Genomic DNA, 72,089 nt, shown 5'->3' with positions numbered 1-72,089 from the left:
TTTATGCCTTATGGTAGTTATTTGTGAAGGAATTTGTTGAAAGCATGCTAAACTTGTCATGTTTGATGTGAGCCAAATTTACCCATTCTGTTTTAGGGTTTTATGATGATGCTTGGTGATGTTTGTGTGCTGAAATTGCTGATAGAAAACTGGTAGAGATGAAGGGGAAAGTTAACTTAGGGTTAAATGTGAGAATGACAATGTTGTAGGTAGAAAAGTGTGAGATTTTGAGGGTTAGAGAAGCTAAATTTGGGGTTAGTGTAAATTGGAGTCTAAAGTGAGTTAATCTTAGTTTAAAATGTCATTTAGGACTTGTGGGAAAGCTTAGGCAGAGCAAATGAGGAAAATGAGTGACCAAAGTGAAAGCAAGAGCCATTTCTAGGGTAAATTGGGTGTTGAGGGGTCAAATTTTGAATCGGTGGAGTTTTCGTCGTAAAACCAGTTTGAGCAAGTTTAAATTAATGTTATAGACTTGTTTGAGATGAGAGTTTACTCCAAAATTACCCCATTCTCATTTTCACTTCTCAAACCTTGAAAATCCACTAAATTGAGGGGTTTTAGATACCTAGATTTTGAATTGCCTTGGTCTGAAGCTTGTTTTGGGTTTAGATATGATTTATATATGATTTAGGACTTGTAGGATCCAATTTGAGCAAAATTGGAGGTGGGTAAGATGGATTTCGCAATCTGCCCTATTATGCAGAAAATTTGTTGTTGAATTGTGCAGCAGAATTTTTGTTCTTGTGCATTGTTGGTTATGGGAAAGGTAGTACATTGGGTTCTAGACATTTTCTAGCATATCCCAACGGTCAAAATGTAGAATTATGTACTAGGGACCTCCATTAAAATGTTCGAGTCGATCCAACGGTTAACGAATCGGAACGAAGAGAATGTTACTGGGGTATTTGAGTAGGGAAAGCTGTGGTATTGGAATGTGTTTTGGGCAGAGTTTTCTGCCTCTACCCTGTTTTCTTGGTTTAGGGTAGTTCATGATGTTTGAATATTGAATTGCTTGGATATTGTGGAAGCTTGGAGGGGTTGATGGGGACCTGGTACTGAGAGGAACGAGGATAAGGGCTACGTGGGGGTACATGAGCTAAATTGAAGGTGGGCAATTGGGGATGGTGGGTTCATGTTTGATTTGTGGATGTGGGAGAGTTGATTTGCACCATCGCCCGATCGCCACCTAGTACCACATATGACGGGTACCCCATAATCCTACAAGCTTGAAGTGAGAAAGCGTGGAAGAGTCAGTCTTCCTACTTTTATTTGTTGACCACCACAGAGTGGTACCTGGAGATATGTCGCGGGGGTCAGGAGACCTTGGGGACGTCAGGTGGGGTGCTATTGCCCAAAACCATGCTTGATCAATCCCGGCCCAACCCAGGCATAATCAGTCAGTGAGAACCTGTGACGTACCTAAACAGGCGAGCTACTGGCAGTCAACCAATAAAAGAACAAAGACCACAAAGCAAGGAGGCTTGTGTGGTGGCTGGCCAGCTATGGATCTTAAGTGGTATCTGGAATTTGACCTCTGGTAATCGATTACCAAGGGTGTGTAATCGATTACAAGGCTTAAAAATGGAGACAGGAAGTTGAGATGGCCTCTGGTAATCGATTACCAAGGGTGTGTAATCGATTACCAAGGGTGTGTAATCGATTACAAGGCTTAAAAAATGAAGACAGGAAGTTGAGATGGCCTCTGGTAATCGATTACCAAGGGGTGTAATCGATTACAAGGCTTAGAAATGGAGACAGGATGTTGAGGTGGCCTCTGGTTGTGTAATCGATTACACAAAGTAACAGGGCACTGGTAATCGATTACCAGTTATGTGTAATCGATTACCCAGTGTAAATTGCAGGTTTCCATGTTCAGAAGCTGTGTAACTCGAGTTTGGGCACTGGTAATCGATTACATACTGTGGTAATCGATTACCAGAGAAGAAAACCCTTGAGACATACCTTTGTACTTTATGCAACGGTTATGGGACACATTGTATTGTTACCTGTAGTTAGATTTCTTGTGAAAGAGTCTACCCCCTTTCTTTTATTTCTTGTAGATCACGATGGCAGCACAATTAATCCATGATCGCGTGGAGATGGAGTGCCTAGAGGGAGTTTGGGAGACCCTCGAAGGCAATGAGAGGTGCCGATTCCGTGGCACGATTCGACTCACTGCTACTTCATTGGTACATCCAGAGGAACCCGCACGCACGCTTCAGCAAACTGTGGAGTGGATACTACCTACACCTACTCCATATCGACTAGTGGAGCCAGTCCAAGTGATAGAGGTTTCGTCCTCTGAAGAAGATCCTGAGGAGGACCGAGAGGAGTTACCTCCTGAGCCTGCTGTGGATGCTCTTGACTTTCTAGAGGGTGATGAAGACCCACTCCCTGATGTGGATTCTCCAGAGGATGTCATGTCAGCATCTGAGGCAGACTCTACGGAGGAGAGCGGCCCTGGAGGGACAGCGACTAGTGGAGACTCTTCATCATAGCAGACGGCTCCTTAGACTAGGTTTACATGCTTTTTGTGGGTGGGTGTATTTAGTAAAGACTGCTAGGTTTACTCTTTTGATTTTTGGATGGGTAGACCTATTGTATAGAAATTTTGATGTTTGTATATATGTGGCTGAAGTCACCACAGTGGATACCTTTGCACTGGATGTCACTATGTATTTTGCAAACTCCCATATTTTGGACAGTTTTAGATGATGAATGTAATTATGTTTAATCTCGTTATTTGAAAAGAAAGTGTTAACAAGCTTTATATTGAAAAGAGTTCATCGACCGCATTTTATTATTTTTCACGTGACGACCTAAAATAATGGCTGGCATATTTTTCTTTTGAAAGAGCAAAATAGTTTAGAGGTTACGAGTGATCAGAAAGAAATGACTCCGAATAGAGTTGTGAACTGGCCATTCAGGACTCTATAGTGATAATTTTCCTTTTGAACTTAATTACTGTGAAAAAAAGAGAGAAACGAAAAAGAAAAAGAAAAAAAAATTCCCATGGTTTTTGCTATTTAATTTATTACTATTAAACCAGTCATTATTTAGGGACGCCACATTCTCGCTTACTCATGTTTTGCAGCTGGGTTCGGTCGGGAGCCATGTCAGAGTTGTACTAATATTGCCTAAGGAAGGCAGTAATCAGATCCTTCTAAGTGAGGATGCGGGAAGCTTCTAGGTTAGTGTACCAGATGACCCCTGCCCCAACCAAACTATCTTGAAAGAAGTGCATTAATAACTTCTCGTCCCTGGAATATGCACCCATCTTCCAACAATACATTTTTAAGTGATTCTTAGGACACATCGTCCCCTTGTACCTATCGAAGTCAAGTACCATGAACTTCGAAGGAATGACGACGTCCGGCACCAGGCATAGGTCAGTCATGTTCGCGAAAGGATAATCGCCGAATCCTTCAACAGCCCTCAATCTCTCTTTGATTAGATCGAGTTATTCCTTTCCTTTCGCTGCCGGGGGTGGCCCTCCCACGGACAGAAGCATTGGCTGCATTGGGTGGGTTTGAGGCACTCTCGTGATGTAGGTAGTGCATTGGGCGCTGGCCCCTCAACGGTAAACGGGGAGTAGAAGTCGATGTCCCCATGAGCGCACTCTCGAGGATCCTCGTGGGCCCCGTCAGGATGTCGAGGAGGCTGCCCTTCGAGGATGAGGGGAGTAATGTGACCCGCGTCTTCATGCATGGTCAGTGGTGTGTAGTTGGGTGGTAAACCGTAGGGGTAAGCACCTCGGTTGTACCCCAGATGGGGGTCGTTGACATGCCCGATGTGTTTCTCCCTCGTCCCACAATGTTTGGAACGGGATGGTGCATAGCAATCAGGAGAATTGGGTCTGCCTCGGCAGCCGTGCTAGCGGCGGCAGCGGTGGTCGCGTTACTCTCCATTAGTTGTTTCATTCCCAACATGACTTCCATCATAGAAGCCATTTGTTCTTTCAAAGCCGACATGTCAACTTTCATCTGTTCCTGTACTTCCTCTAGGTCACCCATCATCCTAGACTTGGATCTGGTGCGATAGGGATGCCTCGGGGCGCGCTTAGTTATGGCGTCTTTCCTAAAGAGACAAAATGTGAGGAGTACGTAACGATGAATTTTAAACATGAATGCATGCTAGAGATAAAGTGTCAGAGCATTTGATTCCACACTGGGATTTTTGGAGTAAACTCATGGGATAAACTAATTTTATTCAGAAAGTTATAACTAGTCAAGATTTGAGTGACAATACAAACTCCCTAACGGTTCCTAATTATATGGGCCATCAATTCTATCATATGCTGACAATAGCTGACGAGCCCGTGGATTTCCTCGGGGGCGGAGTATGTGTCCGCCATTGCTTTGGCCTTTGCTAGTAATCAGGGAAGATCTTGACTCCCGTTTAAAGTAAGAGCAAACCGGTCCATCTACATCATTTCTTCTCGATGTAATGAGTCGATCACCCTTCCCCTAGCCTCATTTTCTGCGTACACCTGGGCGTATTCGTCCGCCACCTTGTGCTCATGGGCGGTGGCCAAATCTAATTCTTCTTTATACTTGCTGATGATGACCAACATGTTTGTTTCAGTCTCGCTCAGCCATTGGGATAAGCTCCTTTTTTACCTTAGGCAAGTCTTCAATTCGTCTTTCAGAATCATGCCATCTACTCGCGATTGGTCCCTTTCCTCTCTTCGGAGTTTAAGTTTGTTGTTATTGCCCCACAAAGCCCCTCGAAACTTGTTCTAATCGTGTTCTTCCTTGCAGGCCCTTTTGGTCTCTTGCTCCAAGGCCTTGGTGGTGGCTATGTTGACGTCTCTCAGTTCGGCGTTCTCCTTTCGGATCCTAACGGCTGTTGACTTGAACTTTTCCTTGATCGCTTGGGCTTTCTTAACCTCCGTTCTGAGGGCTTATACCTCTTCGCTTTCTTTCGGGGCTTCAACCTCCACCTCTTTTGCAGCTCTCAACCTCGGGATCCAATCTAGACCTTGTGCGTAGGCTTTCAACCACCTATGGTAGCCGCCGACGGCCCCGTTGCTACTTCCCCTAAGTTCTTTGTCCTTATTTTGCACCATTTCCTATGCCTCGCAGACCCCTGAAGCACCCCCACGTTGGGGCTATGGAACCTCATGCAATAAAAGGTGTGAGGCCTTCCTCTAATGGTGCCCCTCTCATGAGGTAGCCAAGTTGTCTTATGGCGAGGACGAGATTATAATTAATGCAACCCCTCGCCCTCATCAAGGGAACATTTGGAAATCCTCCGCATGAGACAAGAATCCTGGTTCTTCCTTACTTCCATCGAGGGAACCAATTGACGGACGCTCCTTCTTTGCTTGCTAAGAGTCGGTCCTAGTTTGCCTCCTTCTTCTCGGTGCACGAGCGGTGACCTTCTAGTGGGCAAACGTGTCTCTCCTCTTGGCGGAAAAGGTGTGAGACCAACCATACGTAGAGGGCCGGTGTACAACAAACAATCATTGCACTGTTCTTCTCACATCTTCGGTCGAATGTGTCATATAGATCGGCTAAGATAGCAACGACCGGGCTTTCCTTGCGGTCGTGAAAGGCGAGAAAAGCGTCAATTGCTGCCAGGTCCACCAACCCATCCATGTTTGGAAAGAGGACCACTCCAAAGATCAAGAGTGCTAGGACATCAATGAACGGAGCCCATTCGTCTTGACTTGCCAAGGTTCTCACCTTTGCTTCCAAACATTTCCTTGGTACTCCATGTAGAAGCAAGATATTTTGATGATGCCAAAGGATCAAATGCTTCTCAAGTTTTATTCAAGACAAGAATCCAAGAAAATCAAGATATATGATCAAGTTGATATCTAGAATCTTAGGAAGAAGTTTCCAAATTGAAAAAGAAAAAGGTTTGGCCAAAGAATTTTATCCAAATAATTTTAAATTGAGATTTACTCTCTGGTAATCGATTACCAGAGGATGTAATCGATTACCAGTGGCCAATATGCTTTCTGAAAAGGTTTTAAATATTTTAGAAAGCATGTAATCGATTACACATGGCTTGTAATTGATTACCAGAGGTTTGGAATGTTTTAAAATAGCCATAATAAATTTGAATTTAAATTTTAAAGTTGTGTAATCGATTACAGTAAGTTGGCAATTGATTACCGGTGTTTAAATATTCAAATTTCAAATGAGAAGAGTCATAACTCTTCAGAAGTAACTATGTAATCGATTACACCATTATTGTAATCGATTACCAGTGAGGATTTTCAAATATAACTCCCAATAGTCACATATTTTCAAATGTTTTTGAATGGCCATCAAAGGCCTATATATAAGTGACTTGGGATACGAAAATTCTTGAGAGTTTTTATTTGCCAAAAAGTCTTATCCTCTCAAAAGATTAAGAGAGTTTTTCTGAACTGAAATGTCTTATCCTCTCAAAAAGGATTCTTTGGTCAAACACTTTTATATTCAATAAGGAATCTTGATTGATCTTCAATTGTAATATCTTTCTCTTTCAAGAGAGATTTCTTCTTCTCTTCTTCTTACTTCTAAAAAGGGATTAAGAGACCGAGGGTCTCTTATTGTAAAGGTTTCCTGAACACAAGGGAAAGGTTGTCCCTGTGTGGTTCAGACTTTGTAAAAGGAGTTTTACAAAAAGAGTGGAAAATCTCAAGTGGGTTGCTTGAGGACTGGACGCAGGCACGAGAAGTGGCCGAATCAGTGTAAATCAAGTTTGCATTTCTCTCTTCCCTTAAACTTCTTTTATTTATTGTTGCTTTACATTTACATTCAGATTGGTTATTTTGAATCATATTTTAGAAATCTATCTTTAAGGGAACTTGGAACTTGCATTAAAATCAAAGTAGAATTTTAATTAGGGGATAGTTTGTGATAATTTAATTCAACCCCCCTTCTTAAGATAACTGAGACCACTTGTCTAACACTCCAACCACCCCGTTTTCGACTTACTTCCCCCGGTCCAATTCCTGTGCCGAGATTTTGACTACTTTGGAAATTCTAGCCAATGAGGGATAGAACCCTGAGAAAAGATATGGTTTCCTTCCTCCCAGAGGGCATCCCAGGATCTCTTTAAACTCTTCTTCCATGGGTGTTAACTGGAAGTCCCCAAAGGTGAAGCACCTCAAAGGCTAGTCATAATACTGGGTGAGGGAGGCAATGGCCTCCGTGGAGACCTCTGCATAGTTAGGTCCCAGATCTTACCATAGGCTTTGCAAAAGGCTTGTCGCTGGAGTTGACCCATCAACTGGCCTAACTCTTTCAGACTGGTGACTCCTAGGCTCTTGATCTTGACTTGATAGAACCTCTTTTTAAGCAAAGGCGCCTGACTTGATCCCATGTTTTACTAAAGTGAACAAAAACCTGTGTGAATCAATACTCCGACATCTACCATGGGTGAAATGGATGAATGCATGAAGAAACGCTTATGGCACAGATGCATTTACAGACATGAGAGTCCAGAAGATTACCTCTTCTTAATTACAACATTTGGGTAGCACAGTGCCCCACTTATGTACTTAAGAAGGTGATACGAACCTTTCGGCTTCTTGTGACAAATGATGGGACCAACATATAATGCAAACGTGACGACATGACGCGGACAAAAATGCGCATGGTTTTTGCGGCGTAACGAGGGACGCATAAGCATGGAAATATCGTCAAATGAACATACAACAAAGACGCACATGACATTTAGAGGATATGTATGATAGTGTTAAAAACAAAAACACGTAGCGTGTTCGCTTCGTGCCCTGCTGGGAACCTAACTTGGAGGAGCTAAAGGCTTTTAGTAACATTCCCCAAGGTGGTCATATCTCTCTTGATGGTTTCTAGATGTATCATTCCCTTTGACAAACATATTGCGACAGTAGGGACTACCAGCAACAATATGTTATCAAATAGAAAAACTCTAGATGAGGGTTCACTGTTATCAAGCAAATCGGAGACCTAGCATGACCACAGATTCACCTCCACTCCCTATGTTCCCATGGACCTGGGTATAGGGCCCTTTTTTCAACTCACCGTGTGTGCAAAACAGGTGTTGGTGTTTGTGTGAATCAAATGAATAAATATCTATCTCATGCATACATTTAAAACACACTTAAAAGCATCAAAGATTTATACAAGAATATAGTAAAAGGAAACCGACGAAAGGGAAGTCATGACATTTGCACAAAAGATTAATAGGCCTAACTCTCTAAAAAATAGTCCCCAGTGGAGTCGCCAACTGTCGCAACCTACCCTTCGGAGGGAGGGCGACGCGGGCTCACGGGTGCGTCTTCCAAAGGAGGAAGGTGCGTGGAGTCTCCACAAACGTTTATTCGAGGAAAACGTCAGAAAAACCAAAAAGTGTGTGGTCTACGAACTTTAAGTGTGAAAGGTTCGGGAGTTGTTTTTACGCAAGGGGAAGGTAATAGCACCCCCACGCGTCCATCACAAGGGACGACAGCCTTTAATCAATATGTGCAATATCGTGTCTTCAATTTGTTTTATTTTCCCTTTTTTATGTCTTTTTGTGTTTTTATGCTTTTTATGTTTATTAATTTTGGTGTGGTCGACAAAAGCAAGGCTTTTGCTCCTACGTATCCTCAATTGCAATGAAGAAATCAGACCTACGTAGTTCTTGCAAAAGCGGTAAAGTTATGTGTTGATTTTATGCCTTTGAAAGGTCCATGTTAACCAATAAAAGCAAAGAGGACCGTTTAAGGCGTTGGACCTTAAAACGGTTTCAAGTGATTTTTGCGGACAAAGCTTGATTTATGAGTTCATTTTAGCCTTGGTTTCACTTAGGTTATTAGTCAATTAATTGAAGGAAACTTCCAAAGAAAAACGTCCGATTGATTTTTTTTATTATTATTTAGCCCTTTTTTGATTTAACAGAGGTTACTGCGTGAATGATCAGTTGGATTTTATTTTAACAGTGATTAAATGAGATTACAACACAAATGATCGGTTGAAACTCGTTTTATCATTTATTAGGCGAGATAACGGCTTAAATGATCGGTTAAAGCTCGTTAAAAATGGGTACGGAAAGTAAACGTAATGAAAGTGAAAGTGCATAAAACAAGTAGGGACCACTAAGGGTGCATAAAATGAATTGAAAGATTCGATTTTGGGAACTTACCAGTTGAAGACCAAAGAACGACGAAGAACGAACGAAGAACGGTGAAGAATCTCCACGAAATCGCTTACGAAAATGTCTCGGAAGCGTTACGGAAGTGCCTCAACTTGGATTTTTTCCACTAAAACAATTTTTCTCACTAATTTTGAGTGATTCCTCAATACCAGAAAGGCTGAACCCCTTCCTTCTACCCTTCTTCCCCTATTTATAGGAGAAAAGAGGGAGGTGGTTGCCGCCTAACTTGCCTAGGCGAGCTGGGTTGCTTTCACCAGAAGCCATCGCCCTCTTTTTGGAATCTTCAGGAGGACCCCTAAGGGTACATAGATCACATTCAATCACTAAAAATAAAACTAACCGACTGGTGCGAAGAACACCAAACAAGAAATGACGTAGGGACGATCATAGTCGTGATTCAGTAGCGCCTCAGCTTCGTTTCCTCTTCTTTCTTCTTCTTCTTTCTTAATTCTCTCAATTCTCTCAACTCTTGAACCTTGGAACCCCTTTAAAAAACCCCCTAGGATGCCTATTTATAGGAAAAAGGCCACTTTGGGGCGGTTGCAGCTCGCCCAGGTGAGCTAAACCTTAGCCCTGAAGGAACTAGCTCGCCCAAGCGAGCCAAATGCTAGCCTGGGCGAGCAAAGGTCTAGAAAAACCCAAAAAAGACCCTTTTGCCCCCTTCTTGGATATCCTTTTGTTCCATTGATCAAAACACTGAGTGATCCTTTACTTTGTGTGGTAACTAGTGTTCAATGTCGTAAGTCGACTAGAAAGAATCAAAAGATCAACGAACGATAGTCCCCAAATGAAATTAGGGTCTTACAGTTGCCCCTCTATACTTATCTTTTATTGGAAATAAAAAGGTAAGTAAAGATAAGGACACTAATTTCATTTGAGCAACCTTGCTATCTAAAACAAACATCAGAGAAAAAAAAAGAAGCTACCGAAAAAGCAAAAGAACATTGAAGTCCTATGACACCAAACAGAGAACTTAGAAGTCTTTATAAAACGTAAAAAGGGAGGACATTGAAGTCCTATAGAGCAGAAGACATTTGAAGTTTTTTTTCAAAGCATAGAAATAGAGGACGTTGAGTCCTAAAAAGCACAAAGACAAGGATATTGAGTCCTATGAAAGACAGAAGACGTTGAAGTCTTATAAAGCATAAAAGACAGAAGACATTGAAGTCTTGCAAATGTAAAAGACAGAAAACATTGAAGTCTTGTAAATGTAAAAGACAGAAGACATTGAAGTCTTTGTAATGTAAAGGCAGAAGACATTGTAGTCTTTGAAAGTGTAAATGACTTAAGACATTGAAGTCTTTGAAATGTAAATGACTGAAGACATTTAAGTCTTTGAAATGTAAATGACTGAAGACATTGAAGTCTTTGAAACGTAAATGACTGAAGACATTGAAGTCTTTGAAATGTAATGACTGAAGACATTGAAGTCTTTGAAACGTAAATGACTGAAGACATTGAAATCTTTGAAATGTAAATGACTGAAGACATTGAAGTCTTTGAAATGTAAATGAAGACATTGTAGTCTTTGAAAGCGTAAATGACTGAAGACATTGTAGTATTTGAAATGTAAATAAAGACATTGTAGTCTTTGAAAGCATAAATGACTAAAGACATTGTAGTCTTTGAAATGTAAATGAAGACATTGTATTCTTGGAAAGCGTGAAAGCAAAAGACATTGTAGTCTTTCCAATCATAAAGCAGAGGACGTTGAATCCTATGAAAAAAAACAAAGGACGTTGAGTCCTATGAATCATGCAATTGGATTTTGGCAATTGGTGTATAATGATAAATCTATGGACTCATAGCCTGATGTGAAACATGGGTCTTGGAATGCATGGACATGTAGACGTCGCCTTAAAATGATGTAAATGCAGGTTGTGTATGCAACAATGCAATGCAATGAAAAATTGTGCAATGTTCATGACATTCTTTCCTCTTTTGGTGATCTTAATTTTTTTTTCTTTTTTCTTTCTCTTTTTTTTTTTTTTGAAAAAAAACACAGATTGACTGTCTCTTTCTAAAAGACGTGATAACTCATGTAATCTCATCCTATCTTTTGCAAATCTCTTCGGGGACTCCCTCAGAGTGTATGTTTGATTTAATCACTTGACAATTTTGGATGACGACAGTGGAACCAGTTGGAATTTAATCAATCAATTGAAATATTGATCCTAGGGTTTGTCCCTTTCTTTTTGTTTAAAACCTTCTATTATTCTGCACAGCAAGGAAACACAAGGCTTTGGGATCGATCGTGCGCCCCATTGAAGGAAGACAATGGATTGTCACAGTTTGGTATGTGATCAAGTGAAACTTTCCTTATTTAATTATCATAGAGTGATGCCAAGGGTCTACCGATCCTGCTGAAACTTGATGACATGGGCTGATCCCGAAAGAATTTATACAACAAAGGCCACCCTTAGATTCAAAAGGAATCCTAAGGAGTCTGCATGAGTCACTAACATCATATGTATCCTACTATCACAATTGTCTTTGGGAATTTTCCATGAGCTCCTAGTCAAATGAGTTTTCTTGTCAAATGTTGAATTGTGAAACCTCGAGGATTCTCCCTTTTTTATATATATTTTTTCAACAATGACAAGCATGTGCGGGTTCCATTTCAGAATGCAAACCTAAAAGCAAAATTAGTTATTCCTTGATCCACATGGGCTTTATTGGGCTTGTAACGTGGTCAGGGGTAAGAAGGCTATGAAAGAAAGGATCAAAGAGACTTAAAGAGTGTTTAAAGGTTATATTGAGTAAGAACCTTGAGAGTCTTGCTTGTTCTTTTGTTCCTTTCAACTCTTAGGTCGTGCTCTACTCCTTTTGTCTTATACATTAATCCTTATTGCACTTTTATGCCTTCCTTGTAAAATCTGGAGATCTTTTGTCTCTCTTTTTCTTCACTCGCCTTTGGCAGATTTTATTTTCTTTTTTTTTCTTTCATTGTTGCCCAACTTCATCCATGTGTTGTTTGCATTGCTCTTCCTGTCGGTTTAGTGGTGGTTCCTACTCAAGGTTCCTATTTTGTTTTTGTTGTTTTTTTGTGTTGTTTTTAGTAAACAAATATGCTTTTCCTCGGAGGGGGTAGCAAGGGATAAATTATTGTTTGGGATGTTGAAACACGACCATGTGTCATTTCAAATCTTGACTAGATACTTTTGTAGTTAGGATCTTAGGACCAAACCCCTGATAAACACGCTCCTGATTGTTTTTTCCTTTATTTTTTACTAACCCTAATTTTTGCTTAGGCCGCCTTTTCGGGTTTTCAACCTACCAGATGAGAACTTCTAATCTACCCCTAGGTTTGCTTGAGGCTCATGCATGGGGCCTATCATTGCCCCAGTGTAGGGCTCTGAGGTATCTATTCATGTCTTTTGTCATGACCTTGTAGCAAGGAAAAATGAAAGAAATTGTGCAGGTTCTCGAAAATGAATTTTCAAGGACGAGAAATACTTAAAGGATTTTCAATTGACAGATTAAATCGAATGACTATCGTTCTTGACAACTCACTTTTCTCTCAAACATTTTTCTTCTTCTTTTTAAACTTTACTCATCGTTTAAGGCACTCTCACCAAACATGTAAAACGAGCAATTTCTGATTAAACAAACTTGGAGATCAACTCAGGAGCGCAAGTCACTTGAGCAAACAAGCCAACGACGTACAATTCACATTCCTGTGAATGTTAAATAAATATGCAAAGATGCAATTGTGAGAGAATGAGAGACAAGGACAATAAATTCATCTATATTATTAGCATTGTGATTGTTGTTTACAGTAATGACATAAACTTGAAAATCCTAATGAGTTATTGGAGACATCTAACAACAACCTTCAAATTCCCCAAGTATAATGCATAGTGTCTCTCGACAACGCCAGAATTCACAAGTAATTGTCCTCCTCGAATTTTAGCCAGCCTGCATCAATTAGACTTTGCACCTTATGTTTCAGGATCATACAATGCTCAATGGAATGCCCTGAAACTCCTCCATGATAAGCACATGTTGGATTTGAGTTGTATCCTTGGGAAAATGGAGGTTGAGGAATCTTTGCTGGGATTATGGATACCATTGCATTATTGAGTAGATATGGGAGTAAGTTAGTATACAACACTGGAATTGGGGTGAATTCTACAGGCTTCTTTTCTGGAAAATTCTTTCCCTGGTTGGTGTTTCGGTTTGTGTTAAGGGTGGTGTTTGGTCTCGGATGTGCAACAGGCGGGTTTTGTGGCTGATTTAGGGATGACTTTTGTGGGTGATTAGGTGTTCTTGGCTGATAGGGTGGTGAGTAATGAGAAGGCCTGATATTGGCTGAGTATTGATATTGTTGAGCTGGTGGGAAATTTGGCTATGTAGGAACGATAGTCACAACATGGATTCCTCCCTCCTTCTTATTCTCTCCATTTGCCCCAGGTTTCCTATTCATCAAAGCAGGATAATCAAATTTTCCTCTTCTCAGACCCACGTCGATGCTTTCACCAGCAAACACTAAATCTGCAAAGCTTGAAGGCATGTAACCCACCATCTTCTCATAGTAGAACACCGGTAACGTGTCTTCTATCATTGTTATCTTCTCCCTCTCCATCATTGGGGGCGCTACTTGAGCTGCCAGATCCCTCCACCTTTGGGTGTATTCTTTGAAAGATTCATGCTCCTTTTTACACATGTTCTGTAGTTGCATTCTATCTGATGCCATATCAAAATTGTACTAATATTGCCTAATGTAGGCAACCATTAGGTCCTTCCAGGAATGAACCCAGGAAGGTTCCAGATTAGTATTCCAGGTGACGGCTTCCCCAGTAAGACTTTCTTGGAAAAAAATGCATCAACAATTTTTCATCTTTCGCGTATGCCCCCATTTTCCTGCAGTACATCTTCAGGTGATTCTTGGGGCAAGAAGTCCCCTTGTACTTATTGAAATATGGCACCTTGAACATCAAAGGAATGACCACATCGGGCACCAGGCACAACTCTGCCATGTTAGCAAAGGCATAATTTCCGAATCCTTCAATGGCCCTCAGCCTTTCCTCTATATGATCAAATTTCTCCCTTTCCACCATGACAAGAGGCAGTCTTCCCACCACAAAATTTAAGGGTTATGGTTGTAGGTGATACTGAAGGCCCCCCAAAGTGTTTGGCAAGGGTATGCCACCAAATGCCTGCCCCTCAGTGGCATATCCAAGGTGAGGCTCAAAGTCGATTAGAGTGTGGTCTTGGGGTACTTCATGTGTCTCCCCCATGGGTTGAGGGACCTGTCCATGACCAAATTGGGGGTGTTGGCTCTCAATGAGTATGGGAGCAGAGTTATCGACATTCTCATTGGGAATATGTGCAACATTGGGTGGTGTATAGTTGGGAGGCAAGCCATATGGTGAAAAAGAATGTTTACTCTGGACCTGCACAAAATGGGGGCCGCCCGTACTTCCCAACGCTTCGCCTCCCTGACCTACCATATCCGAGACTGGACGATTTACTTGATTGAGGCTAGATGGGTAAGTAGGGTCCACCTCAGTGGTGGTACTTGTGGCAATGACTGTAGCCGTGTTGACCTCCATCATTTTTCTCATACTTATCATGGCTTCCATCATTGTGGTCATTTTCTCTTTCATGGCCTCCATGTCGGCCTTCATCTACTTTTGCACCTCCTCTATTTCACTCATCACTCTAACGTTGGCACGCGTTCAGTAAGGGCGTCATAAAGCGTGTTCTTTCCTTTTGATTACAATGATTACAGTTTTGATTTCAAGGAAAGAATGCAATGAGCAATGCAACCAATGCGAAAAGAAAAATAAGCATGGATGTATGTGAATAATACATTGTTGAAGTATTGCAAATTTTACACAAGACATTCAATAGAACATAGGGCCGAATCAAATTCAGATTTCCATTAAAACAACATTGTTCGTTACATATTGTCAGAGTCAAAGTGCAACTGGAAATAAAACATGGACATCAACAATCCTTAATTTTTGTAAATTATTTAGCTTAATAATGTGTTAGCAGTAGCCAAAGAAGCTATGTAAACTCGATCCATCTTCTGCCCCAACTTTTGCAAGCCGGTTACTTCCATACTTGATGAAAACCTTTTCTTAAAAGCATGTGCTTGGTTCGACCCCATAATCCAAGGAATAGAAAATTTGATTGTCAATACTTCTACAACCTATCATAGAGATGAATGATTTGGGCACACTTATGTTATGCATGACAAATGTAATTATGAGATCTACATGAGACGCCCGAAGAACCATCCTTTCCTAGTTAACAATGCATTAGGTACCATGTTCACGTGATTTTCAATCATTTTTCAAGAGAAATGAGTGTATAATTCCAATGTGGTATGTTTATAGCTATCATCATGACACCCAACACATGTAACTAAGAATGTGGTATAAAATTTAATGCTTCATTGTGACTTTCTTTTTGTTCTTTTTTTTGTTCTTTTTTTTATTTTTTTAGGAAAATGAAAGACATGAGCAATTATGTGTTTGTATCATGCATGAGTGAACATAACATACGGACGATGGAAATAAAATGTGTGCAATTGGCAGAACAAAAGCATGCTAAATGTATGATAATGCAGTGACTTACACAAATGCAATGCATGAATAGGATAAATGATAAATGTAAGAATGATATGTCCATTATGATGCCATGAAGATATGTATGATGCGATCAAGGGACAAGCCAGAGTGAGTTTGCTCTGTGCTCCTAATTTAGGAACCTAATGGAAATGATCCAAAAGTCCACTTCTAGTAACAACTCCCCAAGGGTGGTGTCATGTAACTTCCTTGGCTTCTAGAGATATCATCCTCTTAGGTAACAACATTGTGGCGGTAGGGACTACCAGCGACAATGCATCACCAAAAAGAGGAAAACTCTAGATGAGGCTTCACTGTTATCAAGCGAGCCGGAGACCCAGCATGACCACAGATCGACCTCCACTCCCTATGTCTCACACAGACCCTAGTATAGGGCCTAATATCTCAACGTGGGTGCAAAAGTGTAGGTTCCATGTGTGCATAGAACAGAAATATTTCTAACTACGAATGTAATAGATAGGAAGACACACACAAAACTCAATAACATAGCAAAGGTTATATACAAATATGGACAAAAATAAAGATAAAAGAGAAAAGGGAACATAAATAAAGAATAAGTCATTATAAAACATTGCACACTAATCGAAAGGCTTAACACTCTAACAAGGTATTCCTAGTGGAGTCGCCATCTTTTGCAACCTACCTCACGACGAGACAGCAAAAGCAAAATAAATAAGCCAAAGCGCGTTCATCTCCTAGGGAGAAAACGGGTGGAGTTTCCACCAACGTTTATTCGAGGAAAACGTTAGAAAAACCAAAAAGAGGTTTGTGAATTTTGAAAATAAGGGTTCAGGAGTTATTAACGCATGGGAAAGGTATTAGCACCCCACGCGTCCGTCACAAGGGACGGCATCCTTTAATCGAGTGTGCAAAACATGACTTCAAAATTATGTATTTTCCCTTTTTTATATTTCTTTATTTTTGGGGTCAACAAGGGGGTGCCCTTGCTCCTACGTATCCTCAGGTGCGATGAGGAATTTAGACCTATGTAGTTATTTAAGTGTGAATGTTTGTGTGTTAAATTGATTTTATGTTTTTTGAAAGATTTATTTTAATTGCGAACAAAGAGTTGTTTAAGGCGTTGGACCTTGAAACGATGTTTTAAATTTTGAAAAGCGGAGAGAATCGTTAAGGTGTTGGACCTTGAAACGATCTCAAGTGATATTTGATGAAATGAAGTTTAGTTATGAGTTGGTTTTATCTTGGTTTTGTTTATTAACTTTCTATCTTTTTAAAGACAATTTTATTGCACTAGTAATCGGTTAAGAATGAACTTTACAAAGAAAAAGAGATTACCGATGATAGATGGAGAAGATGAATGTGCACGTAATAACAAGGGGGACCCCTAAGGGTACATAGATCACATTCAATCCCTAAAAATAAAACTAACTGAATGGTGCGAAGAACATCGAACAAGAAATGACATAGGGACAATCATAGTCATGATTCGGTAGCGCCTCAGCTTCGTTTCCTCTTCTTTCTTCTTCTTTCTCAATTCTCTCAAATCCTGAACCTTGGAACCCTTTTAAAAACCCCCCTAGGATGCCTATTTATAGGCAAAAGGCCACTTTGGGGCGGTTGTAGCTCACCCAGGCGAGCTGAACCTTAGCCCTAAAGGAACTAGCTCACCCAGGTGAGCTAATTTCTTAACCATGAAGTTATTTGATGGCTGAGGCGAACCAAATGCTAGCTTGGGCGAGCTAGGGCCCAGAAAAACCTAAAAAAATAACCTTTTGCCCCCTTCCTTGGTATCATTTTGCCCCCTTGATCAAAACAATGAGTGATACTTTGCTTTGTGTAGTAACTGGTGTTCAATGTCATAATTCGACTAGCAAGAATGAAAAGATCAACGAATGATAGTCCCCGGACGAAATTAGGGCTAACACTATGACAGATAAGGAGAATAATGTCTAGGGTCTTTTGCACTTTTCCTCAATACACTATTTTGGAAAGCCCAACATGAATGGTGTAGCGGAACGAAGAAACCAAACTCTCAAGGATATAGTGAGGAGTATGAGTTGTCCTTCTTCTTTTTCAGAGTCACTTTGGGAGAAGCCTTAAAGATTGTAGTTTACATCCTTAATAGGGTGCCAAGTAAAACAGTTAACAAAATCTTTTATGAACTTTGGACTAACAAAAAGTCAAGCATTAAACACTTACACATTTGGGGTTTTCTAGCTGAGGCACGACCTTATAGGCCACATGAAAGAAAGTTGGATTCAAGAACAATTAGTTGTTATTTTGTTGGCCATGTTGAACGCTCTTGGGGCTATACTTTTTATAATCTCACTTCAAGATCTTTTTTCGACACAGGAAATGTGAGATTTCTTAAGGAAGTTGAGTTTGAGAAGGAAGAGAACATAAGGAATGTTGTCTTTGAGGAAGTACCTATTATTAACAATCATGCATCCCTCGTACCTATAATTGTTCAAAACACAATTTCAGTAATAGAAAATAATGTTCAAACTATTGTTGATGACATTGTTCCAGAACAAGACAACAATGAGGTTCTCCCTCAAATACCTATAAAGCAACCTCAACAACCTCAAGAAGTATCATTAAGTAGATCCATTAGAGAGAGAGGAGAAGTGCAATACCAAATGATTACATTATCTTTCTCCAAGAACTCGAGGATGGCGTTAGTTTAATAGAGGAAGATCCAATCAACTTTTGTCAAACTATACACAATTCTAACTCTTAAAAATGAATTGATGCCATGAAGGATGATATGAAGTCTATGCAAGACAATGACGTTTAGGATCTCATTGAATTGCCTGAAGGTGTAAAACCTATTGGTTGTAAATAGATATTTAAAACTAAGAAGAATTCAAAGGATAATATCAAGAGATATAAGGCTCATCTAATGGCTAAAAGCTTTACTCATAAGAAAGACATTGACTATAAAGAAACATTGTCTCTAGTGTCTTCGAAGGATTCTTTTAGAATTACTATGGCACTAGTAGCTCATTTTGACCAAGATCTGCATCAGATGGATGTCAAGATTGTGTTTCTAAGTTGTGACAATTAAGAAATGATTTATATGGTGCAACCAGAAAACTTTATGTCAAGTGACTCAAAGTCTATATTGTGCAAACTAAAGAAATCTATCTATGGCCCCAAGCAGGCTTCCCATCAATGGTATTACCAGTTCCATGAAGTCATTACCTCATATGATTTTAAGGCAAATGTAGTTGATGACTATGTATATCATAATTTCAATGGGAGTAAATACATATTCTTGGTATTATATGTCGATGATATACTGCTTGCTAGTAACAATATGGGCTTATTGCATAAGATCAAGAGATTTCTAACAAAAAGTTCCAAAATGAAAGATCTTGGGGAAGCCTTTTTTGTATTTGATTTGAAAGATAGTAAACTAGGAGATACCCCAATAGCTAAAGGAGACAAATTCAATCTTAAACAATGCCCCGACAATGAAAGAATTGGAAGGCAAAAGATTCTTTATTCGTCAACAATGGGAAGTCTGATGTACACTCAAGTTTCCTGACACATTTTGATGTAATCCTACCCTCCAAGGGCATTGGATAAAAGACTCCAAGAAAATTGGGCCAGAGATGCAAGAGAATGCCCTAGGGTTCTCATGAGCCTAGGGTAGATTTCGGACCCGTGGGCTAAGTATGAGCCCACTTATCTTTGTACATATTAGATTAAGGTTTTATTATTTTTGGGCCTTGTATTTAGGGCTCCATAATATAGGTAGGGTGCCCTAGAAATGTAGGATTTTTTTATCCTTGTATTTTAGAGCACCTAGACTAGTTTTTGTATTAGGGGTAGTTTTGTAATTTTGCATGCATTAAGTGAATATTTGATGTGTGTTGGGAAATAAATTTAATTGAGCTGGGAGAATCCCAACCCAATTAAATTTTAGAGGGGGAGGTGAGCATTTTCTTGCTACACCCCATTGCCACATCATATAATGACACTTTGTGCATGTCCATCATGTTTTACATGTCTCATGATACCTAAACACACTTAGTGGAGAATCTTGGACTTGATCTTGGATTAGTGGGCTGAACTATAGCTAAAATTCACTAATCATAATTAGTGAAATTTTGGCTCCACAAATTCAATTTCAAATTCAAGTGAAATTTGAATAGAAATTCAAATTTCCCTCCAATTTTGTGTGACACTTAGGCTATAAATAGATGTCATGTGTATGTATTTTTTTCAACTTTGATCATTTAAGAATTACACTTCAAAGTTCAGACCTCATTTGAGGCACAAAATTTCATGCTCCTTCTCTCCGTCTCTCTCCACTCATTTTCTCCTACCTTCAAGCTCTTATCCATGGCTTCCTATGATGGTGAGCTTCTTCTTGACTCATCCTATCCTTGAAGTGGTGTCTCCAATCATCTTTATTCCTTCTCCATTCGATTTCCATTAATCTTCAAGAAGAAAAGGACTTCATTGATGAAGAAGATCCAAGGCCTGCAAACTCCACATGGAGCTACATCATGTGATATCAAGAGCATCTTCATCTAGGTGATGTTCTTTTATTTCCTCTATCTTTTTGTTTGGTCAATTCACTTTAATTCCTTGTTCTTCATCTTATTCTTCATGTATCTCCTCCATTGTCTTGTGGTTTGGTGCTGGCTAGAGTAGATCCAAAAAAATAAACAGATTAAATCTTAGATCTACACTTATTCTTGCATTTCTATGGTTCAAATTTTATAGATCTATTTTTGAATCATGTTTTTATGTTGATCTTAGGTTCTATAATTTTTCAGCCATAATCTTCTTGTGTTGAACCTTTAGATCTCAATTTTCTTGCAAAATATTGATTAGAAAAAAAAAACCCAAAAATCTAAGTATAAATCACTTAATCCATGTTGTCTTAGAGTCATGTTTAGTCATAATAATTGTCACATTATGTTCTAAGTTTGTGTTGAATTTTGATTTTGTTGATTGAATTCTAGATACGTTGTTCATGTATTCTTGCTATTCTTAGCCTATCTTTTGAATTTTGAGTCTAATTCATGCATGTTATTTAGTTCATAACATGTTCTAAATCAATTCCTAGAAGTAGTCTTGTTGAACTTTGTTTTGTTTTCCATGTTTCCTATATGATGCCTATGAAGAAATTGAGTTGTGGTGGTCAGTTGTGGCTGAATTTGTGAATCAAAATAAGTCTTAAGCTCTCTTGAATTGTGTTATTCAAGACAATTGAGTATAATCAAACACAAATTGTAACTATCCAAGCCTTAAGCAACATAAACACTACTTTTGATTTCTAGGTTGAAATCGCTGGTGCTGGCAGCTTGAACATACGAACATGTAAAACTTACTAGGAATTGGTCACTGCTAATTTTGAGTTGAAATTTTTACTGAATTTTCTAGAAATCTGGACCAAAATTAAAAAAAAAAAGAACCAGGTGATTTTGATAAAAGGAAAAAATATGAAAAATCACACAAGTTGGCAGGAAAATCAGTGTCTAGGAAAAAAAAGTGAAAGGGAAGTGTGCTTGTTGTTTTGGCTCGAAATTTGTTCTATAATTGGTGCCTATTTTATACCAATCTTAGTTCTAAAATTTCAATTGAAAATTAGTGTGAAAACAAGTGTCAAAACTAGAGGTTTCTTGAGTCTATTTTTTTTAGTTTTTTTACTCTACTCTAGAGTCATTTTACGTTTCTCTTTGACTCCTAGCTTGCTTTTATGTGCTTTTCATTGCTTTAATTGTTGAATAATCCTTGAAAATTTTTCTTGTTAAACCTCTATTGGTTTAGCTTTCATTTTATTTTTTGGTCTTTAGTTATTGTTTGTCTCTTTGTTTCCTTGTTTGTGAGTTGCCATATAGGAAATTGGAAAAGAGGATTGGTGTCATCCCTTGAAGAATTTGAGTCAAGAAGCAAGGGGCCAACCACCTTAAGAGCTATTGGACTAAGAAACACTCCAAATTGAGTGAATCACAAAAGAGATCACAATCACCAAAATTGAGGACTGTTTTGTTATTTTGTAATTGACAATTTACTTACCTTCATTGCTTTCAAATTTTGTAACAAAAAGGCATTTCATTGGAAGTGTGTTGGGAGCCTCTAATAGGTTACCAAACTTCCATTTGTGTGTAATAATTTTAGGCAATTTTTCCCTTAGGATAGTGAGTGTTTTGTTGGGAACCTTAAATGTGGTCATCCAAACACTCTTAGGATTCGCCTAGTTTACATTTATTGCACTTTAATTTTTTGCTTACTTTCATAGCTTATTTTCTTTATTAGCCGTGCCTAATTTATCTTGTAATTTACATAATACTTTATTCTTGCTTATCACGCTTATCTTGAGTTCTTTTGAACCCTAGCTTTTACCTTTTGCAAACCCCCAACTAGAAAGAATCACAACTTAGGAACCAACATGAGTCATCATTCATCTAGTGTTAATGGTGAGGGTACTAGTCATAAGGACCCTCTATCTAGAATCTTAGATGAGTTGAGTTCCCTCAAGTTATGGGGAAAAAAACTAGAAAGAAAATAAAAAGGAAAAGAGAGGGTAGAAATAAATCAAGATGAGAGGGAACAAATAAGAGAAGAAGAAAGAAGGAAAATACTAAAAGAATGAAGAAAAGAAAAACATGCCTCCTATAGTAGTCATGACCCTTGCAAGAGCCTGAGTGAAGAACTTTGTGACTATTATGAAGGAAGACATATGTCACATCTTAGACCTCACTCCCATAGGAGAGAAAAGGAAAGAAAGCCAGAAGAGGCTAACATTAACCTCCCATACTTTCATGAGAAGGACAATGTATAGGCTTACTTAGATTGGGAAATAAGGGTAGAGCAACAACTTAAAAGGAAATTTACTTCAAAATCTTATGGCCCTCACTCTTATCCAAAGAAAGACCAAGGTCAAGGCATCTTAGGAGCGACACCTTCTAAGCCCAAAGATGATAAGGGGAAGATAATAGAAAAGTAACCCCCTAAGGCTAGTATGCAAGAGAAGACTAGCTCTATAAAGTGCTTTAAATGTCTTGGAAGAGGACACATTACTTCTCAATGCCCCACCAAGAAAACCATGATTATAAGGGGCCAAGACATTTATAGTAGCCAAGATGAGGCTACTACCCCCAAGAAGCAAAAAGGAAAGAATAAAAATCTACCCCCAAGATGAAGGACAACCTTTAATGGTTAAGGAGGAGTGTAAGGAGGTAAGTGTCTCCTCCAAAAGGTTAGCTAAGAAGGAAAGTCATTTTGCAATAAAGATAAACATTAAAGAAGCTTCCCCTCCTAGACAACCTCCACATCTTTTCCTTTGTAAAAAGACACTTGTTAGCACTGTCACACCTCTTGGGCTTGAGATTATTGCTCAACTAAAAGAGTTGTTGGATGAGGGTTTGGTTCGTAAGAGCTTAAATCCTTGTGCTTTGTTGGTGCCCAAAATAGATATTATGAGGCATCAAATCCCTATGATAGGTGGTATGATGAATGTGTTGAGTGGTGCAACCCTTTTTGTAAAATCACCCATACATCCAACATCTTCATGATTCACATACATAGGGACTCATTAGGTAGGTTTGTTCTTATTTTTAGTTTCAAAACAAACTTAGGTGCTCATTTGGGACACCTTAGGTTTGTTGTACTTTTTGTTAGGAATTATCAACATGAAAATATAGAAAAAGGTATGTTTTATTGCATTACTTTCCTTAATTTTTTAAATAGTGATCAAGGGGTTTCCACGAACCCTAAGAGAATAAAGGTCATTCCTAAGTGACCACTCTACCAACTATAAGGAAAATTTGGGGCTTCCATGACTTAACAAACTTTTACAAAAGGTTTGTCCCATATTTTTCTATACTTGTAGCACCACTCATTGAGTTGGTGAGCAACCATGTTCCCTCATGGAAAGATGCCCAGGAAATGGGTTTTCAGACCTTACCTTACTCCAACATACCAAACACCACTAATATATATATTTTTATTCTTTTTACAGGTGTTGAGGGAAGAAGCCCAGAGTTTCAAGAACCTCTGGATTTGAGGTCAAATCCTTTTCAGGGGGGGGAATGATGTAATTCTACTCGAGGCATTTGATAGAAGACTCCAAGAAGATTGGGTCAGAGATGCAAGAGAAGACCTTAGGATTCTCATGAGCCATAGGATAGATTTCGGGCACATAGGCTAAGTTTAAGTCCACTTATCATTGTACATATTAGATTAAGGTTTCATTATTTATGTGCTTTGCATTTAGGGCTCCATAATATAGGTAGGGTACCCTAGAAATGTAGGATTTTTCAGCCCATGTATTTTAGGACACCTAGACTAGTTTTTGTATTAGGGGTAATTTTGTAATTTCACATGCATTAAGTGAATATTTGATGTGTGTGTTGGGAAATAAGTTTAATTGAATTGAGAGAAGTCTAATCCAATTAAATTTTAGAGGGGGAGGTGAGCATTTGCTTGCTACATTCCATTGCTACATCATATAGTCACACTTTGTACATGTCGTTCATACTTTACATGCCTCATGACACCTAAACACACTTAATGGAGAATCTTGGACTTGATCTTAGATTAGTGGACTGAACCATAGCTAAAATTCACTAATTATAATTAGTGAAATTTTGGCTTCAAAATTTGACTCCACAAATTCAATTTCAAATTCAAGTGAAATTTGAATAGAAATTCAAATTTCCCTCCAATTTTGTGTGACACTTAGGCTATAAATAGAGATCATGTGTATGCATTTTCAACTTTGATCATTTGAGAATTACACTTCAAAGTTCAAGCTTCATTTGAGACATAAAATTTTGTCCTCCTTCTCCCTCCATTCATCTTTTCCTACCTTCAAGCTCTTATCCATGGCTTCCTTTGGTGGTGAGCTTGTTCTTGACTCATCTTTTCCTTGAAGTGACGTCTCCAATCATCTTTCTTCCTTCTCTATTCCACTGCCATTAATCTTCAAGAAGCAAAGGACTTCATTGATAAAGAAGAACCAAGGCCTACAAGCTTCTCATGGAGCTACATCACATTTGTCGTAGGAATTCTGGTCAAGCACTTGAGTTATCTTGGAATGCAGCACTGGAAGGCAACAAAATGCGGGATGCATTACTTGAAGAGAACAAAAAGGTACATGTTTATCAGATTAGATAATTTAGAGACCATCAGGTACTCAAACTCTAAATAGACTCTTATAACTTCTTCAACCATGGTTGTGTAGTTTGTTGCTTGTTTTGAGGCATCCAACCACAAGATATAGCTGCCAAACTCTATCATTAGTTTGCATGTAGTCAATGGCATTGAAAGACCATTAAGGATTTATTATGATAATAACTCAGCAATTCATATAAAATACATTTATTGTTTAACCATATAAAATACGTTAATTTGAATAAGAAATAAATATCTTATAATTTCTGTCAAATGACCATTTTGCTAGATGTTCTATTTCGACCTTTGATTCTTGTTTTGTCAACTAGGAATGATATGTGATTCTGATGGACATCTATGAAAACTAGACATGATAGGGTTTGAAAGTTTGGGTCACTCATTTTAATTCACTGATATGATTAGGAAGCTAATTAAAATGGGGAGAAGCATAAACAACAAAAGAATCTATTGCACACGCTTCTCCCCAATTTATTAGTTTGCAAATCATAACAATGAACTAAAATGAGTGACCCTAACTTTCAAATCCTATCATGTCTAGTATTTAGAGATGTTAACCAAAACCACATCATTTCCATATCATTCCCAATTCACAAAACAAGCATCAAAGGTCAAAATAGAATCCAACGAAATGGTCATTTTATAGAAATTATAGCAATTTCATTTGTCATTCAAACTAAATGTATTTTATATCGATTCCTGTTTAGGTACTAAAATAAATAATAAATAAAAACATAGTTTAGGTACTAAAACTAAAAAGGATTGTATTACAAGTACTAAAAACATATTTAAGTCATAATTTTAAATACAAACCTTTAATAAGAAATATGAGATTATGGATATCAAGATTAATCATAAATAACATAGTGGTGAGACACAAGAATGAGAAAGATTTTGTTTGATGTTAGCATATATAGTTAAATTTCTAACCAATTTATTTGAGTAGTTATTTTTAAAATTCATTTGTCATAATTTTCTGTTTTTTTTTATTAGAAAGAACTTTATATAATGTCAACACCCAAAATATTAATGTGAGGTTACATGGAAATTTTTGCTAGCTAAAATTGAAAGAAAACTCGTCACCATGACTGCACAATCTAAGTAAACAAACTAGTGAGATTGTATCAAGGTTCCTGCCGCTAGGAACAAGCTAAATACAGCTGCACTTCCCAGAGTGGCCTACCCTATATGCCTTATCTTGAGGAGTCCAGGAACCTGCAAGGTTTCAACTTTATAGTTGAGTAACTAAACAAAGAAAGCTACATCATTATTCAGTAGAGTAATACCCTTGGAATGAAGAAAGAAATGCCATTACACTTCTACAGAAAACCAGAGAAATGATTGAGTGTATATATACTGCCAATATAGACATGTGCAATGTATAATGTCCTTTAAAAACCTCGTGGCTGTAACATGCATATGATTTTATTTTATTTTTATCGTCAAATGTTAGTTTATTAATTTAGTTAGAAATGTTAGTTGAGGGATTTGAACTTGCAACCTCCCCCTTCTCAAGCCTCGTTTCCAACCACTAAGTCAACCTTATATCTCCAGAACATGCATATGATTGACCAATACTCAAAGTTTGAAGATTAGATACATACCTGAAAAGGACTAAGGAGCCTCAAAGATTAATTCATAACATACTTTCACATATCAGAATTGTATGTACTCATCTACCTATGACATCGAAATGATATGTTATTCTAGTATTTTCATCCTGATTGGAAATTAACATGATAAAGTAATAAACAATGACTTGTTTAACTAAAAACATCTTGTAATGCATGAGAATCAAAAACAAAATTTTTATCTTCATTTTTTATCATATAAACATGTAAATCATATTTAAGAGATGCAAGACCCAAGGGAGGATATCATTATAAGAAAATTGAGAAGAGAGTCATCAATTAGCAATAAAAAAAAAAAGTAGAACTCTCACTGTCTTTGATGGGGACTATCAAGTGGGATGGATAGTAAGAGATGAAAATGTTTTTGAGGTACGACACACATGATCATGGGTGAAGGTGCACCTCACCTTCAGTTGTATGTAGGGGGAACCCACTATTTATTGGTTCCAATTTCTTCGGAAGCAATATTTGAAGCTCATTTGGGTAGAACTAGCGGAAGATCTATTAAGGTATTTTGGAGGATGCGATGAGGGGAGTCCATTAGAAAGTTTGGCTATCTTAACACAAGATGGAAGTATGGAGGATCATGTGAGAAGTTTTATTGTCTTGAATCTTGATAGCCTAATCATAGAGTTGCCAAAAGACTAGGTTCTGGGTTATTAACTTGGGGGATTAAAAGAGGACATTATGACAAGAATCAGAACACACCAACATTGTTGAATAATGTGGGCAATTGAGCTGCCTAGGAGCATTGAAAAGGAATAGCATGCGAAATGAGGATGTTTAACGCCAATGAAACCCTTGACAATTGGGCACTCAATAAGAGGAAGATGGGGCTATTCTATTTGGGTGGTCATACTCATACTCATGCAGGAAATTGGTTCTTTTAGTGGGAAATTGGGCCTTGGGTCAATGCTCCAAGGATGCTCCATGCCCAACACAACTTGACCCAGCTCTATATCACAAGTGCAAAATTCCTCAACCTAGAAGGGCACTATTGTTGACAGCATTCACTAAGCCTCCAATCCTTTTAATAGGAACAAATGCATAAATCATATTCCCTACACACTAACTTAATGAAATGCAAGGTTGATGGGTGTTGTTTCAAACATAGGGATGCATACACCCTGTACATCAATGCCAAAAGGGAAGTCTATGATAGAACCAATTGGTAAAAGAGAGAGAATAATGAAGAATGCTCAAGGCCCTATAAAACCCGCACTAGAATCACATACTTCCAATATGGGACTATACCTTGTAATTGGATCCTAACAACCTAAGAATCATGTTGTTAGGAAAAGATGAAGAGGGAACTATAAAGTAGAAACTCAAACAAGGACACTAGACAAAACACAAACACTTCGACATTGGGACATTATGCCTGTTTGAGTGAAAGAAAGAGAGTCAAACGAAAGTAAATTTTTACATCATGAAAAAAGATCTAAGCTGAGAATCAAGATTGTATATTCACCTTCTCATAACAATTTGTTAAGCCTTTACATTTTTCTTATGATAATGAATCTCACAAAAAAGTACTAAGTTGAATCGGTGTAAGCACTTTATTTCTTTATAAAGAAATCCCAAAATAGGATAAATTTTATCTTTCAGAAAAGGTATATTCACCTTCCCTATGACAATGGGCTTCACAACTTCTCTCAAGGAAGGATAGAAGGAGCAATGTGAGCTCTACCAAAGCCCCTTGAATGGTACAGGTCCTAAATGTCTTAGGGTATTTCCTGAATGGGTTGAAGGAAGAAGTCAAGGGTAAATTGGATGGTGCCTAGTGGAATACCAAAGATGATGAATTATGCCCTGTGGAAAGATGATAGGAAGTGGATATTAAACGAGGGGGGATTTTCAGGCAGTGAAGGAAGGGCCACATATAGAAGTTACACATCATACAAAACAACATATGAATTTGTTTCTAAGAAACCTGTAGGAACCAACCCAAAAGAAGGTTCGATGATGGATTTTGCAACTGGCAGAACCAAATGGTACTTTGACAAACCAAGGAAGTTTTAAGAGATATTTTGATGCAGAAATGCAGTTGAACATCAAGAAGGGGCTTTGTTCTTAGGGGCGATATAGCTTAGATCATCTATTCCAAAATGTTACTGGAGGAAGATTTTGAAGGAGTAGGAGATGGTGTGGCTTCTTTTGATAGGATAGGCTGTTGAATTTCATCTTGATGACAAGGTCAAATTTTGGTAGGGGAGGATGTTGTTTGAGATCATGGTAATTATAAAAGGAGATGGGATCGCAAGTATAATTAAAAATAAAAAGGAAGATGGACAATTAGCTAGGTCATTTATATTATGATTTGGTTTTGTTTGAAGGATTTCACTTAGTTTGTTTCACTCATTTGGTCTTTCTTTCGTGTTAATTAATGGCAGGATATCTAACTAAGACCAGTTGTGGACTTCTCAGTCCCAAGATTGACTAGTTCCATTTATGTATCCAACTATCAAAGAATCAACCAATCTCTGTTTTCTTCCATAGAACCCCTAATCAGTAAGATGTTGAGACATCCGATGTCTAAGAAGAGCAGACAACCCACCAAACCTCAGTGAACAAACTTTGACACAAGAAGTGCTGGGCAAGGCAGTGAAGGATTATGATATTTATTGACAGTTGCTGACAGACAAACTAAACTATCAGTGGACTGGTTTTATAACATTAAACTCAATCATTTTAGTTAAATCAATGCGCTGATACCGTTAAATCTTTTACCACAATGTTCAAATATTGATCAGTGTTTTGTACAGGTTATTGAAATTTCATTCATAAATGAAATTATTGTGGGTCAACTATGTCAAGAGTATGTTGAGATGAGGAAAAAAAAGGCAGATCAAGAGTGAGCAAAACATAAAGAGAAATGTGAATATTCTTCTTTTTATTATGACCCTTTGTTTGTTTGTGAAGATTCTTTGTTCAAGGGATTTCAAGAAGAGCTTCCATGTGCAGAATTTAAAATTCCATGTGTCTACTTCATTGTTTGATGATAAAGTCTCTCATGTGAAGAAGGGGAATGAAGATGAGGTTTTAATACGAGAATGCAAGACTCTAATTCTTTATTTTAATTTGAATGATGAGATTAATTCTTATTATAATTTTGTTGTGCATCTAGCCATGCAAAGTCTTTTGTTTTGATGCCTAAGGAAGAATTGTACATCAAGGATCAATGGGCAAGACAATTTGGAGAAGAGGTGGAAGCACATGAGGATCAAGGCCACCATTGGGAGAATAAGATTTTGAATCATCTCAGCCCTAGGCCTGATGTTTTGATTGAAATACAACCTGTGTTAATTCTTGATTTGCATGATACTTGTGATGTGCTTTATGCATACGATTTGCATGATATTGTTTTAGGTGATGGTGCCAAGTCCTTAAGTTTTTAGATTCATGCACATTATTTGGAATTGTGTGATCATAAAGAGTCTCCCTCTATGTGGTTTAGACATGGCAAGAAAACCCGTACCTGTGGGTACCCGCCCGAATCCCTCCCGACTTTGACGGGTAATACCCGAGTTGACCAGGTATGGGTTCGGGTTCAAGTATGGGATTACTAGACCCGTCCCGACCCCGAACCCGAACCCGTCCTGCCACTTAAAATCTTCAGAATTTTTGCATAATTTAATCAAAAGGCATAAAATTTTTATTACTAGTTAATTTTATTTTAGAATTTTTACATAATTTAATATTATTTTCTTAACTATTTTTGTAGACACACACGCCATAATAAATTTATTGATATATAAGTAGTTAAAAATAAATGTTTAACAATCAATTTATTTTTTCTAAAATCAAATTTTTAATATTTTTTTTACAAAAAAAATATTTTTCTAATTTGAATTGTGTATGGGACGGGGTCGGAGATACCCGATACTCAACGGGTACCCGACGTGTACGGGGATGAGACAATAAACTTAAACCCGTTGGGTATCGGGTACGGGTATGGGGATATGTTGGGGAGTCGGGGTAAGGGATTGAGGAGACAATACCCATACCCGCCCCGCCCCATTGTCATGTCTAATGTGGTTTGTTGTTTATGAAGAAACTAAAAAATATGAGTTCTATAGGCATGAACAGTATATGTTGAAAGATGGTGCATTTTGTGTGCCTAAATCTTCATTGTTTGATTCTTTGATTAAAGGAACTCATGATGAAAGTGTAATGTTGCATGGATTTTCCTTTGGAACTTACATGAAACATGAAACATTCAAGTATTTTGGTAGATGTATTGTGCATAAAAATGATAAATTTAAAAAATATTATGTTCATGGTTTGAAGATGTCCTTGCTTGTTCATAATTTGCATCATGTTCACTTGGCTATGAAATTTGTGCTAAAGTTTCCAAGATCCAAGAGAGGAAAGTATTCACATTTAATATTGTATGGTAGTGTCCTTGTCCTTGTATTTGATCCAAGAGGATGGATAGGTAAGCATATAAATAATAAGATATTAGCCCTTTTAAAGAAATTCAAGTCTCTTTAGAAGTAGGATTTTGTTTTCTTGTGTTGAAGGTGTCGATGGCTTCAATTTGAGGTCGAATTCACTCAAAGAAGGAGGGGATGATGAGGACCAACTTAGGAGCATGGACTTGAAGTAAAGCATGAATTTGATGAACCAATCATAAGAGCACGTGTTAAGTAAATTGTGAATGAAGCCTAATCTGAAATAAAAAAAAAAAAAGGAAGCCCAAACCCAAATTGGTCAATAAGGAAAATGAGCTAACTTGAAAAAAAAAAAAATCTAAGAATAAATCTTATTTATCATTTGAGCTCAATATTTTTGTTTGGATTTTTTTTATCAAAATAATGGGTTGAAGTTTATTTCTTTATTCCTCAAGCAATTGGCCAATTTGGGTTACGAATTCATTTTTTCCATTTCAGATTAGACTTTATTCACCGTTTGCTTAGGACACACTCTTGTGATTAGTCCATCAAATTCATGCTTTGCTTCAAGGTCTATGCTCCTTAGTTGGTTCTCATCACTTTTGATCTTTAAACTTTTCAACTTTTGACCCTCCTCACTAGAACACACGTCGCAGTTAAGTAAGGTCTTTGTGTCCTTCCATTGACTTGATTGTCTCGCTTAAGTACCTTCATACTTGGACTTAAGTGAGGACTTCTAGTGAATCCAAGATTGTTCTCCGGCTTAGCTGACTTAAGCACGTAACATACCATGTTTAAGTGAATTTGACTTCATCATCCATCTTCTAAGTTCTTCTATAATATATTCAACAATAATGGTTTAATATATCAAATTAAATTTTAATAAGAAAAAATTGAAACTTTAGATAATTTGTAACACAGAGTTTAATAAAAAAATTATAAATATAAAATATTTTATACGAAAATTTCAAAAATAATGTTAATCCGTGGTTGGTCTGGGTCACCCACCCTAGTGGATATACTTATAGCAGTAGCCTCCCACTATATTAACATTGGTTTTCCAAAATAAAAAAATAAACAAGTACCAACAAACAGACCAAGACTGATCCCCCGAATCCGGATCTCTTTCTGGATCCTCCTCCACAACACACTCCATCTCCAAAGTCCTAAGCCCTTTCCACGCAGAGTGCTGGAATAACAAGTCGTTGCAATTTCACTCATCAAAACCAAAACTTACACAATTTTCCATTACTTTTCCTCTAAATCTTATTATTGTCATTATTATTTTGTCACATTCCAAGTTCAGATCCTTCAACTCAATTCTCTCTGTGAATCATTGGAGCCTTCAAACATCACCACACTTTCGCCCCTCACTACTCCATGTGACCTCATTGATCACTTTCTGCGATCCAATGATTCCCTTGCTTCGCTTCACTCTCTCTCCCACATCATAGAAAACCCTTCAATTACAATGAACAATTACCCTTTTGGATCCCAAGCCCCCAAGTCCTTCCCCGCTTACCCAAGAACCGAATTCGACTTAGAATCAGGAACCGCCATAAAACGAACCCGAAAGCCGAAAAATTCGCCCTTTCACCTTCTCAGAATGATCAAATCATTTGGGAACCGTTTCCATCACTTCTTCAAGCTTCACCCTCTAATGGGTCTCTTCCTAGCCTTGTCCTTTTTGCTCACACTTGTCATGATTCTCTCCTTGTATGGAACCCAATATGGGGTGCAGAGTGGTGGTTATGTGAAATCTGACATGGGCTTTGATGATTACCCTTTTTCAAAGCTTCAGAACCTTGTGATGGTTGCTGGGCATTCCATTTACACTAGCAGTAGTTGTGGAAAAATTGAGAAGGAGGATTCTTGGTTTTTGGAGTCTTATCAGAAGAATCCTGGCCAAGCTGCCACTTTTGTGACACACATTCATGAAGGGATTGAGGTTGTGGCAAGGGATGACTCTGCTTTGCTGCTCTTCAGTGGGGGAGAGACTCGGAGAGACGCCGGACCCCGCAGTGAGGCACAGAGTTACTGGGCTGTTGCGGATTCCAAAGGGTGGTTTGGTGAGTTATGGTAACTGTTTTTGGCACTTGCATTGCAGCATATTGTCTGATTGGTGAAAATTCATTGTTTGGGAAGGAGAAGGAATAGAATAGAATTGTCTGATTGTACTGGTATTCACCCATTAAGAAGGTTTATAGCAGGAATAAGAAGAGTGGTAACAAAATGTTAAGAGTCATAAGGATTTATTAACATAAGTAAATGTTTAGTTTGTGAGATTCAATGCCTGCTCAATCTATATTGTTTGGGATTATAGGCTAGGAAGCATTACCAAAGTAGAGGGAATAGAATAGAATTGCCTGATTGTACTGTTATTGTGTTAGTAAACCACCCATTAAGAAGGTTTATAGCAGGGAGAGGAAGAGTGGTAAGAAAATATTAGTGTCATAAGGATTTACTGCCTCTAGACCAAAACTATGGATGTTTTACTTTTGTTTTTTTCTCCAAAACTATTGATGATTTACAGATTCCAAGTCTCATTAATTAGTTTCTTTCACATATATCCCTAGATAATTATGATCTATTCCACAACTTCTCCTGAGGGTATTTTGGAGTAGTAAATATGTAGTTTGTGAGTAGTATTAAATATTTCTTAAGTTGTGTGCATTAACCTTAAACATCAATAGTTTTGGTCCGGAGGGAATATTCACAGCAGTAAATGTTTAGTGGGCAAATAATTGTAATAAAGAGAGAGGAGGAATAAATAGGGAGAGAGACAGTTTGTAACTGTCCAGTAGACAGTAATTTCTATTAAGGAGAAGTCTGGAATAGATAAAAAGGGGGCAGGGGCAGGGGGGGGGGGGGGGGGTGTTAGTGGGTATGTAAGATTTGGATTAGTTGGTGGAGTCCAGGTCTGTAGAATACCTGGGTTATATTTTCTGTTTTTCAGTAATTTTGTCTTGTCCATTCCAGTTTATGAATTCATCTCCTCTGAGCTGCAAAGTGTGGATTGATATGATTCATTCGAATAAATTTTCCATTTTCTTATCATTTCTGATCCAGTTCTATCATATTGTTTGGCATGTGTTTGGCACGGTTGCTTTGGATATGTAGTTTGTTGCTGTCTTGCTTATCATTCAATATGTGAGACATGAATGTGTGAAAAGTCAAAAACAAATTATAAATTGTCATAATAAAAGATAATTGAACATGATAGATTAGCAAAGGATTTGAGCTGGTCTTGAGCTGCACTTCTGCAACCCATGTATGTGAATTGGTAAATTGAATTGTTGTTTTCTTGACTTATTGTCATCTTTTATCATGAGCAACAAGATCATATCTCATGGGATGGCCGAAATTTACAATTAAAATATCATCTATTAACTTTTAGCAGAATTATTTTTGTCGTTCTCATGTTATACAATATTTCTTTTATTGTTTACAAGTCATGTATATATGCATAAATAGGATTAGTGCATGAATTAGGCATGGAAATTTGAAAGTTTGATGAGTTGACTTTATAGAAAGCAACTCCAATTCCAATATCTGATACTCATTCCATTTGATTCCAACTTCTGTGATTTGAAAGCAACTTCTGTGAGTTGACTTTATAGATAGCAGCTTCAATTCCAACATTTGATTTTAATGCTGCATCTTGAGTATACTCATTCTATTGAGTCTAACTTCTTAATTTGAAAGCATACAAAAAATCATGGGAAATATCCTTTAAATAGGGAAAGAAAGGAAGGCACAGACAGGGACTTTCTTTTGTAAGAATTTTTTTCTTCTTGGCCTTGGTTATGATTTAGGAAGAGATACAGAACCTTAGTTTCAACAGCTTGTACTCTGATTACTAGTTTATGCAATGGTCCTACTAACGTATGAATATAGATATAGAATCATTGCTGTATTCATTGATTTTGTATCATGCTTTATGTTACTGATAAAATTGCTTCTTTTCTTTGCTTATAAATTTTAATGCTTATCTAATGAATCCCACATCCTTAGCTGCTCAAATTTTTACTGTAACTTTGCAATCTTAGCTTGATGAATCTTGTCTGCATCATTTATCTCAGATTTCTTAGGGTGTTGATATGGATGTCATAATGTTTCACCTTTAGTTTATTTACTTATACTTCCTTAGTAAACTGCTTTTATCCGAAATTATCTCATTCTTTTGGGTTGTTTGTGTAGGTAAGGAAGAAAGTGTGAAATGGAGAGCACTTACAGAGGAACATGCACGGGACAGCTTTGAAAACCTTCTATTTAGTGTTTGTCGTTTCCGGGAGCTTACTGGCACCTATCCCCAAAATATAACTGTATGTAAGCCTTCCTTATCCGAGTTGTGAATCATTCTATTCTTTTCGTATAAAGATGGAAAATGTCAATATTTTCATGGAATGGTTAAAGTAAATGAAATAGAAGAAAATGAATTTATTGAAATCTGTGGCCAGACTTTGTTGCATGGTAATCTTTTACTGCTCTCATTTTTGTAATGGCTGCTGAGAAATACTCTGAATTAATTTGTCAAATGTGTTACTAATGCAGTAATGCACATACAGCATATAGATGGAGTTATCTTTAATGATCCTATATATGCATACACAGCGTATGCAGGACCAGATACAGCATGTGAAGTCTATCATTTTGTATTCCCAATTAGCATGGAGTTGTCTTTAATAATCCTGTGTAGGTTCCCCTTGTTGCCTAAATATTAATTACTCCCTCCGGTTTCAAATATATGCAAAAATAAAATGCCTTGAATGTTGGTTTTAAATATAAGCAAATCTCTTTCTGTCAACAAAAGAAAAGAAGCAAATCTTAACTAATTTTACTTTATTTAATGAGACCATCTCTAAAATACCCTTCATTTAATGGGGCTTTTGTTAGGATATAAGAAGAATGAAGAGTTAGTTAATATAGTCAGACTACTAATGAGTTAGTTAGTTAGAGGGGTTTATTAGATATAAATAGGGGAAGAAGATAGGAGAGAGGGAGATTTGTTGTCATTGTAAATTGAGCATTAACTTTTTGTGAAAGGAGAAATCCTTTGTGAAGGGAAAACTCTTGGAGGAGAGTTTTTCTCCTATTTTCTGTTCTTTTCTTATTAGTCAATAAAATCATTTCTTTTCTTTCTCATTTCAATTCTTGATTCCTAACTGCTTTCATTGTCAATAACTCCTTATTCTTGATATCAAATTCCAATGAAGGGTAGTTTAGAGAAATAACTTATCTTTTAGTTGAGATTGGTGCAATTAAATGTTGTTTTACCAACTTTCTTAGTGAATTAGTTTTTTTTTTGCTTATATTTGAAACCGGAAAGAGGAACATGTTGTAGTTCTTGTTCTTATTGGTAATACTATCATTAGAGAAAGCTAATTGACATCATCAAGATGCTAAGGATACTCTCTAACACTCTATAATTGGCTAAACTTTATTAGAAATCATCGATTTTGATTGGTCTCACTTTTTATTTAATGATTCTCTCTTTCAATTAGAAGTTAGACTCATCAAAATTGGTGATTTTTAATAAATTTCAGTCAATCATAGAGAATGTATTAGAAAGAGATTTTTTTATGGTATCTAATAGGGCTGACCCAACCGTGAACAAGGCCTAAAGCAAATTTTAGAATTTGTTTTTTTACTTTAAATGAAAAACCTATATGTAGAGCCTTTTTACCTACATATGTGACTTTTTTTTATCAACACGTGAGGCCTTTTTTGTTTTATAAAAACTAATAGTATATAATATTTTGTTGGTGGGCCTAAAGCTTGTGCTTTAAGCCCACTAACAAAAAAACTGTTTTTATAAAGTAAAAAAGCCACACTCTTGACAAGTTCTACATATGTTGGCAATAAGGTCCAACATATAGCTCTCTCATTTACAGTAAACAAAACTTTAAAATTTGGTTTAGGCCTCACTCACCCTTGGGTTGGATCAATTGCACCATATAAATATGTGTTCCCCGTGGACTAACAAATTTTATTTGGCTTTTATCGTTGCATTTAGACCTTTGCATGATGGCGACTTTGATGTCATACACATTACTTGCGCTCTTTTTTCCTTACACATTTGTTGCATGTCTTCAATCTAATTTGTTGAATCTGGGAATCAGGTTGTAAGTTATGATTTCAAGGAAAACAGATTTGCGCATCTACACCGATCTGCGATCAGCTTTCCAGAATCAAGGTTCTTCTATGCCGGCACTCCTGCTACATCAAATGCAAAAGCAGCTGCTCTAAAAGGCGAGGAATTGGTTAGAACTCAGTTCCAAGTAGATCCATATGGATGTCGAGGCTCACTTTATCACAAGAAACTAAAGCGTGACCCTTTTCATCGGTCAATTCCTTATCCCAATGGGTGTCCTGAAATTGAAGGCTTGTTCAGATATTGTGGACCAACTCCTTATCCTGGTGCACTACCGTGGGCACAGTAAACATGACATGGTCAGATTATATCATTGTATACTAACAAAATAGAGATATTAGATGCCAACATTGCATGAATTTGTTGATAAAATGATGTGAAGATTAAATTTTGTTCTGGAGAGAAGATGATAAATTGTGTAAATCAAAATGGTGTTGCATGTTTGTGTGAGGAGATATATTTAATTGAACTCAGTTACTCAAATTGACGGTTGAGATAGAAATGTTATGTTGTTTTCGGAGAGGGACGTATTTTTTTTATTTGTAAGAATTGAACACAATATAAGGGGATTTATAACACTCGCACACCTTTTGTAACCAACTGAGTTGACTCCCTTGGTGAGAGGAATGTGCTTTGTTACATGTTTTGTTGCTTTAATGTTGATATGTTTAGAAAAAAAATAAAAATGTTGATATAAATGTTATCAAAGGGGTCTAGCTTTGTTACTTGAGCAGGATGTGAGTATTGTAAATTCCATGTGTTCAATTCCTACAAATGAAAAAAAAAAAAAAGATATCATGAGATAAATATTGAATGCAATTATGTCCAGGTTTCATAGTTTTGAAAATCAAATTGGACCGAACTAACTGGATCGACTAGTCTAGCTCAGAACTGGTCAATTAACCATAACAAATCTGGCATTTGAGAATTGGTCAAAACTGGTAAAAATCATTACTAAACCAGTGTAGTTAATCGGTATTTAAAATTTATTATTATTTTATTTTTTAAATTGAATCTAAAATATTTTAAAGATAAATAAAAATCATAGTTATTAAGGTTCACAAATTGATATAAATTATTTTACCGATTATTATTTTTTTCTTATAAAATATATAATTTAGTGACTTTTACTAATTTATATTTTTATATCTTAATTTCTCGTAAATTTATATTATATTAATTGTCATTTTATTTTTTATTCAGTGTAAACTTGTTAATATGGACAATGTTATTTTATTAAAATTTAAACACAAATATTATGACATATTTGATTTAAATTTTTATGTTTACTTTGAATGTTAATTAGAACCTAACAATAGGTTTTATTTTAATTTTTAGTCTGATAAAATTATAGTATTATATTTATTTAATACTATTTTATGTGTTATTGAATTATTGTTATTATGTTAAGTACGTTGATTGATGTCAATCGTATTTTCAATTAATTAAGGGTTTTTTTTATGAGGATCATTTATATATTTAATAAAAAATTATGATAATAAATTTTACATATTTGATTTAACCCATGCAAAACAGTCTCAAAAACTAATTATTAATAAAATGTTGTTGGTCTAAAATGAAGAAAATACTTATTTCCTCAATATGGACTAGCCTGACTTGTTTTGACCTGTTTCGCCTTCAACAAAAAAAGGACTTGTTTCGCCTTCAATAGACACAAAAGGAAACAAGGTGAGCTAATCAAGTATAGTTAGGATGACTTGGGCATCTTGACCCACTCCTCTTAAGGGTGGATTGATGAGCTAGTCCTTCAAATTTTAACAAAAAAATGAATTTGACTTAGTGGCTTAAATTTATTATAACATCAATTATATTGTAAGAAATGAGCTCATATACTAAAAGAACATGGATTTAGTTCTCGTTGTCGATGTGAGGATTTTGTTGGTGGGTAATTTGTATGTACCTCTATAAGCATTCTTTGAACCTTGAGGCTTGTCTTGATCGTGGTGAGCTCTCCCAAGACTTAACTCATCTACACTTTTAATCTCACAAAAAAAAAAAACAATCACACTATATTTCAATTTGAATTTTTTGATTTTGGAAACCTTAATGTATTCATGTAGATATTATTTTTTTAAAGAGTTTAATAAGTAGGAGCAGGATGGGGCCAACCCATCCCACTCCACCTATGGTCCCACAGGTTAATAAGTCAAGTGGAGTGAACTTGAGTCTTGGGCATCTTTACCCACTCCTCTTAAGGGTGGATTGATGAGCTAGTCCTTCAAATTTTAATAAAAAAAATGAATTTGACTTAGTGGCTTAAATTTATTATAACATCAATTATATTGTAAGAAATGAGCTCATATACTAAACGAACGTGGATTCAGTTCTCGTTGTCGATGTGAGAATTTTGTTGGTGGATAATTTGTATGTACCTCTATAAGCATTCTTTGAACCTTGAGGCTTGTCTTGGTCGTGGTGAACTCTCCCAAGACTTAATTCATCTACACTTTTAATCACACAAAAAAAAAAAAAACAATCACACTATATTTCAATTTGAATTTTTGATTTTGGAAACCTTAATGTACTCATGTAGATATTATTTTTTTAAAGAGTTTAATAAGTAGGAGCAGGATGGGGCCAACTCATCCCACTCCACCTATGATCCCACGGATTGATAGGTCAAGTGAAGTGAACTTGAGTAAGCGCTTGGCCTAGCTCACTTTACCATCTTTAGAAAAAAAATTGATAAATTGACAAAAATCTTGAATTATATCAAATAATGATGTTGAAAGGACAAGTTTATGTGTGTCTCAAGTCACCTAGAATTTTAATAAATTTCCTATAAAATGAGTATAGTTTGGTTGTGCTTATGAGTGCAAATCCTCTGCAATGTATAGTATTTGGAGCAGTAGCTTATTTATTAATCAATATAAGACTTAAACGACATATTTTACTACATTAGATTCATTCTTTTTAATATTTTTTTTTCATTATCTATAATATTCATAATTATACCGTTTCATTTTTTTTCTTATTTACCGTTTTGGAAGCCTTTTGGTGTTCTAAAACAGAATAAAGAGTAGACAGAGAACAAAAAATACGCACTAGAGCCGAAGACTCAACAGAAAAAAAGGATCATCCAATAGAAGTACACATACTGCACTTTTTTTTATTTTAATAAGCATAGATATTTGAATTAATATGCGTAGGACACACAGAGTATCCAAACCTATATACAAATGATCCTATAAATATTAAGTAACCAAGGATGATCTACCAATAAAACCCACCCATCACAGCCATAGATATCGTGTGACTTTGGAACACCAATCAAAACCTCATGGATAAATAAATAATTCTGACTATGTGACTCCTATGTAACTATCATGCGTAAAACCATTCCAACACTATAATTCAACCCAAAAAGAGTGCATCATAAGCACAAAAAGATATGCATCAGAGATCTGAGAGACCGACCAAATGATTGGTTCGAATGCCAAATATAACTTCTCTTACTGTCAAGCGAACCGAACATTATAGATAATATGCCAACCAAAATATCAAAATGTGTTGATCCTCGTGGGTTTAATAGTAAAAATTATATTTATTTATTTTTAAAAGAATATATTATTATGATAATCGAATGATTTTTACTAAACAAGTTTATTATGTAAAATATACATATACTGATCTAAACATACAAATCAATTAAAATGACATATTTAGATCAAACAACGGAAATTAAAAATATTAAGAGCGTACCTCTAGTCATTTCAAATTGAATGGGAAGCGGCGCACACACGAACCTAAAAGACAGTTTTGTTCTTCCAAACCCTTACTCACTCTGAATAGATGGTGTATTTTTTCTGAATAGAGAAGTGAGTTTGGTGATACAAAACTGAAAGCACCTCATCCTATTTATAGAGTCTGTCCATCACAGAGCTCTCAACTTGTTATCAGAACGTGAGATAGGAAGTTATCAGACGTGAGATAAGAAGTTATCAGTACGTGAGATAAATGATGGGTACGTGATTTGTTACTAAAGGTGGTTGCAAATATATTTGCAAAGATATGGGTTGAATATGGATGGAAAATGGACCAGATTCAGAAGTAACAAATTTTTCCAAAATAATAAAATATAAAGGAACGTGCAACGTGCACATAACGTGGGCTTCCAACATTCTCCCACTTGGTCCATTTAACTCAACATCAACCATAACAAGAAACATAATATATGAGTCATGGCGATAGGTCCTCTAATGATGAGTAGTATCTTCCATGTACCACAATATATCGAGTTTCTCAACACTAGCTCTCAACTTAATGAATAAACCATATGTTTATTCTATATCTAAACCGAATGATTTTTCTCGAAATAAATAAATATGTGCACAAAACGATATGAGAAAATATCTAACTGAATAAGAGTTTCATTGAAAATAACAAATGTACGTACAATGAAATTACATCATGGAACCAAGTCACATTCGTACTACATGATCCTTAAAATTCTTTGGTGGCATGCCTTTAGTTAAGGGATCAACAATCATTAACTCAGTGTTGACGTGTTCAATGACCACTTTCTTTTCTTTAACACGTTCTCTTATGGCTAAGTACTTGATGTCGATGTGCTTACTTCGACTTCCACTTTTGTTGTTTTTAGCCATAAACATTGCAGCAAAGTTGTCACAATACAACTTTAATGGCCTAGAAATAGAGTCCACAACTCTAAGGCCAGATATGAAACTCTTCAACCATACACCATGCGAGGTAGCCTCAAAACAAGAAACGAACTCAGCCTCCATAGTGGAAGTAGCAGTCAAGGTTTGTTTGGCACTTCTCCAAGATACAGCTCCACTAGCTAACATAAAAATATAACCAGATGTTGATCTTCGTGAATCAACGCAACCAACAAAGTCTGAATCGGAGTAGCCAATCACTTCCAGACAATCAGTTTGTCTGTACATGAACATGTAATCCTTTGTTCCTTGAAGATATTTCATCACTTTCTTTGCAGTTTTCCAGTGGTCAATACCTGGATTACTTTGATATCTTCCCAAAACTCCAACAGCGAATGCAATATCAGGTCTAGTGCAAACCTGAGCATACATAAGGCTTCCAACTGCTGAAGCATATGGAATATTTTTCATGTGTTCCCGCTCAAAATCATTTTTGGGGCATTGACTCAAAGCAAGTTTGTCACCCTTCACAATGGGAGCTACACTTGGTGAACAATCTTTCATATTAAATCTCTCTAAAACTTTGTTGATATAGGTTTCTTGAGAAAAGCCTAAAATGCCTCGAGATCTTTCTCTATGGATCATTATGCCTATGACATAAGATGCCACTCCCATATCCTTCATATCAAAGTTCTTTGAGAGAAATTGTTTCACCTCATATAGCATACCCTTATCATTAGTCGCAAGCAGAATGTCATCTATGTATAATACAAGGAAACAAATCTTACTCCCACTGACCTTCTGGTATATACAGTGATCCATGACATTCTCTTCAAAGCTAAATGAAGAAATGACCTCATGAAATTTTAAATACCATTGGCGGGAAGCTTGTTTCAATCCATAGATGGACTTATTAAGCTTGTAGACTAAGTGCTCACCAACACTAGATAAGAATCCCTCAGGTTGTTTCATGCAAACCTCTTCTTCTAGATCACCATTCAGGAACGCCGTTTTCACATCCATTTGATGCAACTCAAGATCAAAATGAGCTACTAATGCCAGAATTACTCGAAGAGAGTCTTTCTTAGATACAGGGGAAAAGGTTTCTCTGTAATCGATTCATTCTCTTTGAGTGAATCCTTTAGCAACAAGTCTTGCCTTATGTCTCTCAATGTTGCCTTCTGAGTCTTTCTTTGTTTTGAAGACCCATCTACATCCGATGGCTTTTACACCAACAGGCAACTCAACGAGATCCCAAACTTGGTTAGATGCCATAGAATCCATCTCATCCCTCATAGCATTATACCACAAATTTGATTCCTTAGAACTCATGGCTTGTGAAAACGTCTCAGGATCATTTTCAGCTCCAATGTTGTAGTCAGATTCTTGTAGGTACACTACATAATCACTAGGAATTGTTGTCTTTTTTATTCTAGTAGATCTTCTTAATGTTGTTTGGTCATCTTGCTGAGGAACTTGTTCAAATGGTTCTTCACCAGTTTGTTCAGTATCATCATGTTGTTCCTCACAAACAACTTGATCTACATGATCACTTTCAACAGCTTGTGGAACTTCAATCACTAGTTGTCTAACACCCATTTTAACTTGAGGGGTGGGAATGACTACCAACCTATTACTTGTCCCAGAAGTTTCAGCTTCATAGTGATCCCTTTCAGAAGAAATGTTCCGAAATTGATCACTCCCACTGATCAAGTCATTTTCAAGAAACTTTGCATTCCTTGATTCCACAATCCTAGTGTTGTGGGATGGACAATAGAACCTATACCCTTTAGACCTTTCAGCATATCCAATGAAATACCCAGTAATAGTCTTAGGGTCTAGTTTCTTCTCTTGTGGATTATAAATTCTTACTTCAAACGGGCATCCCCAAACGCGTATATGTCGCAAACTTGGTTTCTAACCCTTGAATAACTCAAAAGGTGTCTTTGAGACAGCCTTGGTTGGAACTCGGTTTAATATATACGCAGTCGTCTTAAGAGCATCAATCCACAAAAATTGACAAAGCTTTACATTACTCCTCATGCTTCTCACCATGTCTAATAAGGTTCGATTTCTTCGTTCTGTCACACCATTCTGATCCGGAGAACCAGACATAGTGTATTGGGCAACAATCCCATGTTCTTGAAGAAATTTCGCAAATGAACCTGGTGCTTGTCCATCCTCTGCGTATCTACCATAGTACTCCCCACCTCTATCTGATCTCACGATCTTAATTTGTTTTCCACATTGTTTCTCAACTTCAGCCTTAAAAACTTTAAAGGCATCTAAAGCTTCATTCTTAGAATGAAGTAAGTAGAGATACATATATCGTGAATAATCATCTATAAAGGTTATGAAGTATTTCAGACTATTTGCATCCATGTCTGGACAACATATGTCTGTATGTATGATTTCTAATAAATTAGAAATCCTCTTTGCACCCTTTTTAGACTTGTTAGTTTGCTTACCCTTAATGCAATCTACACAAGTCTCAAAATCAGCGAAATCCAAAGTACTAAGTACTCCTTTATTTACTAATCGCTTGATTCTATCAATAGAGATATGTCCTAATCTCCGGTGCCACAACATAGAGGATTCTTCATTCACAATACATCGTTTTAACCCAACAGAAACGTGCATAGAAGTAGCGTCGTTTTTCAATTCAATCGAATAAAGACCATCGACCAATTGACCACAACCAATAATTTCATATTTATTTAGTAAATTAAAACCAAAGTCTGTAAAATTAAAATAAAATCCCAAAGGTGCAAGTTTAGAAACAGAAATTAAGTTTTTACAGAAACTAGGAACATAAAAAACTTTCTCCAAATGTAATTTAAAGCCAATACTTAAAACTAAGACGCACGTTCCAATGGCCTCTACATGCGAGCTCATCCTACTCCCTGAGTAGATGCACTGCTCACTTCCCACTGGCTTCCTTAGGCTTTCCATACCCTGCAAGGTATTAGAAACATGGATTGTAGAACCAGAGTCAATCCACCATGTATTATGATTCACATTAATCATATTAGATTCATAACAAACGAAAGTCAACGGTGTACCTTTCTTCTCAAACCAACTTTTAAATTTGGGGCAGTCCTTCTTCATGTGTCCTTTCTTTTTATAGAAGAAACACTTTGACTCCTTTTTAATTGTTGGTTGAGTCAGAATCTTTCCTTTATTGGTGCCTACAGACTTCTTCCTATCCTTTCCAGAAGTAGAAGTAGTCAAATTTACCTTCTCACCCTCTTCCATTATCAATCTCTCCTCTTCTTGAACACACATGGTCATCAATTCATTAATAGACCATTTATCCTTATGTGTGTTGTAGGAGATTTTGAAGGGTGTATACTGTTGAGGTTGGGTGCACAAAATGAAATGTACCAGGAAGGATTCAGACATGGTAACTTCCAGGGTTTTCAACTGAGCCACTATGTCCCTTAAGCACATGATATGTTCACGCACACCCCTCGTTCCAGTAAGCTTAATGGAAGAGGATTGCATAATGAGTGTGCTAGCAAGCGACTTCTCAGAGGTCGTAAACTGTTCATCAATGGCTTTCAAAATATCTCTGACCTTATCATGCTGGTCAACTGAACCCCGGATACTAGCGGATATGTTAGTTTTTATGAACATAATGGAGAGACGATTAGATCTCTCCCACTTTTCATAAAGATCAACAGCATCAGGTTCGCTAGTTTCAGTAATAGCCGGTGGCTCATCCTTCCTTATAGCATAATCAATATCCATCCAGCCCAAATGAAGGAGAACTCTTTCCTTCCAAACCTTATAATTATCACCTTTCAAAATGGGAAGGTCACAAGAAATATTCATAGATTGTGAAACTGCAAACAAACACACATGCTCATTAAGAAAATTTGAGACTAAACAAATGCCATGTTTTACCAATGCAAATCATGTCTCAATATATGAATCTAGTGACACAAAACTTGCCTGTGGGCTAAAGTCCTACTCAATTAGATTCATCATGCAACTTTATGATAAAACTATTAAATCATGTTCTTTTCCTTAATTCCAAAATAAACCACACTTTGATCTCCAAAGGATCCCTACACATGTTCATTCTAACCCCAATTGCGATAAACTCATCCCTTACCTCTAAGAGGGCTCACATATGTAGATCGGCAATGATAGTGCGTCTCTTACCTCTAAGAGGGCTCATATTTGTAGTTCAGCAATGATAGCACGTCTCTAGCAGTTCCCTAAGATTCCTCAAGCTTTTCCTCTATTTTCTCTATTAGGGTTTCCACGCATTCAAATTTCACAACAATTCAATGTTCAACGAGTCTATGATCATTGTTTTACTGAGACAAGTTTGAGTGTATGCGGGAAAGAGAAAGAATTTTGGGAAAAGAAGAAGTGAAAACATATTTGAGAGGAAGGGAGCGCAAAGACATGTCGTAAATGTAAAAAGTGACCTATTATGTCTCAATTTATAGCTAGAGTACTATGGGACCTTTTATTTACTTATTTATCTTATAAAAATAAATTCTATTTTATTTCCTATCAAATGAATAAATAAAATATCATTTTTATTTTCTTTCAAACCATTATTTTAATTAATAAAGTTATTTCTCCTTATTTATTTAATTATAAAAACCTCATCATTTTTTTAAAACTCTATTTATTTTTAAATAATTTTTTTAAAAAATTTATTTTATGAAAAATGGGGTATTACAAACTCTAGTTACGACTATAGTAGATCCAATAAATACTAATTCATTCGCCTTCATCAACGTTTGGTCTTCTGATTCAATGCCATCAAAAGCTTATAAATCAAGCCACAACATGCCATTTACCCATTTTGATGAAGTTGTGGCAAAGTTTCGAAGGCTAGCTTTCGATTTATCCCTTGAAGACTTTCTTTCTAATCCAGACTACAAATCTCAACTTCAATAATTGATTAATGAGGTTTTCAAGTTTAATGACTTAGTAATGGATGAACTTCAAAAGGAAATAGAATCTTTCCTTAATATCTTCAATAATGCTTTCGAAGCTCATCAATTACATAGTCAACATACTATTGACATTGTTGAAATAGAATCTTCTATAGAGCAAGATCGAAACAAATTAACTCAGGCTTGAGAGGAATTTCAAAAAGCCAAAGAGAATCTCATGCTAATCCAAGGACCAATTGAGAAAATGGAGAAGCCTAAAGAAGAATTGGTCAAGAAGGAAGATCTCTTGTCGAGACTCAAACCTATCCAAGATGAACTTTGTTTAGTTCATCTCAAGCTCACGAAACATCGATTTACTAAAGAAGCTTATCAGAAGAATAAATACTTTCTTTATTTTTATGCTAAAGACATAGTGTAAGAGCTAAAAAAGCCCTCTTGAGAAGCGCAGGCAACTCAAGTTTGCTCAAAAGGAGTCAATGAACGTTTTATCTACTTGGATCGAAGCTTTCAATGAACTGAAGAGAAGTCATTTTGTTTGTTCTGCTAAATCTTCATCCGTTGTAGACTCCTGAACAATATTTCATTATTTTCTTTTTGATATTTTACAATTCATGTAATCTCATTTCGAACAAATAACACATTAAATTTCTACGTTATATGAATATTTATTTCAGTTGTAGGTTGACCTGTATATTTATAGGTACTTTCCATTTATCGAACTAATATAATTGTTTGTACTTACTTCTCAAATTGCATAAGCATTTCTCGAATAAACCTTTTAGATAACATATGGTACATCCCAGTTAGGCGACCATTTACCAAGAACTTTGGATTTCTTATCCATTGGTAATATAACTCTCCACACTAAGTCTCTAATTCAAAAAGATTTTTTCTAGACCTTTTTATTATATGGTGGAAAATAGACTTAGGTGGTTTGGGCATGTAGAGAGAAGACCGGTAGACTCTGTAGTGAGGAGAGTAGACCAGATGGAGAGAAGACAAACAATTCGAGGCAGAGGAAGACCCAAAAAGACTATAAGAGAGGTTATCAAAAAGGATCTCGAAATTAATGGTTTGGATAGAAGTATGGTACTTGATAGAACATTATGGCGGAAGTTGATCCAGGTAGCCGACCCCACCTAGTGGGATAAGGCGTTGTTGTTGTTGTTATTGTTTAGTAACATTTTCTTTTTTATGAATAATGTTTTCTAGGGCGACTAAACATTCTTTGTCTAAGGTATTCCACTTGTCATACATCATATCCCAATAGTCTTGACTGGGATTTCGTTGTCTTTGAATTCAAATCAAATTTAGATTTATTTCTATAGGCAAAACTGTTTCATGCCTGTAAACCAACTTAAAATGAGTAACACCTAAAATTCTTTGAACAAGCAAAAGATTTATTTTGTAAAATCCTTTACAAGCAAAGATCCACAAGAAATGTATCCTCCCTTGTTTCTCTTTGAATAACCAAGTGGATGTACCCTCCACTTAAACTGATCCACAAGAGATGTGCCCTCTCGTTCTCAGTATTACAACCCAAATAGATGTACGCTCTACGTTCTACTTGTACCACAAAGGATGTACCCTCCAATGTGTTAAGACAAAGAATTTTTAGGAGATTAGTCCCTTGAATCTTTGTAAGGGAAAACAAAAAATATTTCAGGCGGTTAGTCATTTGAATTCTTTTGGCAAGAAGAAGAAGGAATGAAAAAAAATAATAACACAAGTTTTTGGCCAATGAACTTTTCTTGAATAAAGAAAGTATTGAACAAAAACTCTTAGAAGAATGCTTTGAATGAATGAAATAAATCTTTTAGAATGAAAGGAATGAGTGTCTCTATTTAAACTATTTAAATTCGTGTCATGATCACATATTTATAATCATTTGATAACGTTGAAAGTTTATGACTCTTGTTAATTTTTTAGAAACTAGTCACTTTTAAAATTGTGACTCTTTTTAAAACTAATCACTCAATTGTGACTTTTGATAATTTATTTTCCAAAATAAGTGAATGGTAATCGATTACCATTATAATGTAATAGATTACATTCTTCATGTTTAAATTTAAAAAATCAAATTAAAATTTGAAATCTAACATTTTAAAACATTGACAATCAATTACATGATTATGATAATCGATTCCAACTTTGTAAATCAGTTTGAAAAGCTACAGATAATCAATTATTGCCTCATGATAAGTATTTTTTACACATTAAAAGAGTCAGTCCAATTACATAAAATAAGTATTATTTTTTCTTTTAAACTCAATTTAATTTACTAAGTTTAAAAAAAAAAATTATTGCAATCATTATAAAATTTTTCAAATTATAATAATTACTATTTGTCAATTTTGTATTTGTAAGAATGAAAAGACTAAAAATCAACAAATATTATACAACAAATATATCTCTTATTTATTAAGCCATTGTAATTAATGTAACATTTCATTAACATTCAACTACCTATTTGTCATTATCTTAAATTATCTACTAAATTTGTTACCCCTCAAAAGCTGTCATTAAAATTTATAATTAATGTAACGTTTTATTAATATTCAATTAACTTGTTACAGCTTACTACGTTTCAGGATTTTTTATCATGCATAAACAAATTAAATTTTACCAATGTTTAATGAGATAATTAATATCTCGTAATTTTAGAAATATGCTGGTAAAAAATAAATGTAAAAATAAAAAATAATTTATGAAATGATGACTTTGTAGATAATAATATTATAATTAAAATTAATAATGAACAAATATTTTTAAATAAAAAAATATTTTAGATTTATAATAAATAATTTAAAGTTATTCGTTTAAAATCATTATTAATAGGATAAAAATAAGAGGATAATTTCAAAATGATAAATTATTTCAAGATTAAATATAAAATAAAAGAATAATATTTGAGATATTGCAAAAAAAATTGACTAAAGGTAATTTCCAAAAGTAATTTCCAGACATATGTACTTGATTTCCAAATATATGTCACTATATCTTGGTAAAATTAATTAATCTTTTTAAAAAGATTTTACAAATTTTACAACTTCATATAAAATTTTAAAAAAACAAAGTCGTAAAAAAAAAAGCACAGAATCCTACCACTTATCCCTATTTAATAATTAATTCAAAATTTACTCTTATTTAATAAATATCAAAACAAACCTTTAAAAAAGCAAGTCCAATATACACCAATAACTCTACTGTCAAGAATTACATATTCAGAATCTTGGCTATAAAATTTTGGTCCCGAATCTTGGGATTTCAATTCAGTACACCATGCACGCAATGGCATTAATACATTTCAACATCAAAGTGGCATATTAATGAACATAAAACCATACCTTATAGTTACACTATAACCAGCAATCACAATTTGACACAAATGGCTAACAAAATTTGTGACAATCTGGTCAAATTCAACGATTATATTACATAGAATGAAAATATTAGAATATAATCACATTTATCTTCTAATGTAATCTATTTTAATTGGCTTAAACTAAGATAACAGCACCTATAGAGTCATCATTAATAACAATTAGGTTATAAAATTGTATTCACACAACCTATCAAGAGAATACAGATTTACAACTTAATTGTCACCAACAACCATACAAGTGTCATCATCCGAACTTAAAAAGATTAAAATTAACAACATTAAAAGTCATTATATCTTTTATTATATTAAGATCTTCCAATTCAATGTAATCTTTAGCCCACCTAATTTTGAGCATATGACCAATTCTATCACAAACAACAAGTCACATCAACACAGTCAATATAAACAAAAATCCCTATTTCCCAACGAGATCCAAATCAAAGTTTTAAAAAACAATTGCAATTTCGGTAACAAAATCGACAGATTTAAAATTACAAGAACATATCCTTCTACCGATTTTTTTTAAAAAAACTAACGGATAAACTCCAGATTTTGATATAAAACATAAAGTTTGTTTTCCAACATATTAAAAAACAGAGTAGACAAAAGTGATGCAACATTATATTATAAAAAAACCATATCTGGGGAAAAAAGAGAAAAAATTGCATTAAGAAAGAACAGGGAACCATCAGAAACCAGAATTTTATCCCCAAATGCTATAAAAGCTGTACGGTCCGCATCATGGTTAGGGTTAAGAAACCCCCATCATATGGTTCCCTAATCCAATTTGGTTTCCAATCACATAGCACTTGCAGTCAAATTAATTATCAAAATGAAATACAAAAAATTAAGGCATCCAATTAAAAATCAAGTATAAGAATACATGTTTGTGATTAAAGGAAAAGAGCTCAGATTGAATATGGGTATGAGAAAATTATCAGCACTAAATTATCAGAGTGGTGCATGACATTCTCTAGATCTCATCATAGCCCATGAAATTCAAAGATTCATTCAAAGACACCAAAATATCACAAAAGCAAAAACACAAATGGAATTAAAACGAGAGATTGAGAAATCGATAAGTCTGTGTGAAAGACGATGGAAGAGGCAGAGTTACAGGGTCGCTTATATAATAGGAAACGGAGAAACCCTAATTCGCTATTTGAAAGCCCATTTGCTGTTTGACAGATTTACCCCTGTTAGGTTTTCTTATTAACAATAGTACCTATCCGAAATGGCCATGTCCATCCATAATCGTCAACTACACGGGCCCAAACCTCGTGAGTCCATCTAAATAACTACACGGGCCCAAATCTCTTAATTATAATTAAAAATAATATTTTAATTATTAAAAAGTTCAATTAGGTTTTTAATTATTTAAAAATATTATAATTCTTTTTCATCTACTATGTTAGTTAGATTTAGAAAAATAAAAATTCTTAAATCAATTGTGAATGCAACCGATATAAAAATGATTTATAGATGTAATGGATGTAAATAGACATTTTACACCCATGTCATAACTTTTATCCATCAAACTAACATAATTAACGAAAAGGGTACAATTATAGTATTTTTAAACAATTAGAAAACCTAATTAAACTTTTTTAATAATTGAGGGATCAAATTAAACTTTGAATTATAATTAAGAGACCAATTATATAATTAAGTTTAATTTTTATTCTTTATTTTCAATAATAAAAGAAATAGCTTTTTTTTTATTTAGTCAGGAGCATAGTAAGTAAAAACTAGATTTTATTAAGGCAATTGTTTGATACTTTGATGGCAATACTAGGTCTCATCCATTTTTATTTTTTTTTGCTGAATTGTCTTGGGAAAGAGCCTAAGACACCAATGGATCAATATTAATGGATCAATAATCATGAATGGAATTTACATCTTCCAAAAGAAAGTATAATAACACTGAAAAAGCAAGAATCATAAGTTAAAGATAAACCATGCTTTGAAAAGGAATCATGTGTTATTATACATTGGAATTTCATTTATTATAACCATGCTTTGAAAAGGAATCATGAGCAGTCAATGGTTTAAACAAATAACCATCTCATTCCTCCTCCACCAAATTTTGTCTAAAACAGCCCCGAAAACAACATTCCAATGTGAACTATCAATGCATATGGTGTTTCACAAGTTTCTACTTAGCCAAACCTGAATTTTGGAAAAAATATGAATTTTTAAGCATATTAAAATTACACCAAACCTGTTTTGTCCACTTGCAATCATGCAGGGCATGTAACAAGGTCTCAAAATGATTATTGCATAACATCATCTATCATTAGTATCCGTATGTCGGTCAACTCTCGGCTCATTTCTTGACAAAATACCTTGGGCCATTTTTCATGAGTGATATTTTATGCGCTCTGGACCACTCCAGTTCTAAATTTGTTTAAAAACTTGGTTATTTGTCATGTTACGACCATTAGATAAGTCAAGGCCTCTCGACTGGAGAATTGGCCATCATTAGAATGACCACTCCAAGTAATCATCTGCATTGGAGCTGCAAGAAGGCTTCAAAACCTCGATTTTATGAACAATGTTTGCGGGAAAAATTTTAAAAAATCTTTCCACATCCCAAGCACGTGTTGCATTAATGAAAAAACATATTGGAATATTCTCCCCAAAATTGGTTTGACTTTTCCGATATTGTTATGTTTGCCACACCTAGGAACCCAAATGTCTTCCCAAAAGCAAATTTTCCTTCCATTGCCAACTCTCCAAATTAAATTTGGCATTAGATTCTCCCAATTTTTAACAATTCCACACCAAAGATTGGTTCTGGGCCTTCTATCCTCAATAGTGGGAAGAATATCAACACCACATTTGTACTTTGCTTGAATGACTTTTACTCACAATTTGTCACGGTTCATACACAAATTTCAGCCCACCTTCATTAACAGAGCCTAAGTCAAGGCACTTGTTTTTTGCAAACCAAAACCTCTTGATTTTATTGAGGTGCAAAGCGACTCCCATTTTTTCCAGTGGACCTTCTTAGATTGAGACATATCATCCCAAACAAACAACATTACGACATTGTTGATCAATTTTGTCACAAACCGAAGTAGGGAGCGAGGTAGCTTGCATCACATATGTCGGTAAAGCTTGAATAACTGATTTAGTTAAGCTCACTCTACCTGCTATGTACAATTGGAAAACCTTACAATTACTCAACTGTTGAGACGCCTTATAGAGTAGGACCTGTGATTTTGCTTTGAAACTCTACGTGATGGAAAGGAACACCCAAATATTTTCCCATGTCCGTTGGTCTTTGATACCCAAGTTTTTGAACAATTTGATCTCCTCCAATGTGAACTATCAATACATATAAAGGGAGGATAAGTTTTTGGAGAATAAGATCTCATCTGATGTGAACTATCAATACGTATGATGTTTTTGAATGTGAACTTATCTTACCTGGTGTGATAGTGATGTTGCATAAGCTCTTAAACTGTGTAAGACTTTAAAGGTAACATGGTTATAAAAGGCTAATTCTAGGAAAATGAATCCACACAAGTATTTTATACATGTGGGTTGCTAGTGACACTTCCAGGATTCCAAGTATGAACTGCAAGGTAATGGTCAAACGATTGTTGGAAAAATAATTACTTGTTAATGAAGGATTTAAACACAATTTACCAAAATGTTTACACTTGAATGACCTGTCAAACTCCACTCCACTCCATGTAACAAGTCAATATAGTATCCATTTTTATTACATCATCAACTAAAATTATTACTTAACATTTTACAATACGGACTAAAACAAAAATAACCAAAAAAAGAAAACCCATCCTATTTACAGGGCATAATAGGTTATTTAAGCCTGACACATATCTTATAAATTTAATACCCCCTTTCTTAGAGCCTATTCTCTCTCTCTCTTTTTCAAATCCTAAACAAAAATGCTTAAGATGACCAACGAATGTCCCAACATTGATAATTCAGATATGGATTTTAAGAAAAAAAAATCAGGCCAATTAAAACAAATAGATCACGAATTGTCCAAAACACAAGTGCCCAACCTATAATCATCCTTCAACATCTACTTCCAGAAGCACTACGCATGATGCATACTCCTCGATATACCTATGCGGGTATTATTCTATGTGTGTCTCAATATACTTTCCTTACCTCACGTTATATATACACTTATATTTCAGCAAATTCACTAAAATATAACGATGTATTTTAAAAACCCACATCGATTCATGTGTGACTATATACATTGAAATGTTAAGGAAAACACTATCTTCTACTTCTGGTGGTTGCTTGCTTCTTTGGATTGGAAATGGTGTCGCTTTCCACTGGACATGCCACTATCACTGACACTTCCTTCACCCATAATATCATGAACATCAGAAAATTCTGACATTCGTGATCTCAAGGGAACAAGATCACAATCATCCTTGGTGTTTCGTGTCCGCTGCTCCTCATGGCGTTTCACATTTTCTGATATCTGATGGAAGGTTTTGTTTATCTTTGCAATGCCCCTTTCAACAGGTTCTACCACATGTGAAACTGTAAACTTCATGTCATCAACAATCTGAAACATAAAAGAGGCGGATAACTGCCAGTGAGTAAGACAGAGATATGAGAAGATTTAAAGGTTGAACTGGATAAGTGTTCATATCTCACAATTTCACCGCTTCCAACAACCACGTCACAAACACTCTGGGTAAATTTCATAGGCCTTTTCTCTCTCTCGTTATTATGTGCTCCCAGCCACGTTCTTGTTGAGCGCTGACTATCTTGAACCTCCTCAGGGTCCAGAGGCGATCCTAGTGATGCATAGTCGTCCATCACTGCTACGTTACGGACACATCTCTCTCCCTTTTTGTAAGGTTCTGCCGGGAAGACGTAAAGGTGCACAACAGCAGCCACGCCCATCTGTTCACAAATTTTAAGATGAGAGAAACCAATGAAAAAACTCAGTCTTCCAAGAACTTCAATATGATTGAAGACTTGTTTCATGTACAACAAACCTAAGAATTTATGGTTTAAACATATAAGCTAACATATTAAAAGGAAGAAACCTGACTTAAAATACTACTTTACATACAACTGCCTAGTCTAGCCTTGAGTAAGTAACCAGAATGAGCCTGTCTCAGTTGTAAAGCAAAGCAGTTACTGGTCGCAAAAGAAGCTCCAGAAAATAGAAATCAACTAATATTTGAGGTTCATGAATGATCATTTCATGTACTACTGGAGTCCTTCTAGAAAATAGTTTTCCATCTATGCACGCGCCTCATCCCCAAGACATTCAGGACCAGGGAGGCTGGGATATAAATCTATAAAACATCTAAACCAGCGCATTCTTTAAAGCTTAATTACCCTACCATGAATCAATGCTCACACACGTGTTTTCCCAGCTTCCAGAAAAGACAGCTTGCTGAAGAAGTAATGCAAAATTGATTGAAAACAAAAAGCTGGTTATAGTGATCACTTGCAAATAAAATTACAGATGGAGGAGTCCTAAGAATACACTCCTTCAAACACAGCCTCTCTTATTGGTTAAAACTTTGTTGAAACTACAAAATTAGGAGTGCTAGGACCCACGAAATTGCCATTTCCCCTAAATTTTAAGTAATAAGAGAAGGTGTGTTTGGAGAAGTGTGTTAGAGAGCGTGTTCCTAGTATTTCGCATTACAGATGATATATATATATATATATATATATATATATGTTCATTATTCAGAACAGTATTGTTAAAAAATGGTAATGACACTGCCATGGTGTGGCATTTTGGAACCTCTTTGCCATTTGCCATACCGTGTTTATGGCGCTGTCAGATATGATGTTACATTCAGAGTGTGTGTGGCGGCTGTGTCAGAAGGTTTGTTAAATTCTGTTTTCTGTTTTTTCCTTTAGCTGTTCCTTTTTAAAATTCTATTTTCTCTTGCTTGTTTTCTTCCCATTCTTCTCTGCTTCTACTCATTTCTTTTCCTCCTTTATTTAATTCTTTTTTAAATTCCTTTTTTGATCATATGTTTTTTCTTTGCTTCTCTCGATCTATTATTTTGTTTTTTAAAATATTATTTTTCTTATACATTTTTAATTCCCTTTTTAATTTTGTTTAAAAAATATTATTATTTTTATCCTGTTACTTATGCTGTTTTTTAGTGTATATATATAGAGAGAGGAGGCATCAACTTACTCCAAGGGTAACTTTAAAAGAGTTACTCTTCATCCTAACCATTGATTTTCTTGAAATCTAATGGTTAAGATTAGCTAGTTATTACAACCATTAGATTTCAAGAAGATAAATGGTGAGAATAAGGAGTAACTCTTGGAGAAAGTTGATCCCTCCTCATATATATATATATATATATATATATATATGTTCGCCATGACTTCCATAGGCTGCCACACCATCCACCATATATATATTTTTGGCTTAGCGCCATAAGCCGCCATCCACTATTGATGCTAACAGTTTATAGTTCATTCATTTATTTCAATTATTACCATTTGTATCAATTCCGGATAACTGTTTCTAGTGGGATATCAGGATGGCTGCTATACAGGAATGCTCAAAGATAAAGAATTATCTAAAACCAAAGACATTCATAATTATTAATCAAAAGTCATAATTTAAAACAAAATCACAATAAAAACGGAAGAAGATAGCATTAATTATACACACACATATATATTTATACTCAACAGAGAGGGTATGTGAATAACACAAATGAAAAATGAGCAGAGATGGCCTGCGAGTGTGTGCAACACAGCACAACACAAAATTAACAGAGACCTGCATGAACAGAGACTGGGTATGATTAAAGAGAGGACAAGAACAGAGATCCGTGGTGAAAAGAAGCTGGAAAGCAGTGCAAGAGCTGGAAAATACCATGCTTGGCCAGAAATGACATCTCTGAGCAGTGGGTCATGGGTAGGTTGACTTGGATTGAAACAGAGGTAAGCTATCAAGTGTGCGTTGCACGGATGATGTTTCTAATCTAAAATGCTTCTAATGCCCAAAATGGAGGTGAAAGCACAAAAATGTAAATGAAAGGGTTGAAAAACTCAAAAACTGGAGAGAAAGATGGATTTTAATCCCTGCTTTAGTATAGTGTCCCAATATCAGGGTTGCCCGTGTGACAGGTGCAATGCACAGGACCATGTAGCCACCTTATATCACACTTTAAGCAGAAGAAACAACAACAACAAAAATAATAATAATAATAATAATAATAATAATAATAATGTGTTTTTGTGCATCCATATACAATACAGATATACAACAATCTGCTTGACATGTCTACAAACAATGAAAAACAAATATCCATTCTTGTAAGCCAGGCCTATGGTTTTCATACATTACAAATGAATGAAAAGATGATGAATAAAGGTTAGACTAAAAAAAAAATGATAGAATATGTCGGTACACCTTAAAATCTAAATTTCTAAATATTTACTAATTTAAGAATGCTGTCAGACAAGATAATATAAATTATAAGCAGCACAAGTAGCTTACTTCTATACAGATGATGTAGTCTTGTATACGTGTTTTCAACTCCTGAGCCAATGACCCCCTAAAAGCTCCCATATAAAAAAGAAATGCAACAGCCACACTTTGCCACCATGTCAGGAAGACAATTGACTTAAAAGTTAGAAACTTTGCCAATGGTTTGATGGGTTTCAACTTATCTTTAATAACAGCATAGAACTGTACAAGGCAATATAGGGCCCATGTCTGACTAAAGTTAAGAACTAGTGCCAAGTATGGATACCTGCAAGCACAACAGTGAATCAGATTACAAAGGGATAAAAACTTACTGCTACCCAACCCTGCACCCCCTCCCCACAAATGGGTAAAAGGTATAATTATCAATACTCATCTTTTCCTTGGTTTTGAAGACATAACAATGGTAGCATCAACTCCTAACCACTTGGTCATAGAGACTTTTTTTATACCATGTCAATAACCAATTCTCCATAAATCTTAAACAGATAGGAGGAGATGCAAGAATGATTTTCATATCTCTAATAGTACACATGTAAACAAGATCAATACACATGACAACATAATCTTACCCATATTTCCATTCAAACTTCCCCTCTCCATAAACCCCAAAAGATTCAAGAATTATTGCCAGTAATGCACAGATCATCTTCAGTATCATCTGGAATGAAGATTTCAGTGAACAAGAGAGACATTTACTTCACATAGAAACCACTAGTAGGAGGATGGAGGAGACATGTATAATTACTCAATTTAAATCATACATACATATTGTACAATGCCAATTTTCACAGATTGATAGAACTCAGGGCCTAGATTCCAATCCTCCAAGAAGATATTTAAGGGAAATGGGTGCTCTACAACTCCATATGCATAGGCTTCTTTCAGAAGAGGAATGCTGGATTCTGTTAGGCTCATGTTCTCCATAAATTGAATTGTTTTCTCCTCACCACCTATATGAAAAAAAATAAAATGTTGTAATAAAGAGCATTACAACATCACAAAATTAAACCTACAAATAAATTAGTGATGTATCACATTTTGTTCTTGTAGTCATGAGTTATAACATTCAGGTCTGTCACACAGATTTCAAATTTTTTTTATGAAGCTTGAAACTCGAGGGAGGGAGGAAAACAGGAAACTCTATTAAAAGATCTCACCTTTTGTCAGTTTTGGAATGCACACACACATACACACAAACAATCAGTACAGTTAATGAAAATCATATGGGCATACAATCCATTTGACATACCTAAGCAAGCTATCAAATATCTCTCAAAGCAGTATAATGCAAAAGCTTCATAGCATTCCCGGATAATTTCGCTGTTAAATGCTGCATCAGAATTCAATACTGACAAAAACTGCACCATACAAACATCAGAACCTACAAATGCATTATTACATTCTATTTAAAAAAAGAAACAAAAAATAAAAAGACTAAGAACTAGATTATCAATTATGTACAGATAGCTGAAAATGCTAGTATTAATGCTTGTTGTAACTCACTGCTGACGGTCCTTGTGTGAAAATAAGCCAATATTTTCTGAAATTTGTATTACAGGTACGAGAAAGGGATTTGGGAGTATATTATGAATAAAAAGAAAGCAGCTGTTCATTTAAGTATCTACCAATCAATTATTAGATACCAAGATCATTCTTTGATGATAAAACTTCCTAAAAATAACCAAGTCCCCCAACATCCACAAGGGGTGGAAGAGTGGAAGTGAGTTGCATCTCTCTGGGACAGGTCATTTTTCAATTCTTGAATAAACGCTATGGTGAAAGGCCATACTATCTTGCTCCCAGCCTGAAGGGAGTTGGGATGTTGGAGTAGGCTGTGCTCATCCATGGCATGAGTCCATGGCCACCCAAAAGATCCAAGTGATCAAATTAAAAGTACAGCATTTTAGTTTAATGGTCAAATAAACTGATGCATAAAATCTTACACTTTCCACTACTAAATAGTTCTTTATGTAAAAAGCAAAGACAAATTGAAGGTGAAGCTGAAAAAGTAAACAACCTAAGCAACATGTGCTACAAGGTATTTTCCAACCTACTCCCATGAGCTAGCAACTATGTATATCAAATAACGGAAAATTGGAAATAATGGCAATAAAAATATTTAGATCGCACAAATAAAACAAAAAACAAAAACATGAATGTTCATTTATTAGCATAAATGTCATAAATCCAAGTAAAAAAAAGTAATATAAAGAGAACTGATAGTATTAGATATTTACTTGGTGTCTCTTACCGATTCCAATGCATACACAGGAACCATTAAAATGAGACCAATCAAAAACTTCTGTTCCTGTAAGAGTATAATTGAAACAAAAAAAAAAAAAAAGATTTAGCTATAATCAATATTATTTAAGGAAAGGGCAATGAAACACCGAGGTGAAATAACAAGTCAGTTAAAAGGGAAAAAAGGATGCACCTCAGGTTGATTATAGGCAGCTAAATGCTCGAATACCAAATACATGGAGAGAACTAGAGCAACAAGCACAAATATACTTGCACTGAAGACAGTCAAACTCACAGTTCCCGTGGAATCCACACCTAAGTTTTGGTGCCACATATTCTCTGCTCTGCTAGTAGACTCAACTGGAATAAAAAGAAATATGGAAGAACACAGAATTCCCACCAAACCCATTCAATAATTGGTTGTCACAAATGGTGTGCCCCCATTCATCACATCTATGATACGCTACTACTACTACTAGTGTGTTGATATAGTGGTAGAGACGTGATTTTTAAACGTCGTGTTGGAAGCAAATAACTTAAACTCTGACGTTTTTACATAGAATTGATGAGATTTCTCTTATGGAAACATGTATGTGAAGTGTCTATGCTCCCCAGAAAGCTCTTATTTTTATCTAAGTTTCCCTCTTTCTGTCTTGGTATAACACCGATTCCTCAAATTTAACAGGCAAATGCAGAACTAACAACACACTGCACCAACAATTGAAAACAGTTCTTGCTTTTTACTCAAATGGAAAATCCAGAACAAGATAGCACAAGAATCCTGCATTGGCAGTCATATTAAATTAATGATTAACAAAAATTAAAACAAAAAACAAAAATCTCTACCATGTGCTTCAAGCCAACTACTAGCAGCTCAATTACTAAGTGTACACAATTATAATCTTTAACAGAGGTAAACTAAACTATCAGAAACATAAAACCTTCAATTTTACGACTTTTAGTTTAAAAAATACACACTTATCACCGATAAGGTATATTAAATAATGATATTAATTATTTAATAATAACAAAAAGAGAAAAAGCGAAAGGCGAAAACCCTAGGGTGAGGAAACAAAGTACTCACTGATTTGGAAACAAAAGAAAGACAACGACGCCACGCAGAAACCATCGAAAGAAAATTGAGAAGAGTGTACGGGGAAAATGGTGATGGGTGTTTTTTAGTTTTTACCAGAACAGAACGGAGTTTGCCTTCGCTGTTGGAATTTGGAAAAACGAAAATCGCTGAACTCAAGAAAATAAAATAAAAAATAATTATTTGGATGGAACTTGGGCTAAGGTACGAAATCTCGATAAAATATTTTATGGATTAAATTGATTAAAACTAGGAAGTTTCCGGTCCTTTAAATTTTAAAAACAATAATAAGCATATCCATTATTATCTATTCACAACCATTAAGTACGTCCCTTAAAAAACAACTTACTTCACACTTATTTACATTTATCAAAAAATTAATTTACTTCATTAAATTATATTATTTCTAATTAAAAAATCATTTTTTCTAAACAATCATTTGTTTGTAATTTGATATTAAGTAAAAATAAATGATATTTTGGACATAATCTTAATGAGACAAAATAGTTAAATTTTATTTATATCTAAAAACAAAAAATTTAATTTTTTTTCTTATAGAAATGAGCCGACAGAATAGATAAATTAACGTAAAATTATTTTAACTTTTATTAAAAGAAAAATTATTCTAACTTAACCGCATGATGTCTTAAAACTGAGTCCTAAATGCAACTATATTATTTGTTCTAGGAGAAAATACATGTGGCTACACAAAAGATTACCCCATCACAAAAGGTTATAGATATTTTTTTTATTATTTTTTTGGAGCACATAATCCATGATAAATTTGTTAATTTTTATAACAATAATTAATATTATTATATCAAAAATAAAATCAAATATAATTTATAGTTGATTGACTGGATAAAAAAAATTGGCAATAATATATATCTATTAATCTCTTTAAATGATTAGAACTTTAACTTATATGGGTAACTTTTATGTTTTATTAATATTTTTAAAAATTAAAAAGAATAAGAGACCATATATTTAAATTAAAAAACCATTCAAAAGATAAGAATATTTCTAATTTTTTAATTCTTTGTTTATTATAATTTAAAATAAAAGAAAATAAATTGTGTGAATTGTATTGAATTAGAAGAAATTTTAATTTTGTAATTTTAAAGATTTTATTATTATTTTAATACATTTTAAATAAATAAAAAGATATAGATAATATTAAATTATAATAAATTTAACACGTTGTGTTGATAAAAAAATTAATTTTATTGATAATTTGTTTTATAATTTATAATCAAATTAAGATAAAAATTGAGTTAATGAAAGTGAAATAAAAATTTCATAGTTTCGGTGATAGTGAGCGTAATCGACACTCAAAAGTGATAAGAAAGAAGAAAGATTAAGGAGATCTAATTTAGTTGAAGAGAATTTGTAAACGTATATTTTTGATATTGTGTTTAATTTTTACCGATAAAAAAATAAAAAAGAGAAAAAAATATAACTAATTAAGTAATTGAGAGAATGAAAAAAAAAAAAAAAAGAAACTCACCTTTTCAAATTGTATACTTTTTTTGTTTGAATCACGTGTATCATTCACGAAAATTAATCTAATTAAGCTAAAATAATCATAGCTTGTGTACTCTAATTCTTTTTCTTGATAAGCAAACAAATTTTATAAACTGGTACCAGAAGTACCTTAAGAAAGTTATACAAGCTTATGTCCTGGTTACATACTTACATAGCATTAATCACAACATACACGCCAATAAATACTTGGTAACAAGGAATTATACCCTGCAAACAAAGCTATTTGAAATGGAACCACCTCCCCTAAACCCAAGTATAAGTTAATAGGGTTAATTATAAAATTTGTCCCCTTATTTTCTTATTTCACTAAATGGATCCTTTAAGGGAAGACTAGAATTGTCTTTTGGAGTAAAAGGTATACTCTTTTATCATAAAATTAAATCTTATATATTACATTTTAAGAGATAATATATTATATTATAAAAATATAATAAATTAAAAAAATTAAATTTTGAATTATTTTTCTTAAAACTTACATTAATACTATATTTTGTAACATATATTTAAATGAACACTTTGATATAGTGATAAAAGAATATATTTCTTATCTCAAAGATCATGATTCATTAAAAAATAAAGTGATGAAATAGGAAAATAAATTTTAGAATTAAACTAAGTTAATATCATATTTTTCCAACACCAAAATGCTTCAGCAACGCACCAATAGGCTTGGAGGCTGCCTACTCAACACGCACCAAGTGTAGTCTAATTCGTATAAGGAAAGTAAACAACATATAAATAATAATATGTCAAAAATAATATTTTTTAAATTAATTAAAATACACTAACACTGTAAAAGATTTTCTTATGCTATCATCTTTATTGTTTAAATATTTTATCCTATCATCTAATTCCATATTATAATTTTTTCTGAATTAATTCCATATCATAATCTACGGCAAATGTATTAATTTTTATAATTATTATACTTTTTTAAAACCATGCCTACATAAAAATTAAACTCATTTATTTTTTTTATAAGAACTCATTTTTTCCGAAAAAGAAAAACTCATTTTTTATTACAATCCAGCACTTGCTAGACTTTATTAAATTGTTAGATAATGCTTAGAAAAAATTTAAAAATTGTTTCTAGTTTCTGCATAAACGCAAATAAATCTTTTTCATATTGCAAAAAAAAAAAATTGTAATAGAATAAGACATAAAATTATATTCTATAACAAAAAAGGTGATCATCACTAATGGAGATATACTTATTTGCATACCAGAAGCAAAATGAACAGATGTTGATCTGTCGTTATGGAGCTAAATGCAAAAGCTAGATACACTCTGACATGTGCTCTATCCAAAAATGAGTACAATAAGATCTATAGGCTAAAAAAATCCAAAGAGATTAGGAACTCATTAAGCATAAACTTTAAAGGCACATAAGATGTCAGACTTAGAAAAGTCACAACTCTAACCAAACACTACGAGAGCTTCACCATGAAGGAAGGAGAATCTTTGGATGACTTGATTGGGAGATTGCAAGTTTGCAAATTTTTTTTTGAATTCTACCCTTTTACTATCATAAGTTGTTTTGTTTGAATGAATATTTGTTTTTGAAATTACAAGCCCTTTTTAATTTTTTCAATTTTTTTATAGCTGTTTTTCTTTTAGCATTAAGATCCTTTATTTATTTTTTTCAATGAACAATTTACTGAATTTATCGATTGAATTGAAATGGTTGTTTTAGAAATCATTGGATTATTCTTATAAATTGTTGAATCTTTTTTTCTTTTGCTCAATTCATCTATCTTTTTGAATTTAAATTTAATAAGTAACAATTTGAAAAATTATTTTATTTTCGTTAGGCTTAGAATACTTTTGAGAATACTTTTAAGAATACTTTCGATAATACTTTTGCTAATTCTTTTTGCTTTTTCTATTAAGATAGTTAGAAACAATTTCAATTTTTCACTTAAAACTTTTAGAACTCGAAAAGTGAAAAATTGAAATTATTTCATTTTTTGTTAGTTCTTTAAAAATGGGGTTAAAAAATGATGAAAATCTATTTTTTGGGGGAGAACTAGAAATGGGCAAGTCGACTTCCATCCCCCAAATTGTTAGAAAACAAAAGTTCTTTTTTTTTTTCCTTAGATCCTTTTTATTTTCATTGGATCGTAGCTTAGATTTGTGCCAAGGTTTGAGACGAAAAGGAAATAATATCTTTATCCAAATACCATTTGTTAGCCATTTTTTTTGGAAATTCTCTTTCGGATAATTGAACACCATTATATGTGCATTTAATATACATTTCTCTCTTCCAATCCCTATAATCTTCCGACCATTCAGGAAATTGAAAAAATAGTATACGAGCAATATTTTTAGTTATTATCAACGAAGGTAATAGAATATATTTTCTAAGAATTGATTGGGTTATTAATAAAATACCTCTTATTACTTGAGCAAATATAATGCTATCTTAGGCTTCTGCTATTTCTATACGTTTTCTTTCCTCATTTTCCTTTTTTTTTCCTCCTTTTTTTTCGAACTTTCATTTGCCTTTTCCTCTATATAACTAGAAATTTCAAATTCTTCCTTTTTTCGCATCCAAATTTTGAACATAAAAAAAGATTTTCATTGATTTGAAACTATCAAAAGAAAAGCATAAAGGTTTTTCGAATTGGTAGGGATTCTTAGAGTCCTTGAAGTTCACTTTCATAACAAAGGTTGTTGTGCAATCCAAGGGGGTTAAACACTGGAGAGATTTTACACCAAAGAACCTTGAGCAACCACATAAGTAAACCTGACACCACACTTTAACCCAAAATCTTAAGGCTTAGGTTTTTGGGTGTTTCCTTCACTTATATGGCATTCAGCTTTTCCATTCCTACACGATGTGGGACTTCGCTTCACACTTGTACTCCAACAACTTTCCTTCAAGTGCGAGTTACGATTGAGAAAAAGTCATTTTCATCCATGAGTATTTCCATGGTGGTCATTAGAGCCCACATGCTCTAGATGCTTGCTCCACCGCTCCACCTATGGGACATGCCGCTTAGACCCACCACTAGGAAGACTTTCGATACAAGGGATCCCCAAGTCTAGGATCCACCACCACCATCTTACTCGTCTGAGTCGGTCACCAAGTCGAACCATCGACTTTGATACCAATTGTTGTGCAATCTGAGCGGGCTAAACACCAAGGAGATTATACCAATGAGTCATAAGCAACCACATAAGTAAACTTGACACCACACTTTAACCCAAAACCTTAAGGCTCAGGTTTATATGTCTTTCCTTCACTTATATGGTGCTTAACATTCTTATTCCTACACGATGTGGGACTTCACCTCACACTTGTACTCCAATAATCTCCCCCTCATGTGTGATACTTATCCACATGGTAGCCTCCCCCTCAAGCGGAAGTCATTTTCACCCATGAGTATTTCCATGGTGGTCATTAGAGTCTGCATGCTCTAGATACTTCCATCATCGCTCCACCCACGAGACACATCGCCTAGACCCACCTCTAGGAAGACTTTCGATACAAAGGATCCTTAGGCCTAGGATCCACCACCGCCATCTTACTCGCCTGATCTGGTCACTAAGTCAAGCCATTGGCTTTGATACCAATTGTTGTGAAATCTGAGGGGGGTAAACACTGGGGAGATTTATACCAATGCATAAGCAACCACATAAGTGAACTTGACACCGCACTTTAACCCAAAAACCTTAAGGCTTAGTTTTGTGAGTCTTTCCTTCACTTATATAGTGTCATACCCTAATTTCGTCCGGGGACTATTGCTTGATGGCATGCAACCTTTAATTGACCGCTTCAAAATACTTGACACCCTTTGTTGCACAATATGTGATGTCCCGAGACGTTCCGGAAATCAAAAGGAAGCATTATTACGCAATCCGTGAAATTCCGTAACGTGACGGAAATCAAAAGGAAGTATTGTTACGCAATCCGTGAGTTTCTGTAACTTTTTCGAAAGCTAAAAAAGAGTAATTACATGATCCGTAAGGTTCCATAACCTTACGGAAAGAAAATAAGTATCGTTATGAAATTCGTAAAGTTTCATAACGTTACGGAAAAAGAATCACCAAAAAAAGTAAAAGGGGGGTGTATGTAGTAAAAAAAGGGTGCAAATAGCAACCAGGCCCACTTGGGCCTTCCAGATTCTTCCTCCAGAAGGCGGTTGCTTTTGGAGGAAGCAACCTGGCTCGCCTGGGCGAGCTGGGTGACAAGCTCCTCCCCTATTTTGCTATAAATAGGGGGAGGAGTGGAGAAGAAAACGGTTCAGCCTTCTTGGCACTTCGTATTCACCTGAAATTGCTAAGGAAAATTGTTTCCGTGAAGAAAATCCAAGCCGAGGCGCTTCCGTAACGTTTCCGTGGGTAATTACGCGAAGATTTTATGATTTGATGTATTGGGGACCATAAACATGCCTCAGGTTTTAAACCTATTAAAATTCTCATTATCCCCAAATGAGCCAAACTGATTTCCGCTCATCAAGTTCATAATTTTTTGTTAGTAGTTTAATAGGCTCACCAGATTAGTTCACATATATTGAGACCATTAAAAAATGTAAATAACTAATTTAAATGTTATAATATAATATGTTGCATACATTAATTAATTAATTAGGAATTATAAAATTCCTAACACAAGTAACTATTTTTTATTAATTCATCGCATTGTTTGTTAGGCTACACTTTGGCACTCCATGTGCTTTTATTTAACCAATTTAAATATATTTTCTTGCTTTATTAAACAAATTATTTTATACCTTTTTTAGAGAACATAGGAAAAATAATTATCAATACTTAATTTTTTATTGAAAATATATGTAGGTTGTCTTTTAGTGCATTTCTATTTAATTTGTCTGCATTTCTACTTTTCATTATATTGTTATAGACCTTTTATCTACAGAGAAAAGAATTCAAACAAAAAACTTCATTGGTATAGTATGGTTCACAATTTTTTGAACCTTAAAGGATATATTTAAGGGAGTCACAACAAGATTTATGTGACAAATAAAATAATTGAGAATTGAAAGAAGTACACATGTTGATATCGTAGCTTTATTATAGATTTCTTTTAAGAATTTATATTATCAATAAACAAAGTTGTCAACCGGCAATAGAGCAGAAAATCATGGGAGAAACCATATGTGCTTTTAGTGTTATCCATTCTCTAACCAAAGTTTGATTTTTGAATCCGTAATCCACTTTCAACTTTTTATACTAACCTATATTATGTGTGTTATTGAGGTGAAATTCTAATTGTAATTGAAAAACGAACACCAGAGGCATATGTTATGTTACACTTCAGCTAATATATGCCCTGGTTATGTGGATAAAGATCAATATAGACAACTAACATTACTAGAAAATAAGCTTTTAACATCAATTATTTAGGACTTTCAACATCGGTTATTAATCGATGTTGAAAGTATTATCATTAACATCGGTTTTCACATCGGTTTTTGAAAACCGATGTTAAGGTAAAATTACAATATCGGTTATCTAAATAACCGATGTTATACAATAAGAATTATAAAAAAAAGTTATATATGTTCATATCAACGTCGGAAGTTAACATCGGTTTTTTTAAAAACCGATGTTGTTATTATACGTTAACATCGATTTTCTTAAAAGCCGATGTTGTTAGTGTATGTTAGCATCGGTTTTTTTAAAAAACCGATGTTGTTTTTTAGGATTTTTTTATATGCTGTATGTTTTTTCAATAACCCCAAAATTAACCTGCAAGGTTTAAAAGCAAACCACTCAGCATATAATTTTGATTCTGTTTTGAAACAATTTTTAACAAAAATTTGATGACAAATTTATTAATTACTATGAATTAAAAGAATATTTAATGTTAAGGAGACATGAATTGAAAAAAAATGTAAACTAAGTAAACTACAATTACAAAATATCCTAAACAGTCTAAGTTTCATTTTTAGCTTTCAAATAATACTTTGCCACTGGATGCGAAGCGCCTTCAATCTCTTTGGTTCCAATGGTCTAGCATCATTGAAATATTACATGATATAATAAAACATAAGTTAATAATATAATATCAATCATAAGAAAATGAAATTTGTTTGAATTAAACAATTACCGTTTTCCAATTATTCTTGAAACTTCCTAAGATTATAGTTGACATCCTGTGCATGACATAATACCCACACTCAGTGCTTCCTTTTTGTCTATTACACTAAAAACATTATGAAATTTAGATATTCAATGTTAAATACAAATTATTCTACACAATACTAAAATGTAAGTAGAAGCATTGTTTAAATCACTTACTTCAACAACAATCCACCAAGCACCAGCCTTGGATTTACTTTATGGAATATCGTCAAGTCCTTTCAAAGAACTGTTGAATACAAAAATGGAAGAGAAAGATTGAGTGACTAATGTTGTTTGAAATAATTATTTATGCTCTATATGGAAAGGTGGTCGTCTTTGTCCCTCCTGCTCTACACAAAACATACATTGATCAATGTCCCAATGGGGTTCAACTGGAACCCTTGAGGTACCACCTCATCATGAAAGTGCAGTGCTTTTTTAATCTTCCCACAAAAATAGTGTGGTGAGGGTTATTGCATCTAGGTGATAACCCTTCTTGAGAATGTTGGTCAGTACAGAAAAAGAAAAAGTGATGTGAGCTAGATGGCAGAAACAATTTATGAGGATGCTTAGAGTATAAAGATCAGGTGTAATCCCTTTTTTATTAGAATTGTTTAAAGAGGGAAATGGAAGTGGGGTAATGCTAGATCTTGACAAGGGAACTCAAAATGTTGTTAAAATGGAAGGTACACTAGGAGATATACACACAGTTATTTCTACTCAATTAAAGCTACGTCCTATTTACACTAGGTGAAAAATGACCTCCTTGATCACTTGAAATGGTTTCTAGTGTGTTCTGATTTATAGATTTCAAGTCTAAAAATATAGGAAATAAGACAACTATATGTATAGCTCGTCACAAAACTCCAATGGACCAATGACACCTATATTGTACTTGGGACACTCTTTCTTCATGTGTCCATACTTCTTGCATAAGTAGCAGGTAAATTCCTCATCCTTCTTTGGTTTCTTTTGTTGAGAAGACCCTTCAGCAGTACCCTTAGTTTTCTTTCTTTTCTTATTCTGATAGGTGGAGCTTAAATGAGCACTTTCAGATCTGTCTCTCTGTAGCCTCTCTTCCTCTTGCACACAGTGAGATATAAGCTCATTAAAGGATCATTTGTCCTTCTGAGTGTTATAACTCACTTTGAATTGCCCAAAGTGTGCAGGAAGTTAGATCAAAACTAGATGCACGAGCAGTTATTCACCAAGCTCTAACTTAAGTGCTTTCAGTTTAGATGCCAAGTTAGACATTTTCATTATGTACTCCCTTATATTACTTTTGCCCTTATACTTCATGGAGATGAGTTTAGCCAAAAGGTTACTCGTCTCCGCCTTCTTATTTTTGGCAAAGTACTATTCAATTTCATCAATAAATTTCTTTGCATTTTCATCCTCAGAATTAAAGCCTCGAAACGCTTCTGGAATAGAGTGCTTCATGATCATACTGCACATTCGATTGAAACGATCCCATTTCTCAATTTTTACCTCATTGGAGGCTTCCGGAGTGGAAGTGGATCGTTCTGTTCTCAGTGCCAAATCAAAATCCATACAGCCAAGAACAATTTCTACGGCTTCCTTCCAGACCTTAAAATTTGTCTCATTCAGCATAGGGATATTGTTCACTTGAGCAGATACATTTGTAGCACTAGCAACAGAAATTGTATCCATGATAAAATAATTACATGCTCACAAATAAGCCAATAATTACATGCTCACAAATAAGCCAATATATATATAACAGGACATGTGCAAAATAGTTTACATAACAAACCCATCACAAGATACCCAGCAAAACATTAATTCATAGTCTTTGGACAGAAAAATTAATTTGCAATTGGTACTCTCAACGCAATTATCAAATATTGACAATAAATTCTGTCAAATCATAGTCTTTCTTTGGACCGACTATAATTCACATGAAAATACCTTATAATTGTCACACATTTATCATCACAAGTACAAAATTATTTGGCCAAATTGTGTCTTCCTTTGGGCCGAGCACAATTCACATAAATAATTTTATACTAATATCTATGCAATTTTAATTAAATTAATTTACGCAATAGAGATTGCTTTGACAATATATTGTTTCAATCATCTCAATCAAAATTACCAGACATAAAAAATGAATAATTTTGAGGGTTTGTAATTTCTGAATTTACACCAAAATATAATGGGAAACACCAATTGACACACATAATTCACAAATAAAAACAAGGAAAACAAAAATAAAATGCAAAAGCCAAATTGCATTTAACGATACACAACAGGGGTTTTTTATGATGATATAATAAAGCCAAAGATTATGTATCACATGTATATCATGTCATGGCATGTATGGCATGGATTCATGGCATGCATAAGGAAACAAAACCAGCAGCCATAAAAAAACAAACACGTGAACGACAAACAAAAAATGGATGACTATTATGGAGCGAGAAAAAAAAGTTTTTCTCATGGAATCCAAACACAAAACATGAACGCGCATATGATGATTATTATATCGTGATCGAAAAGAAAAAAATTTCCAAACTTACAATCATAATTATAATTGCAAAGATAAAATCCCAAAATAAAATTAGGGTTTGTGTAACAAAATAATATAGGTATAACACAAACCAAATAACTTTAAATAATCTAATAATAATGGTGGCTCTGATATCACTTGTTTGTCATTTTAGGGATCTTCATAAAATATCGATAACCACTAGAAACACATTATGTTAGATTATCAAGAGGGGTTGTGAAAAATACCTAGATCCATGATAAGCAGCGGAATTGATAAATCTAAGGAACTATTGGTTTTGTGTTCTTCCTCAACCAAATCACCGTTTCCCTTTTGGGACCTTAGGTTTCTCGCCAGATAGGGAGAAGAGAATACAATTTCTGATTTAGTGTCTTGGGGACCACAACCTTGCTTTAGGTTTTAATCTGCTAAAGTTCTCATTATTCTTTAACAGGCCAAACTAGTTTCCGCTTATCAAACCCATATCAATTTCTGATCATGATAGTCGAATAGGCTCACCAAATTAGATCACTTTTATTGAGCCCATAAATGTAAATAACTAATATAAATGATAAATATAATATGTAGCTCACACTAATTAATTAACACAATCCACATGCTCATTCATAGCTACTTCTCCTTGTTGTGCATTCCTATCAGCTTATCTATGGTTGGGAATGGAAAGGTCAACTTCCTATCTCTAACATGGAAAGGTCACCTTTCTTTCAGAAGTATAAAGAATGCTCAAAATGAAAAAAGAAGCAACCACATACCTCAATCTCACGGCAGCAGTGAAGAACCGCAACTCGTGGAGCAGTTGCGGGTTCAGCGATGGTGATGGTGACACGAGATGACTGGGGTGACGAAGAGATGGCAATGACGGTGTCGCAAAATGCTAGTGAGGGAGAAAGGGTTTGCGAGATTGAGCATGCGGGGGGGAAGGGTTTGGGGTTTTAATTTATGAATAATACAACATTGGTTTTTTAACAAAAACCGATGTTAATGAATTAATGTTAACATCGGGTTTTTAAAAAACACCGATGTTAACATCAACTAGTTAACATCAGTTTTTTCAAAACCAATGTGAATTAACTCAATTTATTTTTGAAAATTGCCACTGTGCTCTTGTTAACATCGGTTTTTTGAAAAACTGATGTTAAAAAAGTCACGTTATT

The 72,089-nt window shown here is 35.0% G+C and overlaps 3 protein-coding genes and 1 non-coding gene across 5 annotated transcripts; 1 reads left to right on the top strand and 3 right to left on the bottom strand.

The window, feature by feature from the left end:
• The first annotated feature begins 31,912 nt into the window (after positions 1–31,912).
• LOC114380734 (uncharacterized protein C57A10.07-like) lies at positions 31,913–37,609 on the top strand. Its single transcript, XM_028339763.1, has 3 exons — positions 31,913–32,924; positions 35,056–35,180; positions 36,978–37,609. Exons 1-3 carry the CDS (start codon positions 32,327–32,329, stop codon positions 37,296–37,298), a joined length of 1,044 nt encoding a protein of 347 aa, XP_028195564.1. The 5' UTR covers positions 31,913–32,326; the 3' UTR covers positions 37,299–37,609.
• A 13,248-nt stretch (positions 37,610–50,857) lies between these two features.
• LOC114382842 lies at positions 50,858–50,945 on the bottom strand. Its single transcript, XR_003660304.1, has one exon. It is a non-coding gene; the product is annotated as a small nucleolar RNA Z221/R21b (small nucleolar RNA).
• Positions 50,946–53,883: 2,938 nt separating this feature from the next.
• LOC114382425 (protein LAZ1 homolog 1-like) lies at positions 53,884–60,946 on the bottom strand. 2 transcript variants are annotated; one of them, XM_028341830.1, is made up of 9 exons: positions 60,765–60,946; positions 59,874–60,461; positions 59,691–59,747; positions 58,689–58,797; positions 58,205–58,389; positions 58,009–58,097; positions 57,449–57,704; positions 54,607–54,858; positions 53,884–54,514 (listed from the first exon to the last, which is right to left on the bottom strand). In XM_028341830.1, exons 2-9 carry the CDS (start codon positions 60,087–60,089, stop codon positions 54,224–54,226), a joined length of 1,455 nt encoding a protein of 484 aa, XP_028197631.1. In that variant the 5' UTR covers positions 60,090–60,461; positions 60,765–60,946; the 3' UTR covers positions 53,884–54,223. The 2 variants fall into 2 exon arrangements, with proteins under 2 accessions (XP_028197631.1, XP_028197632.1); XM_028341831.1 differs by having other exon boundaries at positions 59,874–60,040.
• An 8,815-nt stretch (positions 60,947–69,761) lies between these two features.
• On the bottom strand, positions 69,762–70,076 carry LOC114381588. Its single transcript, XM_028340854.1, has one exon. The coding sequence runs from the start codon at positions 70,074–70,076 to the stop codon at positions 69,762–69,764; it is 315 nt and encodes a 104-aa protein (XP_028196655.1).
• Between the last annotated feature and the right edge of the window lie 2,013 nt (positions 70,077–72,089).

This window comes from Glycine soja, chromosome 13 (assembly GCF_004193775.1).
Source record: "Glycine soja cultivar W05 chromosome 13, ASM419377v2, whole genome shotgun sequence".
Lineage (NCBI taxonomy): Eukaryota > Viridiplantae > Streptophyta > Magnoliopsida > Fabales > Fabaceae > Glycine > Glycine soja.
Note: the sequence above shows the minus strand (reverse complement) of the source record. Positions and strands in the feature narration are given on the sequence as shown.

Excerpts from the sequence above, each read along its gene's own strand:
- LOC114381588 (XM_028340854.1), bottom strand. The coding sequence starts at position 70,076 with ATGGATACAATTTCTGTTGCTAGTGCTACAAATGTATCTGCTCAAGTG.
- LOC114380734 (XM_028339763.1), top strand. The coding sequence starts at position 32,327 with ATGAACAATTACCCTTTTGGATCCCAAGCCCCCAAGTCCTTCCCCGCT. Across the intron at positions 32,925-35,055 it reads GGATTCCAAAGGGTGGTTTG|GTAAGGAAGAAAGTGTGAAA; the intron begins GTGAGTTATGGT and ends TTGTTTGTGTAG. Across the intron at positions 35,181-36,977 it reads CCTATCCCCAAAATATAACT|GTTGTAAGTTATGATTTCAA; the intron begins GTATGTAAGCCT and ends TCTGGGAATCAG.
- LOC114382425 (XM_028341830.1), bottom strand. The coding sequence starts at position 60,089 with ATGGGTTTGGTGGGAATTCTGTGTTCTTCCATATTTCTTTTTATTCCA. Across the intron at positions 59,748-59,873 it reads CTGCCTATAATCAACCTGAG|GAACAGAAGTTTTTGATTGG; the intron begins GTGCATCCTTTT and ends ATACTCTTACAG. Across the intron at positions 57,705-58,008 it reads AAGTTTGAATGGAAATATGG|GTATCCATACTTGGCACTAG; the intron begins GTAAGATTATGT and ends TTGTGCTTGCAG.